At 38.0% G+C, this 72089-nt stretch overlaps 3 protein-coding genes, 3 long non-coding RNA genes and 2 pseudogenes across 6 annotated transcripts in view; 6 read left to right on the top strand and 2 right to left on the bottom strand.

Moving 5' to 3' along the window:
• The window catches only part of OR5H1 (olfactory receptor family 5 subfamily H member 1), a 7828-nt gene extending 5553 nt beyond the window's left edge, over positions 1 to 2275 (top strand). The window contains exon 2 of the mRNA NM_001005338.2: positions 1 to 2275. This exon is cut by the window's left edge and continues 3594 nt beyond it. The gene's annotated coding sequence lies outside the window, so the exon portion shown is untranslated.
• An 8930-nt stretch (positions 2276 to 11205) lies between these two features.
• OR5H14 (olfactory receptor family 5 subfamily H member 14) lies at positions 11206 to 20341 on the top strand. The gene is made up of 2 exons (NM_001005514.2): positions 11206 to 11281; positions 13095 to 20341. Exon 2 carries the CDS (start codon positions 13113 to 13115, stop codon positions 14043 to 14045), a length of 933 nt encoding a protein of 310 aa, NP_001005514.1. The 5' UTR covers positions 11206 to 11281; positions 13095 to 13112; the 3' UTR covers positions 14046 to 20341.
• On the bottom strand, positions 11631 to 31577 carry LOC105373996 (uncharacterized). Its single transcript, XR_924253.2, has 3 exons — positions 31496 to 31577; positions 29514 to 29668; positions 11631 to 11891 (listed from the first exon to the last, which is right to left on the bottom strand). It is a non-coding gene; the product is annotated as an uncharacterized LOC105373996 (long non-coding RNA).
• Positions 30423 to 33501, top strand: OR5H15 (olfactory receptor family 5 subfamily H member 15). Its single transcript, NM_001005515.2, has 2 exons — positions 30423 to 30558; positions 32409 to 33501. Exon 2 carries the CDS (start codon positions 32427 to 32429, stop codon positions 33366 to 33368), a length of 942 nt encoding a protein of 313 aa, NP_001005515.1. The 5' UTR covers positions 30423 to 30558; positions 32409 to 32426; the 3' UTR covers positions 33369 to 33501.
• Positions 33502 to 48460: 14959 nt separating this feature from the next.
• Positions 48461 to 52585, bottom strand: LOC105373998 (uncharacterized). The gene is made up of 3 exons (XR_924256.2): positions 52501 to 52585; positions 48989 to 49178; positions 48461 to 48899 (listed from the first exon to the last, which is right to left on the bottom strand). It is a non-coding gene; the product is annotated as an uncharacterized LOC105373998 (long non-coding RNA).
• A 2500-nt stretch (positions 52586 to 55085) lies between these two features.
• LOC105373997 (uncharacterized) lies at positions 55086 to 60478 on the top strand. The gene is made up of 3 exons (XR_924254.3): positions 55086 to 55337; positions 57151 to 57225; positions 60133 to 60478. It is a non-coding gene; the product is annotated as an uncharacterized LOC105373997 (long non-coding RNA).
• On the top strand, positions 60938 to 61865 carry OR5H5P (olfactory receptor family 5 subfamily H member 5 pseudogene; annotated as a pseudogene).
• Positions 71150 to 72068, top strand: OR5H3P (olfactory receptor family 5 subfamily H member 3 pseudogene; annotated as a pseudogene).

Here is a 72089-nt window from a genome sequence, read left to right on the forward strand (position 1 = left end):
AATAGGAATTGATCATCTCTTTTTAAGAAGGCCTCATTACGACCTTTACTAAATAATCTCCGATTAGACTTTAAAGTTTCTTCAAGCTATAAAGTCACACCAACAACATACCATTAGTTTCACCTGCAACACTGATACATTTAGGTAAACTCCCCTGTACTCAAAAAGGTCCTAAAAGTATATTTCAGTTCCTGGGCCTTCCAGAGAGTAAGGTCTTTCTTCCTCTTTACCAATATGGCTAGAAAGCTTGTGAGCAGCTATCAGCCCAGATTTTCTAAAGGAACTGGCTGTAGTTATTTTTCTGATACCTGCAAATCTCATATTAAAATTTGATTCCAAATTCTGGAGGTGTCGAAGATGGGAGGTGTTTGGGTCATGGGGGTCGATCTCTCATGAATGCCTTGGTGCCATCATCATAGTAATAAGCATGTTCTTACTGTCTTAGTTCCCATGAGGGCTGGTTGATAAAAGAGCCCAGCACTCCACTCTCTCTCTTTCCTTTCCTCTCTCACCACGTGATCACCACACTTGCCAGCTCCACTTCGCCTGCTGTCATGAGTGAAGTAGGCTGAAGCTGTCATCAGAAGTGGACATTTAAGCCTTGTTTTCTGTATAGCCTGCAGAATTGTTCTCCAAACAAACACCTTTTACTTATAAATTACCCAGCCTCAAGAATTTCTTTATTGCAACACTAAATGGAATGAGGCAGGGCTTAATTGGATGCATAAAGTCAATTCTTAGTTTCTTAAAATTCTCCAGTCATATCTAATTTTATGCACATTCTCCAATGTGACATTCCAGTCACAGTAGTGGTAATATAACCATAATTATGTTATATTGTAATAACAGATTCTGATTAAAATTTTGCAAATACCTATATTGCAATCAAAATAAAAATGCTCAATGATGATTTCTGAATTCTGGAGAGGTCAGCTAAGGAGAAGAAGGTAAACGTATTAATTCTGTTTACAAAAGGTATACTTGGCCAGATTGTTTGCAAAGTTTCTTTAATTCTGGTCTCGTGTTGTGTTTCTAACGTTATCAGAAATCTTTACTTGTCAGAGCCTTTTCCGCAAATCTGTTGAGATTAGACAGATACTTTGCATACAGGGATGTTTCCTTTATGTTATTTAGTGGTATTTATTACCACACATTAACTAGAATTCTAAACTCTTAGTAACTTTCTTTTCTGGGATAGAAGCGATTGACAAATATACATCACACCGGCATTTTACAGATTGGCAAATCTACGAATATACAATTTCATAATTCCTAGAAGTATGTGCTTTCCCATTATATAATTTTTCAGTGTGCCACAGGACATGTTGAACACAAATATGAACACAAAAGTGAACCCAAATATCTTTGTTTCTTCTGTAATAAGAAGTCCAAAATAGAGAAGTGTATGTTCAGCAATTAGTCTTTTAAAAAAATGTTGTTTGGAAATAATCCAGATATTCAATGACTATTGATAATTTAATCAACTGTGTGAAACTCTAAGGGTTTAATTTACCACAGAGAAGTGGGAAGGTATTTTTAAGTAGACTTCTTATTAAACATAATTATGGTTTAAAAGTTCATTTATAAACGTATATTGTACTTACATCTATTTAATTCACTTATTCTGAATTGTTTGGTTTACTCATGAAAATTTCATAAGACATTAGACACAGCCAGTCATCGTTTCAAATTACTTTCTTGTTAACTACATTTACAGCACGTTTATGTCAGTGTAGCAGGACGAGCCGTGGGCAAAACCCCTCAGACACCGAGATAGTGAAGGGAGTGGCTTTAATCAGATGGGAGCATCGATAGGCTAGCGTCTTAAAATCCGAGCTCGTCAGGTGCTCAACTTCTGTCCCTTTTAAGGGCTCACAACTCTAAGGGGGTCCGCGTGAGAGGGTCGTGATCGATTGAGCAAGCCAGGGGGTACGTGACAGGGGCTGCGAGCACCGGTGGTCAGAGTGAAACAGAACAGAACGGGAGGTTTCACAATGTCCTACCATACGATGTCTGGAATCTATAGATAACAACAGTTGCTAGGTGAGGGGTCGAATTTTAACAACCAGGCTTAGGTCAGGCAGGCCCAGGCCTGGTTTCGGGTCTGGTTCCTAGACGCCAGGCTACCTGCCTTTAGTTTCACTTCTCTTTCCTTTTCTGAGTATAAAACAATATAAAACAATATGAGAGGGTCTCTCTCTTCCCTCATCAGTCAGTCATCATAAAAGCAAAAATCTAAAAGTCAAATATGTGTTTTTTTGTTTTATTGCCGTGCCTGATATATATGAAGTAAATGCCATTATATTTTCACATAGGTGTTTAAGTTGAATTGTTAGTTTTCTGACTTTAAACATCAGGCAGAGATAATATAAACTTACTTGACTCGTAAACTCAGATAATATAAAAGTTGTGTGTTTGTATTATATTTAATTCTGAAAACTCTAAAGAGATGTCTATTTTAATTAAACCAACAAACTTGAAATAGCTTTGACTTAACAGAGAATATCATAGATAATGTGAATCTGAAAAATATAATGGTGAATTTCTATCTTTCTGAGTTTAAGGAATCCTTAGTTTATATAAGCACATATTCTTCAATAAGCCAAATAAATAGAGCTCTATTAAAATTAGTTTTGCAGTACCATCCAAAGGTAGCAAAATGTCACACATACAAACATATATAGACATACATAAACATACAGAAAGAAGCAAATATTATAGTGTTCATTCTAAAATTGTAGCCATATGTCAGGTACAATAAGAACAAACTCAAGGCTGGGCACGGTGGCTCTTGCCTGTAATCCCAGAACTTTGGGAGGCCGAGGTGGGTGGATCACCTGAGGTCGGGAGTTTGATACCAGCCTGGCCAACATGGTGAAACTCTGTCTCTACTAAAAACAGAAAAATTAGACAGGCGTGGTGGTGTACCCGTGTAGTCTCAGCTGCTTGGGAAACTGAGGCAGGAGAATCGCTTGAACACAGTAGGTGGAGGTTGCAGTGAGCTGAGATCACTCCACTGCACTCCAGCCTGGCTGACAGAAGGAAACTCCATTTAAAAAAAAAAAAAACAGAAATAAAAAAAACCAAACTCAGTAATTTATAAGACTATCTAGACATGAACTGTGTTTCTCCTAGTTGGAACAAGTTAAGATGTCCTGTCCAGATGGTCAAAGCTTTTTATTAATATTTTTGGAAAGTGTTTTTACTATTTTTCTTTTGCTCCATTTACAAATGCCTCTTTTTTGTTCAGATGTGACGTGTCCTTGCAATTTGCTTGTAAAAGATAAAGCTCTCATGCCTTACAGTAAACATGTAAGAATATTTACATGTTAAGTCACAGTGCTTAGATTTCAGACTTAAATACCATCATTTTCCAAAACAAATAAACAAAAAAGAGTGTTGATAGAGACCTAATTAAGACAAGACAGCCAAGACAACCACCTTAAACAAAGGTAAGGTTTGTGATGTAGATTAACTTAATGCCTTCACCTTCTCCATTATTTAGAGATTTAGTCCTACTACTCTTCTTGGACCAGATATGTAGAACTCTTACAAATGGAGATTCCTTTAAATTTCTCTTCTAAAGAGAATCTCAAAAATAACCAAGCCAAAATAGTCTTTATGCCAATAGGTAAAATATTTTGGTAATTATTTGGCCCCATCATTCACATATCATTCCAGTTTTTGTTTTGTAACTACATTAAAGATTTCAGGGTGGATCTTATCAATGAATAGGACAAGGATTTTCTATGCCTGAACTCAACATAGATTGACCACAATGTTTTACAAATAGTACCTCTAATCTTGCCTTATATTCAGAGACTGGTTTGTCCTTTTTTCTTTGTTTGCATTACAGACAAGTGAGTTTTTGAAGAAATACTTTGGGGATGGATTCTAAGAGATTATTTCTTATTTCCTCAGCACTTTTGGTCTTTCCCTGGAAGATTGAGGGATTGGATCTTTGCATACCTATCTTAGGTATGCAACATTTAGCTTCAGCTACAGGCTTCACTAGGTCCCAGGATCATGTGAATAAACTGGTACAGGGAGTCCTAAATCATATGATCCAAGAAGAATTAGAAATTCCACAGAAAATGTCTGGGGCATATGTTTGGGCTGGATATTTTTCGCTATTGCTCTGAGCTCAGATTTTGATCAAGGTATAAAAATGGTTAAAGAAGGCAGGCCTGGTTCATCTGATGAACTGACTTTATAAGAAAACTGACCAGTTTTCTTTTACTCTTTCAGGTGAAAACATAATTGAGCAGAAGACTTAGTAGACTCAGAGTTATGAGATAGAGGATAATATAGAGAACATTATGAAATAAAAATGAGAAAACATTTCATAACATTATGAAAATGAGAAAAATCTCACATAGGAATATTTTGTCACTGAATCTGAAATAGGGAAATTAGACAGTACTTCTAAACTCCAAGCAGACTTTCTTCATTCCTGGGTGTAGGCCAAACTGCATGTGGGAAAAATTTACTTTATAGTGTTTGACTTTGAAACAAAGATGGTAAGAGCCCCTTGTCAAGGCAAACCTCCTCCTTTCTTGGGGTCCAGGCCACAAGATTAAATATTATGGCTCCAGAGTCATGCAGCCAGAGGCCATAATATTCCTAACCTCCCTAATTACTTCTGTAGATAACATTATTATTGTAAAACCAAAGATTTTTAGACCCTGTATTCCGATGAAACAACTGGCACCATCCAGACTGTAATCTTGCTTCTCTGGTCTTATAGCTCTTTTCCAGAAACTGGTTTACTACAAGAGGACAGCTTCAGCTTCATATGCATTTATCCCCAAACTAACAAATCAGCATTCCCCATTTCCTAGCCTCCTGCCTAAAAAACTATCTTTAAAAACCCTTAGACTCTGTCTGGGCACAGTGGCTCGTGCCTTTAATCCCAGAAAATTGGGAGGCTGAGGTGGACAGATCAATTGAAGCCAGGAGTTCGAGACCAGCCTGTCCAACATGGTAAAACCCTGTTTCTTATAAAAAAATACAAAAATTAGCCAGGCATGATGATGCATGCCTGTAATCCTAGCTATTTGGGGGGTTGAGCCATGAGAATCACTTGACCCCAGGAGGGAGAGGTTGCAGTGAGCAGACATCCGGTCAGTGCACTCCAACCTGGGTGACAGAGTGTGACTCTATCTCAAAAAAAAAAAAAAAAGAAACAAAAGAAAAAAAAGAAAGAAAAAGAAAGAAAGAAGAAAGGAAGGAAGGAAAGAAGGAAGGAAGAGAGAGAGAAAGAAAGGAAGAAAGAAAGAAAAAATAAAAAAAACCCAACACTCTAGCCTCTGAATATTTGGAGAGTTTGACTTGAGTTATAATTAATCTCTATTTTCCCATTTAGCCAGCTTTGTGTGTATTAAACTTTTTCTGTATTGCAATTCCCCTGTCTTGATAATTGGCTCTATCTGGGTAGCAGACAAGAAGAACTACTTGGTGGTAACATAGAGAGAAGGAGCAGTTGGAGTTAAGTTAGTCAATGACTTACACCTAGACTCTATGGGAAAAATACACACACACACACACACACACGCACACACAGACACACATAAACACACACACACATATTCTAATTGAATATAAAGATAGAATGACATTTTGAAGGTATAGTCAGAGAACCACCTATGAAGGAATACCTTGCAAGACTGTTTTTGTTTTTTCTCTTCTTTTCCCTTGACCATTGCCTAATAAAATTTCTTCACAAATTTCAGCTCCCTGAAAGTTAGGTAAATATCTGGAGTTTGAGCTGCAGTTTGCTTGAGGGGGACAATTTTACTTGTGATTGGCTTGTGAAGGGAATCTAGATCATTGGCCTTATTAAAATCATGACTAGCTCAGATGAGACTATACTAATCAAAACATTAAGACCATCCAATTTTTAAAAATCAACTTTATTTTCAGTTCTAGGGTGCATGTACAAGATGTGCAGATTTGTTACAAAGGTAAACATGTGCCATGGTGGTTTGCTACACAGATGAACCAATCACCTAGGTTTTAAGCCCAGCATCCATTAGCTATTCTTCCTGATGAAGAACATCTAATTTTATAAAAACTTCAGTTTGTATAAAATGTCACTAGTGTCGCATGTTGTGGAAAATTGTGGCATAAAGTATAATTTCAATTGTGAAAACTAGAACTAACTTCCAGTGACTTAATGTGTATGATTCTGAAGTCCGTATTACACTGTAGAATAATCTGTATTTCTCATACATATCTAAATCCACAATGCCCAGCTGAACATTTTCACTTCATCCAAGTGGAATTATTGTCACTTGTTCTTTATATTGTCTGCCTCAGGATTTATTCTTTTGCTTACTTGATTCTGCTAAAAATCAAACAATCAAACAAAAAACTGATGGAAAATAAAGTGCTCTCAACACCAGAAGCGAGATTTTTGGAAAAATTTAATCACTGCAACTAAAAGGGTAGAGTAACAGTTAAATATAGAATAAACTTTCAGACAGTGCTAACACATTCATGAACAGTATAAAATTTATAGGTAAAATTTCAAGTTAAAGTCTCTTTATCAAACATTAATTCCATAGAAAAATAAACTTGAATTTTTTTAAAAAAAGAAAATGAAAAGACTCTCAAAGCTCTCTCTAGCAGCAATGAACACCAGAGTTGATGCAGGCATTTAACCCAAACTTCGGAGCCTTTCCCTTTATTTTGGCTTAATGCATTTCTGATACTTTCTGTCTCCCTCTTTACTGACGTGTCTTTCTTGCATTTACCATCTATGACATGATTACTCTGTGCCTATTTTTCTTCCTCCTTGTTTTATTTCACCCACACAAATTTCCATTTCCACATTTCCTATCCCTTTCTTCTCTTGACAACTTCCTCTCACTTATCTATCTTTACCTATGAGAACTTTTCTTAAATACTCTAATGAAGTAAAACATTAGTTTATGAGCAGCAGACAAATGTGAATTTTTCTCCATGTGTGGCAGAGCAGTCTACCTCATCCCCCCATTGCTGTGCTACTTCTTTCCACTTCACTTCTTATTTGCTGACTTTTAATCTATTACTTGAGAATGCTCTCACTAAAGCCACTAAAAATGGCTTCCTTTCTACACACAGTGATTTCCCTGGACTCGTTTTCCTGTAGAGCATTTATTTCATCATTTTTCCCTGTGCTTTACTTGGTCACACTTATCTTTCCTCTCCCTCTCTTTATGTCCACAAAACCCAGCTTTCTAGTTCCCTCTTGCTTCTTCCCTTGATCACTCTGTTCACTGCCTTTTTCTGTTATCTCCCTTGTCTCTCTTTTGAACATCCAGGGCTTTGGGTTGCAATGGAAAAATTTTATTGAATGGATATTGACTCCAATATAGAAATGGTAGAGAAGGTGGAGGAATCAACTGGAAAATAACGGCAGAAACAGAAGGAAGTAAATCAGCTAGTCAGCAGCCAAAGTCCCTTCCCAACAGTAAATTCATGAGTGTGGCTGTTTCTGCTGCTAAAACACAGCTCATATTTTCAGTAGCATTGGTGTAGACATAGGATGCACGTGCTGGAATCTTAATGTTTTTGCCTCAATTGACTTCGCACTAATTTTTTTTTATCTATGTACATTTGTCTCCATCTCTCTATATCAAACTGTATTTTGGGTGGGTTTGATTGGGCAAATCTAGGTGAAATTCTTTGTTTGCCACCAAAACCCATGTGGTAGAAAGGGGTTCCAGGTGTTGGCCTGGAATGACTTGCATTGCCTTCATAACCTTTTAGTATGTTTCTCAAAATGTTTTGTATTTCAACTTTTATTTTAGATATAAAGAGTACATGGGCAGCTTTGTTACTTTGTTACTTGAGTATATTGAATGCATGTAGTGAGCATAGCACCCAACAGGTAGTTTTATTACTGATTCCTTCTTTCCTCCCTCCTCAATCTACTAGTCCACAGAGTCTATTATACTCATGTTTATGTCCTGTGTTCTCAATGTTTAGCTTCCACTCATAAGTGAGAACATGTGGTATTTGGTTTTCTGTTCCTTCATTAGTTCATTTAAGATTATGGCCTCCAACTACACCTATGCTGCAGCAAAAGACATGATTTTTTTTCCTTTTAAGGATGCATAGTATTCCGTGATCTATAGGTACCACGTTTTATTTATCCAGTCTACCACTGATAATGACTTAGGTTCATTCCACGTCTTTGCTATTGTGAATAGCGCAGCAATGAACATATGAGTACATGTGTCTTTATAAACAAAATAGCATAGTTCTGGTACAAAAACAGACACCTAGAACAATGGAACAGAGTAGAACACTCGGAAATCTAGCCACAAACTTACAATCATCTGAACTTCAACAAATCTGACAAAAAGTGCAATGGGGCAAGAACTGTCTACTCAATAAATGGTGCTGGGATAACTGACTAGCCATATGAAGAAGAATGAAACTGGCTAGCCATATATAGAAGAATGAATGCCCCCCACAACCTGTATCAAGGGGAAACTGGATGGGGGCTATCCCTAGTGGGGCAGCTCCTCAGTTCTGTGCACCACCAAACTTAGCACAGTCAGGTGATTGAATCCAAATTCATTCAGAACGTCGTTGAGATGAGGCGCTGTGTGGTGGAAGGAGAATGGCATTTGGAGCCAGATGAGCTAGGTTTGAGTCTTATCTCTTGTCCCATACCTTTCTCCATATAGAAAAATTAACCCAAGCTGGATTAAACATTTAATGTAAGAACTTATTCTGTAAATATCCTAGGAGAAACCCTAGGGATACCTTTCTCGACATCAGCATTGGAATAGAATTTTGGTTATGTCCTCAAAAGCAATTGCAACAAAAACAGAAATTGACAAGTGGTCCTTAATTAAACAAAGGAGCTTCTGCACAGCAAAATGAACTATTGTTAGAGTGTATAAGCAATCTACAGAATGGGAGAAAATATTTGAATACTATGCGTTCAATAAAGGTCTGCTATCCAGAATATATAAGGGATCTAACAAATCAACAAACAAAAAACAAATAACCCGTTCACCAAAGAGCAAAGTGCATGAACAGACGCTTCTAAAAAGACCATACAAGTGATCATGAGACGTGAAAAAATGCTCATCATCACTAGTCATCAGGGAAAGGCAAATCTAAATTAAAATGAGATGTCATCTCACACCAGTCAGAATGACTATTATTAAAAAGTCAAAAAAACAACCGATGCTGGAGAGGCTACCGAGAAAAGGGAACACTTATACACTATTGGTGGTAATATAAATTACTTCAGCCACTGTGGAAAGCAGTCTGAAGATTTCTCAAAGAACCTGAAACAGAGCTCCAATTTGACCCAGCAATCCCATTAATGGATATATACACAAAGGAAATTAGGTCATTATACCATCAATTTTTTTTCTTGCTATACTTCTCTTTTTTTTTTTTAGTGTACTCTCCAATAGATATGACATTCATAACTATATCCTCAGCTACTTAAATGACTTCCAAAATATTATTTCTATTACTCTTGTAGAATTGTATTACTAAATCTAAACAGCTCACCTGGATGTTCAAAGTGTGCTCACACTACAAACTCATCAATGCATCTGAGTTCTCAGTCTCTATTTTGGATGACTATCTGCCTACTCACAGAGTGACTCTTTTTCCTTCAGTGACCGCTATATTCTCATCAAATATGGGACTAAGTCCAAGTGACACTACATTCTGAATACCTTAGAATCTATCTCTTCATCCTTTTCATTATTCCCAACATTATATTACACAGGGATGAGGCCATTTAATTTAATTTTGTGTCATGTCAGTATTTATGTCGGCATATTATACTGCTTACATTTCTTTTCTGAAGAGTTTTCAGTGACTCCTGTGTATTCTATGTGGTATTTTCCTTACCTCTTTGTTTTTTTCTACAAACATTCTATGAAAAAAGGATAAGTGATTAAGGAATCTACCAAAAAATATGGCTTTTACTTTCCAACTAACTTACCATCCATGATTCAAGTGCAGGTTATTTTATTTCTTTAATGAACACTTTTACTGTCAAGGAAATTACATGTCACTATTTAAATATGAAATATAAATATTACAAATCAAGTCTATCAGATTTTGTTTTCTGAAAGAATGCTCACTAATGTGTTGCCGAGTTAATGTTCTAAAGAAAATACTGGACATGTTGCCATCATTTTCAAAATCCCTCAATAATGCTTCAATAATTTTTCTGTAAATTGCAGTAAAGAACAAACCACTGACTACCCTCTGAGTTCCCTTGGGAGCCTCCCCATGCTGGCTCCCTGAACAAAACTGGCCCTTCCTTGCTTCTCTCTTTTCATACCTGCCACATTTAACATTATTGTTTCTCCAGTGATCAAGGGTCTTTGATAATCTATGTCCTCCCATGATGAAGGCCTGTTGGATGGCAAATGTTCACAGGCATCACTTTGTTAGAAATAAAGGCTCCTGAGAGACCCACACAAGAACTACTGAGAGATGATCTGCATTTTGACAGGATCTCTTGGAAAGTAATAAGCATTATCATTTGAGAAGCACAGAATTAGGGCACCTCCCACTGCAGTCCCTGGCTTTGTTTTATATTGGCTCCTCCCTTGTCCTCTTCCTAGTAAAATTTCCCATCAGATTTTAGCTTAAAATGGAGGAACTTGGTATATGTCTAAAATTTAAGCTGAAATTTGAATGGGGAAGACAGCTATATTTGGTTTTGGCTCCTGAATTGCATCTAAAATTTTGGTCTTATTAAAATTATGCTTTGATTACATCAGACAAGACTATACTAATCAAAGCCCTAAGAGTAAATTTCACATATATACTAAAGTTTGAAAAAATATGCCAGAAGTGTCACTTGTGGTGGTAAATAGTGGCATAAAGTGTTATTTCAAGTGTTCAAACTAGAAGTGTCTACAATGAAATGATGTTTATGATTCCAGAAGTCTGTAATGACCTTTGGGACAACCTGGATTCTCATATGTGTCTGAATTCACAATGCCCACTTGAATGGCTTCAATTTGTTCTACAGGGAGTCTACTGGCAATCTCATGAGAACTTCAGTTTTTCAGTCCTTCATCTTCTGGCAAAGGTACCCAGTTGCACAACTGGATCACTTATGTGCTCAAGCCAAATTTTTATAACCAATGGTTTTCTAAGATTCAGAAATGAAGCATCCAAAAAGAAAGAACATGCAGTGAATTGATACAAGTGCTATTAACATCACAGTGTTACTGTGTTTTTTTTCTGTTTTAGAAAGTGTAACACGTTTAAAGGATATCCACAATTTCTTTCAAAAATATGGGTAAGGAAGAAATAATTTTTGTAATTTTCATTATGCTTTATAGAAATGTTGAAATGCTATTTAATTGATTGAAATTTTTGATCAGGTATACAAGCTGTCAAAATAGCCAGAAGAAAGTTGGGTAACTATTACTGTACTGTCTTTAGATTTCAGTTTTATGACTATACTATGGATAGGGTAAATAGTTATAAGACTGAATTGTTCCTTTAATGATATTGTATTATCTTGTTAATCTTGTTATAATAACTTCATATGATCTAGATCATTAAACAATTAAAACTTGGTTTAAAGGTTCAGATCATAATGATTCTTAGAATTTCTTGGAATTATTCTGATATAAGTACCCATTCCTTTTAATTAACTACACTCTCTGATTAAAACTTTTAAGATGAGTCACCTACAGATAAACTCCTGTATCCTTACACCCACATTTGACAATAATTTGACAGCTCACACTGTAAATGTTATTGATGTAAATAAAGGTACCTTTAAGTAGGGTCCTGGTAATTCTGCCTTGGCTACCTTTGAAACCAAAACCTTTCTGTGTCTCCATATTCCAAATGTAGGATCAGTGTGTTTCATTTGCCATCCTAGATCATGTCCCTTCACTCTACAAGTAAGAAGAATGGGAAAATGAGTTTCTAGTTCTTTTGGCTTCTAAAGCAGTAGATAACCTCCAACAGCTGCCAAGTCTTGGATGGCAAAAAAGATCACATCTTGGCTATTTACCAGACATATGTCCACTTTGTTACTTCTTCAATATAACTTGCTCCAGTTGACTTTCTTGTCACTCTTTTTGTTTCTTTGTTACTCTCCAATGGATCATTTTTAACTGTGCCTTTGACTATCACAATAATTCCAAGTAATTATTTCTATTAAGCTCTAACAGGCTCATATTGCTGATTGGATCTCACCTAGTTGACCACATGATGCTCACTCCAAGAACTTGCCAGCACATCTGAGTTCCCATCTTCAATAGTTAATGACCAATTACCCAGTCACCAAGTGACTCTTATCTCCTTTATTACCACTTCTTCCCCACCAAATATGTCACAGAATACTAGAGAATCTACATTCTGGATTCCTTGGAATCTATTTCTTTGTCTTACCATCTCTTCCAATGTAATATCACACATGGACTAGACATCTAGCATTCATTTGAATCATCTTGAGGGTATTTTTAAATACAGATTTCTAGAACTCATTTCTGAAATAATCAATTTCTACATTAAAATCTCACAATCTATATTTTTCATAAAACACCCTCCCAGATAATTTTTATGTGTGATCTGGTTTGGGATTGCTGGAACCTTAGTAACAAGTTTCTAATTAGTACTCCTTAGTCCAATTTCCCCATCCCGCAGCATATTTTCTACACTATCAAAAATTTTAAAAAATGTTATGATGGCATTTCCCATCTGAAAGTATTTGGTGCATTCTTATATTACGAAATATAAAGTTTAAGATTCTTCACGTGGCATTTATTTCATCTGGATATTCACTTATCCAGACATTTCAAAAACCTATTCCCCAGGACCTCCATTCATGTACCAGACACAGGATTGTTCTACCACATTCAAGACTGTGCCCATAAATTTAGTAAATCCAGAGTATGCATATTACTACCAAATTTTCAAACTAAAATATGACATTTTTTTCATTTCTTTAACCCCTTATAGGATTTCTTATTTATAATAATGATCAAAAAATTGAGTCTCTGATAATTGCACACTTTATATCAACACCTCTTTCCCAATTTCAACTCATAATGTCATTGCAGATGTTCCCTTTCATTTGTTGCATTTTATTTTAGAGGACATGCAGTGAGGACATGGAAGAGGAAAATGCAACATTGCTGACAGAGTTTGTTCTCACAGGATTTTTATATCAACCACAGTGGAAAATACCCCTGTTCCTGGCATTCTTGGTAATATATCTCATCACCATCATGGGGAATCTTGGTCTGATTGCTGTCATCTGGAAAGACCCTCATCTTCATATCCCAATGTACTTACTCCTTGGGAATTTAGCTTTTGTGGATGCTTTGTTATCATCCTCAGTGACTCTGAAGATGCTGATCAACTTCTTAGCTAAGAGTAAGATGATATCTCTCTCTGAATGCAAGATACAGTTGTTTTCGTTTGCAATCAGTGTAACCACGGAATGTTTTCTCTTGGCAACAATGGCATATGATCGCTATGTAGCCATATGCAAACCCTTACTTTATCCAGCCATTATGACCAATGGACTGTGCATCCGGCTATTAATCTTGTCATATGTAGGTGGTCTTCTTCATGCTTTAATCCATGAAGGATTTTTATTCAGACTAACCTTCTGTAACTCCAACATAATACAACACTTTTACTGTGACATTATCCCATTGTTAAAGATTTCTTATACTGATTCCTCTATTAACTTTCTAATGGTTTTTATTTTTGCAGGTTCAATTCAAGTTTTTACCATAGGGACTGTTCTTATATCTTACATATTTGTCCTCTATACAATCTTGAAAAAGAAGTCTGTCAAAGGTATGAGAAAAGCCTTCTCCACCTGTGGAGCTCATCTCTTATCTGTATCTTTATACTATGGGCCCCTCGCCTTCATGTATATGGGCTCTGCATCCCCACAGGCTGATGACCAAGATATGATGGAGTCTCTATTTTACACTGTCATAGTTCCTTTATTAAATCCCATGATCTACAGCCTGAGAAACAAGCAAGTAATAGCTTCATTCACAAAAATGTTCAAAAGAAATGATGTTTAGATCATTACTAATATCTCTTTTCTATTTACTAAAATGTCACAAAATTGTGCAAATTAGAGGTACCTATGTTTTTGCCAGCATTAAAAGATTTTGCAATTATAACTGTCCTAGCGCTTTAATGACCTATGATATAAGCACCTATTTAACTAATTAAAATATTCCTATGTTATTCAAAAGGATTTGAGAAATTTTAATCAAGTCTTCATAATAGAATAATGATAGCAGAAGCAAATAAAAATATTGTACAGTATGGTATGTTAATCACTGTGTCTTATAAATGCATTAAATGCAAAATAGTCTAGTTTATCTGATAAGCACTTAAGTATGATGTTTTTGATACTAACACAACTGTATGACCCGAGACGTCTATCACATTTATCTTCATAGTGAATGTTGATGTGTGTTTAGAGGAAGACAGGTAGATCCCAAGAATTTTGCTAGCTTTCAAGAGGTCTTTCATTCCACTTAATTGTAAAAGAGTGAATTTCACTTCTTGTAGGAAGTCAACTCATATATCAAATAAAGAAGCAGAAATGGAAATGCAATTAGGACAAAATGAGAAGTGTTTAACAGTGAAGGCACTGCCAATGTGCAAGAGGGCAAGAGGATGCTGTTAACTCTCTGTGCTTGTATGAGTAAGAACCATGCAGCCTCTAACTTCCTAAGATGGCTTCTAAGGCACTTTCCAGCTGTGATTGTGTTTTCAGAGAATCTGAAAAGCTTCCCTAAATCAGAAAATTAAATGAAAAAATAGAACTTAGTTTAAAGTGGGGATAGAAAAGAAAAGATAAATGGCATAGTGGGAAGAAAATGGTCTTAATCTTCCCAGAAAAAAAGATGAAACTACTAAGATTTTAAAAACCAGTGATGTTACAAGGTTATTGGAATGCGTTATTGACAATCAGGGGCTTTAAATGCATATCATCAAAGTTCAAATTATCTTAAGATGATATGACATCATAGTGCCCAGTGATTGGAGAGAAAAACATGAAAATGAGGAAGAGTTCGGATATTTTCTACTTCAAAAAGTCCTTATTAGTCTTCTTCTCACTTCATATTCTTGAAGTATGTGAGTCATCCATCTGCCATTCCACTCTGCCCTTCATCTTTCGACACTGAAATTCCTTTCACTTTGTCACTGATACCGAGACCCTTATCCTAAGCATTACTCACATATCGTTTTGCAAACCTCTAGTTATTTCCTCCACCCTTCTAGCACTCATTCATTCCCCCATTTTGATGTCAGATTGTTTTTTCAACTCTTTCAATTTTCTTTTGTTGGATCATCATTGCTACCTGATTATACGTACATGTGTTTTAGGTGTCAATATCTATGTATACATACACTTATGTATACATGAGAGGAGAGAAAGGCTTTTGTTGATTTAATGCGGAAGTACGTTAAAAAGAAACTTTTTTGGCTAAAGTGGAGCAGTAGCGTTATTTGGATTATTCCAGTAGAAAGTTCCTACTTAGAGGTGAGTTGATGGTTTCTGATTGGTTAAAGTAAACTTTTGTTAAGAACCTATCATCAGAGTGAACAGGCAAACTGCAGAATGGGAGAAAATTTTTGCAATCTGTCCATATGACAAAGGGCTAATATCCAGAATCTACAAGGAGCTTAAACAAATTTACAAGAGAAAAACAAACAACCCTATCAAAATATGGGTGAAGAATATGAACAGACAGTTCTCAAAAGAAGACATTTATGCAACCAGCAAGCATGTGAAAACCTTGTCATCACTGGTCATTACAGAAATGCAAATCAAAACCACAGTGAGATACCATCTCACGCCAGTTAGAATGGCAATCATTAGAAAGTCAGGAAATGTTAGATGCTGGAGAGGATGTGGAGAAATAAGAACTCATTTATCCTGTTGGTGGGAGTGTAATTAGTTCAACCTTTGTGGAAGACAGTGCGGTGATTCCTTATGAATCCGGAGCCAGAAATACTATTTGACTCAGCAATCCCATTACTGAGTATATACCCAAAGCCTTATAAATCCTTCTAATATAAAGACACATGCACATGTATGTTTACTGGAGCACTATTCACAATAGCAAACACTTGGAACCAACCCAAAGGCCCATCAAGTATAGACTGGATAAAGAAAATGTGGCAAATATACACCATGGAATACTATGCAGCCATAAAAAAGAATGAGTTCATGTCCTTTGCAGGGACATGGATGAAGCTGGAAACCATTATTCTCAGCAAACTAACACAGGAACAGAAAACAAAACACTGCAAGTTCTCACTCATAAGTGTGGGTTGAACAATGGGAACACATGGACACAGGGAGGGGAACATCACAAACTGGAGCCTGTCAGGGGGTGGAGGGGAAAGGTAGGGAGAGCATTAGGACAAATAACTAATGCATGTGGGACTTGAAACCTAGGTGACGGGTTGATGGGTGTAGCAAAACGCCATGGCACATGTGTACCTATGTAACAACCTGCACATGTATCCCAGAACTTAAAGTATAAAGAAGAAAAAAGTTAACATTTTCTTTACCATTTACTATGAGTTGGGGTTTCTGTGTGCTTAGGTAGAAACCCATTTTGCTGGAGCCACCTCAGCCCAATGTACTTCAATTTAATTATTTTAACTATTTTCTCCCTTTTGTTTCACTTCTCAATTATAGGATACTGACCAACACTCAGGCACATGGAGCACTTTCTCACCACCAGAGCTTGTCTTTGTCTCAGCATGGAACTCATAAGTTACAATTTCTATTCTCTTAAAGCAGTGTTTCTTTTATTGGACACTTTGTTTTTGCCATGTTAATCATATAGAGAAAATCTGGCAACCGTCATGGCTATGAACTTGCATTTCAGACTCTTGAGAAAATACAGCATACCAGCAAGATTACAATGATGACCCCTTGAGGAAAATACCAAGGAACTGGGGAGTACTCCATAGTCAAAGCACCCATGAACAAAATCAACAGAAATAAAACAAATAAAAGTTAATGGTTATAGGCTAGGCACAGTGGCTCACGCCTCTAATCCCAGCACTTTGGGAGGCCGAGGATGGCGGATCGCTGGAGGTCAGGAGTTCCAGACAAGCCTAGCCAACATGGTGAAACCCCATCTTTATGAAAAATGCAAAAAATTAGCCGGGCGTGGTGGCAGGTGCCTGTGATCCCAGCTACTTATGAGGCTGTGGCAGGAGAATCACTTAAACCCAGGAGTGGGAGGTTGCAGTGAGCCGAGAAGGCACCACTGTACACCAGCCTAGGGAACAGAGTGAGACACTGTCTCAGAAAAAGAAAAGAAAGTTAGTGGTTATAGCAATCTATAAACTTAGTATCTAAGCCCAGAGGGCATTTAGTTGAGAAGATTTTTAGATTTTAAGCTCAAAGCATCTTTTGATGATGGGACAAAATGGCAGTTGCAATCTGTTGATTTTTCTGTTTTGCAGTCTGAATGTCTCTGATTATGTTATTGGATGTTTTGGTGAACTTTTTAGCAGCCAGCTCAGTTGCATGTATGAAGATTGTCCTCTGAAGTTTATATCAAGTTGTCCAGACCTAGCTTGCAGGGCTTCAGGAAAAGGGCAATGTATAGGTAGATAAGAAAACTCAAAGATAACAGACAGAACTTGAATTTAATAATGAATGCACTATAATTTTCTACTGAAATATATTTTCAAATATTTGAAAATGTTTGACAGATCATCAGCTTCCCAGTGTAGCTTTTGTTTTGTAACTAGGTTAATGAGTTGAAGGTGGATCCCACTGATGAATAGGACAAGTATTTTCTATGCCTGAACTCAACATGAATTGACCAGAATGTTTTACAAATCATACTTTTAATTTTGCCTTATAGTCAGAGATTAATTCCTGTTTTGTTTATAAGATTACATGTCAGACCAGTGGATTTTTGAGGAAATACTTTGTGAATGGATTCTAGAGGATTATTTGTTATTTTCCCAACCCTTTTTGTTCCTTTTCTGGAAGATTGAGGGGTTGGATCTTTCCTGTCTACCTTAGGTACCTCACGTTTGGCTTCAGCTATAGGATTAACCAGGTTAAAGTATCATGTTACTAAATTGATAAAGATCAGGGAGTCCTGGATTATATAATCCTGGAAGAATTCTAAATTCCACAGAAAATGTCTGGCACTTTTGTTTGGGACAAGGATATTTTTCCCTATTGCTCTCAGCCCAGATTTTGACCAAGGTGTAAAGGTGGTTAAAGAAGGCAGGCCTGGTTCATCTGAGGACGTGACTTTATAAGGCATTTATCTAGTTTCCTTTATTTTAATGGGTGAAAATGTAACTGAGCAAAAGGCTTAGTAGATGCAGAGTGACAAGATAGAGTATGATAGAATGAAATATAGTTGAAACCACCTTTGCAAAAATGATGACAGAAAAATCTCACATAGGAATATTATGACAGTGAATCTGAAATAAGAAAATCAGGCAGTGCTTCTAATCTCCAAGCTGCCCTTCTTCATTCCTGAGTGTAGGTCCAACTACCTCTGGGAGGAATTTATAGTTTGATTTTGAAACAAAGATGGTAACAGTCTCTCCTCAAAGCAAACTTCCTCCTAGCTTGGGGATCTGACCACCTTTGTAAAACTCACAGATTATCACAAGATTAGAAATTATGGCTCCTGATCATCATGCAACTGGAGGCCATGGAATTCTAACCTTCCTAACTGCTCCCACAGATAATATTCCTATTGTGAAATCTAAGATTGGTGTTCAAGGTATTTTGTAGATCCTGAATTCTGATAAATCAGCTGGCAACATTCAGAATGGTAAAAGGACTCCTCTAGTTTTGTGACCACCCCCCTGCTGCAGGATCCACAAGAAGACAGTTTTAACCCCTATGATTTTATCCCCAACACAACCAATCAGCTTTCCTCATTCCTTAGACCGCTGCCCAACAAACCGTGTTTAGAAAACCCTACCCTCTGGATTTTTGGAAAGGGTGATCTGAGTAATAATAAAACTTGAATCTCCCATTTAGCCAATTCTATATGGATTAAACTCTCTATTGTAATTCCTCTGTCTTGGTAATGGGCTCTATCTAGGTGTCAGGCAAAAAGATCTCATTAGGTGGTTCCGTACAGAGAGGGAGCAGTTGGAGTTAAGTCAGTCAATGATCTACACCTAGACTTTCTGGAAATTATATATAAACTAATCCGATAGAATGATAGAATGCCATTATGAAGTTATAGTGACAGCACCAACTAGGTGGCAAGGCATTGCAAGATTGTCTTTGTTTTTATTTTTTCCTCCCCCTGATGTTTGCCTGTTAACATTTCTCAACAGATTTCAGCTCACCTGGAAGTTAGATATATGTCTGGAGTTTCAGCTGCAGTTTGAAGGAGGAGGACAATTTTACAAGTTTACTTGGGGTTGCCTTCTGAAGGGAATCTAGATCTTTGGCCTTATTAAAATCATATTTTGACCAGCTCTGATGAGACCATATTAATCACAGCATTCAAAGCATCCTATTTTATGTACAAACTGAAGTGTGCGTAAAATCTCAGAAGTGTTATGTGTTGTGGATAATAGTGGCATAAAGTGTAATTTCAATTGTTAAAACCCAAACTGGGTACAGTGACTTAATATCTATGTTTCTAAACTCTGCAATACCCTGCAGGATAATCTGTATTTCTTATACACATCTAAATCCACAATGCCCAGTTGAAGATCTTCACTTTGTCCTACAGGAAAGCCTAAGATGCTCTCAGGGGAATTTCAGTTCTCTGACTTTTTCTCTCCTGGTCAAAACGGAGATATACAATTGGTCAGCACTTTTGTTGAAAGCAAATTTTTACAAACATTTTTCTAAGACTGGAAATGAAGCCTCCAAAATGCATCAGTACACAAAGAATTGCTGCCTGTGTTATTATCAGATATGCTCTATTATGTATTTTTCTCTGCTTTAGAAAGCCTAATACTTTTAAAGGATCTCCATAATTTCTTATGATATTAGTAAAAGAGAAATTATTTTATCATATCCACTATTATTTTTAAAGAAATTTTAAAATGCTATTTAATATATAATGTTTGTATTTGGATCACAGCATGCTAAGATTGCTGGGAACAAATGGAACCAAGAAGAGTGAAGAATCTTTGTATCTCATTATTATGGTTAAAATCTTGACAAGCAAAATACCTATAAAATAAGTTTTTAATGATAATTCATTATCTTGTTAACCTGACTATAATGATGTTATAAGTTCTGGCTAATTAGAAGCTTAAATGTTTTAAAGCTGGGTTTAAATCTTCAATTCATTGTGATTGTTATATAGGATACTTTTCTGATGGTTGTGATGTAGTTTCATTCTCTGTAATCACACTCTCCAATGAAAACTTTTAGGATCTGTCTATTAAATATTATCTCCTCTATACCTTCACCACTTCTTTCAATAATTTCATTGATTACTTCTTATACATGGTGCATAAATATATAAAGAATTAAATATGTAGAAATATACATTTTTCATATTGAGCATTTTAGATCTACATGGTAATACTAGTAATAGTTATAGTGTATGTGTATCTATGCATATACCTCAGAAAATATGCAGAAAATGTACTTCCCTAACCTTGTTAGCATTTATGATTTTAAAAGTACCCCAAAACAAATTGAATTTTACAATTTGTCACTATTTTGTAATTTGGGATTGCATGAAAGGAAACCAATGCCTTATAAAAATTTACAAGTGGAATTACTGTCATTTGTTTATTACAATGTTTGTATTAGGATCCAGTCTTTGTCTTACTTGATTCTGCTAAATCAAAGAAAAAAAACTGACAGAGAAGAAAGTGCTCCAAAATCAGCAACATTTCTTGAGAAATTTAGTTTTAATCACTGTAACAGTAAAGATAAAGCAACATTTAAATATGGAGTAAACTTTCAGACAATGCCGATATATTCATGAACAGTGGAAAATTGATGGGAAAAAATTATAGTCAAAGTTGTTTTATAATACACAAATTGCATAGCAAAATAAACTTTGATTTTTTTTTAAAAAGGAAAATGAAAAGACCCCCGGGGCTCTCTGTAGTCTTCACGAACAGCAGAGTTAATGCACAGATTCAACCCAAGCTCCTGAGCCCTTCCCTCTATTTTGCCTTAGTATATCTCTGACACTTCCTCTCTCTCTTTTTGTGGCTTGTTTTTTTTACACTTACCCACCTATGACTTCATTATTCTCTGTCTATTTTTCTTCCTCATTCTTGTTGTACTTCACCAACCCACACAAATTTCCCTTATTCCTTTTCTCCGCTCGACGTCATCTTCTCCTCTTCTCTCAATTGTCTATCTTTACTTTTGAGAACTGTACTTAAATATTCCACAGAAGGAAAAAATATTAAATTATTCTATGAGCAGTAGACAAATGCCAACTGTTCTCCACATGTCGTAGAGTACTCTAACTCATCCCTTCACCGTTGCGCTGCTTGTCTCCCATTCACTTATTTGCAGACCATTATTCTATTACGTATGGGAAATGGTTCTCACTAACGCCACTAAAAATCACTTAATTTATTTCCTTTTTTCTTTTTTTTGAGATGAAGTCTTGCTCTGTCTCCCAGGCTGGAGCGCAGTGGCACAATCTCAACTCACCGCAATCTCTGTCTTCCGGGTTCAAGAGATTCTCCTGCCCCAGCCTCCTGAGTAGCTGGGATCACAGGCACCCTCCACCATGCCTGGCTAACTTTTATTTTTTTTATATTTTTAGTAGAGATTGGGTTTAACCGTGTTGGTCAGGCTGGTCTTGAACTCCTGATCTCAGGTGATCTGCCCACCTTGGCCTCCCAGAGTGCTGGGATTACAGGTGTGAGCCATTGCGCCAGGCAAAAAACAAACAAACAAAAATCCTTAATTTCTATACACAGTGATTTCCCTTCACTCCTTGTCCTACTAGAGCATTTATTTTGTCATTTTCCCCTATATATCACTTCGTCACACTTCATGTTTTCCCTCTCTATGTCCACAACACTCAGCTTTTTAGTTCCCTCTGACTTCTTCCCTTCAACACTCTGCTCAGTATCCTTTTCTCTTGTCTCCCTGGTCTCTCTTTTGAAAATCCCAGGGCTTTGGGTTGCAACAGGAAGTAAGTTATTGAATTGATATTTACCACTGAAATCACAGTGAAGTTGGAGAAGTCAGCTGGACAGTATGGCAGCAACAGGAGGAAGCAAAACAGCCAGTCAGCAGCCAAAATCTTATTCCAATAGCAGCTTCATGAGGGCGGTTGTTTCTGCTTCTGTGCTTCCAATGACACAGCTTACATTTTCAAAGGCATTGTTCTAGATGCAGGATGCATGTGATGGGATCTTGATATTTTTGCCTCAACTGCCTTTGCACTAAGTTTTTTTTTGTTTGTTTTTGTTTTTTGTTTTTTTTTTATTCCTTTGCATTTGTCTCCATCTATCTCCAGATCTAGGATGGGTTTGGTAGGAAAATCTAGGTGAAATCCTTTGTCTGCCACAAAGAGTCATGTAGTAGAAAAGTGTTTCAGGTTTTAGCCATCTCATGGATGACATGCATCCCTTTCATAACCTTTTAACATAAGTATCTCAAGTGTTTTGTTTCGTTTTTTAGGAAAAAGTTATCTTTTTTTCAGATATGAAAGTTACATATGCAGGTTTGTTACATGTGTATATTGCATGCAGGTTGTGACCATAGTACCCATTACTCCCTATGCTCTCACCACTCCAGTAGTCCGCAGTGTCTATTTTTCCCATGTTCATTTCCATTTGTGTTCAATGTTTATCTCTGGCTTATAAGTGAGAACAAATGGCATTTGGTTTTCTGTTCCTGCATTAGTTCGCTTAGGATTATGGGCTCCAGCTGCATCCATACTGCTGCAAAGGACATGATTTTATTTTCATGTCCTTTGAAAGTTTTAGTATTTTATGCTGTGTATGTACCACTTTTTTTAATCCTATCAACCACTGATGAACCGCTGATGAACAGCAAGATTCATTTCCATGTCTTGCTATTTTGAATAGCATGGCAGTGAACATACGAGTGCATGTGTCTTTATAAACAAAAAAACCATGGTACTGGTATGAAAACAGGGACATAGGCCAATGGAAAAGAGCAGAAAACTCAGAAATTAATCCATACACTTAAAACCATCTGATCTTCAACAAGGATGACAAAAACAAGCAGTAGAGAATGGATCCCATATTCAATAAATGGTCCTGGGACAACTGTCTAGCCATATGCCAAAGTAAAAAAGTGGACCCTTAACTTTCACCATCTAAAAAAGTTAGTTTGAGATAAATTGGTGTTTAAATACAAGACCTCAAATTGTAAAAATTCTACAAGATAACCTAGGAAATGCCCTTCTTGACATTGGCTTTTGTAAAGAATTTTTGGCTATGTCCCAAAAGTAACTGCAATGAAAACAAAAACTGACAAATGGGTCCCAGTTAAATGAAAGAGCTTCTGTGCAATGAAAGGAACTATCAATAGAGTCTACAACCAACCAACAGAATGGGAGAAATTATTCACAAACTATGCATCTAACAATGTGCTAATATTCGTAATCTATCTAGAAGGAACTTAAATCAGCAAGAAAAAAACAGATAAACCCATTATTAATGGGGCAAGGGACATGAACAGACATTTCTTAAATGGAGACTTACAAGTGGTCAGCAAATAATGAAAAAATGCTCATCATCACTAGTCATCAGAGAAATGCAAATCAAAACCAAAATGAGATACCATCTCACACTAGTCAGAATGACTTTTTTAAAAGTAAAAAACCAACAGATGCCAGAGAGGCTGCGGAGAAAAAGGAGTGTTTTTACATTGTTGGTGGGAATGTGTATTAATTAGTTAAGCCATTGTGATTAGCAGTCTGCAGATTTCTCAAAGAAAGTAAAAAAGAGCTACCATTTGACCCAGCAATCCAATTACTGCATGTAGACCAAAAGATAATTACATCATTATACCATCAAGTGTTTTTTCTCTTTGCTATGTTTCTGTTTCTTTGTGTACTCTGCAACAGATAAAACATGCATAACTATAGTCTCCACTATTCCAATGACCCACAAATTATTTTTTCTCTTACTCTAGTAGAATTATATTACTAATACTAAACAGCTCACCTACATGTTCAAGGCATGTTCACACCACATGCTTGTCAATGCATCTGAGTCCTCAGTCTCTGTTTTGGATGACTATCTATTCACAAAGTGACTCCTTTTTCCTTCACTGAATACTGCTTTCCAACCAAATATATAACTAAGTCCTAGTGATGTTGCATTGTGAATTCTTCAGAATCTATTTCTGAATCCTCCTCATTATTGCCAATGTTCTATTACACAGGGATGAAGCAATTTGTTTATTTGCCTGTTGATTCAGAGGAATAAAGAGACCAGAGTGACCTGGTGGCAGTCTTAACTTCTAGCTCAATGGAATCACCGTTTTATCTCCTAGTATAAGCGGTCTCTTTTGGAGCTAAGATTTCAAGGCAAGAAGAGTGCAGTAACAAGAAGCAAACTTTTCTAGTGAGTCATTAGATTTAGTGAGTGGGTCCACTCCTGTTTCCACCATTTTGATTTCTAGGCTCATGAATCCAGCTCACAAGAGAAGTAGCAACATATATTGAATGTGAATCCAGATAATATATGGCATTCTGGAGAACCTTGCTCCAGCCCTGCAAATTATTACCACCTAATTGGTGCTGTAAATGAGTTCTCAAAAAGTCATTTCACAATTCTATTATACTGGCTGTCTCAGGATGGTGGGAAACACAGTAATATAGTAAGACCAATGAATTCCATGAACTTGGTCCCATTGCTCCAGTTCATTTGCTGTGAAGTGAGTTCCTTAATCAGGAGGAATGTTGTGTGGAATACCATGACAGTCAAGAAGGAAGTCCATGGATGGTAACTTCAACCGAAGCACTGTGCAGAGGGAAGACATTTCTGTATCCAGAGTAAGTATCTACTCCACTAGGAACAAAACACTGCTTCTTTCATGATAGAAGAAGTCCAATGTAATCAACTTGACATCTAGTTTAATGATTATGGATTGGGGACTCAATGTTAGCTTCTTTTGCTGATTGATTGAGCACCTCGCAGTGGCCCTAGACAGGTTGGCTTTGGTAAGTGGAAATCCATGTAGCTAAGCCTAGGCATAACTTCTATCCCTATCACCACAGCCACCTCAGGCCTACTGGTATCCATAGATCGGTCATTCTATCTGCTTGATTATTAAAATTCTCCTCAGCTGAGGATTTTAATAATCAGGAGGATACATTGGTGAACATCCACATGAGCTACAAGTACTGTCTTAGTCCATTTGTGCTGCTATAGCAGAATACCATAGAGAGAGTAATTTACAAGAAACAAAAATGTACTTTTTCAGAGTTATGGAGGGTAGGAAGTCAAAGATCAAGATGCCATCAGATTGGATTTTCTGGTGAGGACTGTTCTCTGCTTCCAAAATGGCTCCTTCTTGCTGCATCCTCTTGAGGGTAGAAACACTGTATCGTTACATGGTTAAAGGTGGAATGGCAAAGCAAACTGAAGCCTCTTTTATAAGGTCCTTAACACCACACAAAATGGAAGAAGCCCTCATGACCTAATTACCTCCTAAATGTACCATCTTTAAGAGGTCATGTAAAGAGTACCATCACACTGGTTAAGTTTTAATAAGTTAATTTCTGAGGGAAAACAAACAATAGCATTCTGCTCATGGCTTCCCAAAATTCATATCCTTGTCATATACAGAATACATTAAATTCTATCCTAACAGCCCCAAACTTTTAACTCATTTCAGTATCAACTCAAAAGTCTAAAGGCTAAAGTTTCACCTAGATACCATCTAAATCAGATATGAGTAACACATAAAGAACGTTTCATTCTGAGGTAAATTACTCTGTAGCTATAAACCTGTGAAATCAAACAAGTTACATGCTTCCAAAATACATGATGGGCCTGGCAGAGAACAAATATTTTGATTCCAAAATGGAGACGTAGAAAAGAAGGAATAACAGGTCTCAGTTACATCCAAAACCTAACAATGCAAACAACATTAAATCTTACGGCTTCAGGATAGCCTTGATGTTATGTCCCACTTTCCAAATACACCGTGTTAGGGGTTGCATCAATAAGGCTCCTGGTTCCTCACCTCTCTGTCTTTGTTGAGTGCATCCTACACCGCAGCTCCTATGGATTGCAGTCCAGTGCCTGTAGTTCTCCCAGGATGCCACTGTAGCTAGTGGCTGTACAGGCCTGGCTTCTGGCTTCTGGCAGCTCTGTTTCCAAAAGATCTACTGAAAATTGCCGCACTTGGGAGTCTCTGTGGTGGCTCTGACCCTGTGACAGGTATCTGCTTGGGTGTTGAGATTATCTGAGGCATCTTCTGAAACCTAGTGGAGAAATCCATGTGTCCGTTCTGCATGCTTGTAAATTAGCATCACATGGATGTCACCAAGGCTTACAAATTCTGCAGTCTGGGGCAGTAGCTTGAGCTGCAGGTGGGCCCAACCTGAGACACAACTCAGCTGGCAAAGGAGTTCTCTGTCATAATGCAGACAGCACAGACTTGAGGTGGCCCTGGGCAGTGAGTCCCAAGTTCCCTTCAAGGTCCTGGCACTCTGGGACTGTAATACACATGGCAGGCTTGAAGATCTCTGAAAAACTTTTGGAGTCATTCTTGCATTGTCTTGATGAATAGCAGCTATCTTTCTTCTATTATAAAGAGACTAATATCATGATCAAATGGTCACTTGGTCACACCATTGGCTTTCTTTTTGGAACATCCATCATTATTCTTTACATGGCCAGGCTGAAAATTTTCCAAATCTTTACATTCTCCTTCCCTTTTGATGACAAATTCCATCTTTTAATAGCTCCTCTCTCCTTGCATTTTACTATAAGCCATTAAGAGAAGCCATGCAGCACCCTCAACACTTTGCTGCTTATAGATTTTTTCTGCCAAATATTATAATTCATTGCACTTAAGATTTGCCTTCCATGAAGTCCTAAGACACAGACACAACTCGGCCAAGTTCTTTGCCACTTTATATCAAGGAGAGTGTTTCCTCTAATTTCCAATAACATAGTCCTCATTTCCATCTAAGACATCATCAGAATTTTGTATTATCGATATTTCTACCCACATTCTGTTCATGACCACTCTAGTAATCTCTAAGAAGAATGAGGCTTTCCCTACTGCTCTTCTCTTGTGAATTCTAACCAGACTTGTCCTTAATGCTTCATTCCTGAAAAATACAGGCTTTTTCCATCATTCACTTTCAAAACTGCTACAGCCTCTACTCATTACCCTTTTCCAAAGACATTTCCACATTTTAGGTATTTGTTATAGGAACACTCCACTTTTTGATACCTATTTCTGTCTTGGCCTATTTGTGCTGCTATAACAGAATGCCAGAGACCGAGTAGTTTATAAACAATGAAAATTGTATTACAACTCTAGAAGCTGGTATTTTCAAGATCCAGATGCTGGCAGGTTTGGATGTCTGGTAGGGGTCCCCTCCCTGCTTCTAAGATGATGCCTTGAAAGCTCTTCTGGAGGAGAGGAACACTGTGTTCTCACGTGGTGAAAGGCAGAAGGGCAAGGAAACTGAAGGCTGTGTGAAACCTTTTTTATAAGGGCTTTAGGCCCATCAACAAAGAAAGAAGCCCTTATGACCTAAGCACCTACTAAAGGCCCCACCTCTTAGTACTATCACTCTGGCCATTGTTTCAACACCTGAATTTTGGAGGGGAAACATTCAAACTATAGCAGATATCTACATAATTTATACCCGGTTAGAGACATCTCTCCAAGCACCTTGCCTCAAATTTCCTTGTCACCAGTATTCTAATTATGCTCCTTCCAAGTCCCTGGTCATCCAGCTTAACCATTAGCCATAGCCCATAAATACATATATATTCACACATTTATTCATTTCTTTAAGTAAATTGAAAAACCAAGTACGTAATTTCCAATTTTTCTAACTGGGAGGATTTCCCTTCACCACTGTTCTTCATAAATGTTCCAGAAAGGAGCTGTAGTACTGCAGCCACCTACTTTGGGCAGTGCCTGAATATGTTGTACAATCATCGGTATCCAGGTCCACGTCTTCTCTTCTGCTCTCAATTGATTGTAAGAAGCTCCTTATGAAGCTATCACTGAAGGCTTGCAGAGATAAGGCAGTGTAGCAGGGGTAGGGCCCATGAGCATTTGGGCCTCTTCTTCATATAATTTACCTTTGTGTTAGTCTGTTTTTGCATTGCTATAAAGAACTATCAGAGACTGGGTAATTTATAATGAAAAGAGGTTTAATGGACTCACAGTTGCACAGGCTGTAGAGGAAGCATGGTTGGGGGGGCCTCAGGAAACTTACAATCATGGGGGAAGGTAAAGGGGAAGCATGCATGTTGTACATGTCCAGAGAAGGAGGAAGAGAGAAAAGGCGGGAGGTGCTACACATTTTTAAACAACCAGATCTCATGAGAACTCACTATCATGAGAACAGCAAGGTGGAAGTCTGATCCTATGATCCAATCACCACTTACCTGGCCCCTCTCCAACATTGGGGATTGGAATTCAACATGAAATTTGGGTGTAGAAACAAACCCAAACCATATCAACATCCATAATCCAAGTGCAGGTTATTTTACTTCTTTAGTGAATACTTTTACTGTCAAGAAAGTTACCTGTCACTATTTAAATATGAAATATAAATATTACAAGTAAGTAAATAAGATTTTATTTTCTGAATGGATGCTTATTGAGGTATTGCTCCTCACAAGAGAGCATTAGCTGCGGGGATCTGCCCACAGACCCTGACCTAAATGACAGATGCCTAAAATGTACACTGACACACAGATATTCTGCTTTGCCAGTCCAGCTGAGTGTCCGACCGCCAGCACACCAAGAGAGGTTTTTACTGGGGCCAGCCCTGAACAGCTCACACTCCAGGCATTTATTTAGTATACAATTAACAACAGAAGCTTTGAGTAAACACACTGGAGGATAATTAACATCGTTAAGAGAGTAGTTCTACCAATGATTAAAGCTCAGGTACCATGGTCTAAAGTAAATACCATTTGGGGGCAATATCCCTGGTCGACCCTCCCTCCCCGGCAGAGGGCCATCTAACTCAAAGGTTAGTTAATGGAGGTAGGGTCAACAGACTTAACTGGGGAAGCCTCTGTTGTCCTTAGTATTTACCTTATGACCTAATGCTCTAAGGTAAGAACCGGCTGCCTTCAGCCTGTTCAATTATTACAAGCTATGTAACCTTTCGGCCTTCCAAAAGTTTTGTGACTATTCCCTACAACTTTCCATAATATTTCCCTTTAATATTTCTGCCACCATCCGGAGTGAATCCCAGCTCTCACTAATATGTTATTCTCTTAATGCTCTAAAGAAAATTCTGAACATGCTATCACCATTCTCAAAATTGTTTAATAATACTTCATTGGTTTTTGTGTAAGTTGGGGTAAAGAACATATCCTTGAATTACCTTCTGAGTCTCCTTGAGAGCCTCCCCACGCTGGCCTCCTTGAACACACCTGGTCCTTCCCTGCTTCTCACTTTTCATACCAGCCACATTTACCACTTATTGTTTCTGCAATGATGAAGGCTCTCTGATAATCTAGGTCTTCCCATGATGAAGACCTGTTGGATGCAAATGTCCACAGGCATCACTTTGTTAGAAATAAAGGCTCCTGAGAGACCCACACCAGAACTGCTGAAATAGAATCTGCATTTTGATAACATCACTAGGAAAGTCATAGGCATTATAGTTTGAGAAGCACAGACCTAGGACACCTTCCACCGTAGTCCCTGGCTTTGTTTTACGTTTTCTCCTCCCTTGTCCTCTTCCTAGTAAAATTTCCCATCAGGTTTAAGTTTAAAATGGGGAAACTACATATATGTCTAAAATTTGAGCTGAAATTTGCATGGGAAGGACAATTGTATTTGAGGTTGCTCCAAAAGAGGTTCTGGAATTTTGGCCTTATTAAAATCATGTTTTGATTAACTCAAATAGGAATATACTAATTAAAGCACTAACACTATATTTCACATATAAACTAAAGTTTGAACAAACATGCAAAATTGTCATCCATGGTGGTAAATAGTGATATAAAGTGTTACTTCATTTGTTAAAACTAGAAGTGTCTACAATGAACTGATGTTTGTGATTCCAGAAGTCTGTAATGCCCTTGGGGACAACCTGGACTTATACATGTGCAAACACACAATGCCCATTAGAACAGCTTCAATTTTTCCTACAGGGAGTCCTCTGACACTCTTATGAGAATTTCAGTTTTTCACTCCTTCCTCCTCTGGCAAAAGTCCCCAGTTGCACAACTGGGTCACTTATATGCTCAAACCAAATTTAATAATCAACATTTTTCTATGCTTGGAAAATGAAACCTTCAAAAAGCATGAGTACGTAATGAATGGCTACCTGTGTTATTGACATTGCTGTGCTACTGTATGTATTTCGGTTTTAGAAGGCGTAACACATTTAAAGGATATCCACAATTTCCTTCAAAATATAGGTAAGGAAGAAATAACTTCTAAATTTTCATTATGCCTTATAGAAATGTTGAAAATGCTATTTAATTCATTAAAATTTTAGATCGGGTATACAAGCTGTCGAAATAGCAAGATGGAATTTGGATAACTCTGACTGGATTATTTTTTATTTCAGTTTTACGACTATAACATAGATACGGTAAATAGTTGTAAGACTGAATTATTCTTTTAATATTTTACTATTTTGTTGATCATATTATAATGACTTTGTATGAACTAGGGCATTGAACAGCTAAAACTTGGTTTACACATTCACATCATAATGATTCTTATCTTGGAATTATTGCTGATTATTTTGATATAAATACCCATGCTTTTTAACTAACCACATTCTCTAATTAAACCTTTTAAGGTCAGTCACTTACATATGAACTCCTTAAACCCATGTTTGTCAATAATTTGACAGCTCACACTGTAAGTGTATTGATATGAATAAAGGTTGCATTAAGTAGAGTCCTGGTATGTCCACCTTGATTACCTTCAAAACCAAAATCTTTTGTCCCTGTACTTCTCTCTCTCTCTCTCTCTCCATATTCCAAATGTAGGATCAGTGTGTTTCACTGGCCATCCTAGATCATTGTTTCCTCACTCTAGAGGCAAGAAGAATGGGAAAATGAGTTTCTAGTTCTTTTGGCTTCTAGAGCAGTAGGTAACCTCTGATAGCCACCAAGACTTGGATGGCAAAAAATAAGATAACATCTTGGCCATTTACAGGACATATGTCCACTTTGTTAGCTCTTTAATATAACCTGCTCGAGTTTATTTTCTTGCCATCTTTTTTGTTTCTTCATTACTCTCCAATGGATAGATCATTTTTAACTATGCCTTTGACTACCACAATGAATCCAAGTAATCATTCCTACTGAGATTTAATAGGCTCATATTATGATCGGAAAATACCTAGTTGTCCAGATGATGCTCACTCCAAAAACTTGTCAGCACACCTGAGTTCTCAATGTTTAATGTCCATCTTGCCAGTCACCAAGGGACTCCTCTCTCCTTTACTGACCACTTACTTCCTACAAAATATGTCACAGAATACTAGAGACTCTACATTCTGAATTCCTTAGAATCTATTTATTTGTTTTACCATCTCTTCCAATGTTATATCTCACAAGGACTATACATTTAACATGCATTTGAATCACCTGGAGGGTATTTTCAAAATGCAGATCCCTAGACCTCATTCCTGAAATAATTTCTACATTGAAAGCTCACAACCTATATTTTTCATGAACACTCTGTCAGATAATTTTTATGTGTAATGTGATTTGGGATTGCCTGGACCTTACTAAGAAGTTTCTAATTAATATCCCTGAGTCCAGTTTCCTCTTCTTGCAGCATATTTTCTACACTATCAAAAACTAAATTTAAAAATATATTAGAATATAATTTCCCATCTTAAAATTTTTGGTACATGCTTAACGTATAAAGAATAAAGCTTAAGATTCTTCATATGGCACTCATTTCATTTATTTTTAATTCAGACCCTTCAAAATCTTTTCTGTTGACATTGTATGATGGGCCAGACACACAATTTTTCTACTGCACTCAATAGTGTCCATATAAATGTAGTGTATACAGAGAATGCCTCTACTTTTACCTAAATCAGTTAATTACTGCACAGTTTCAAACCAAAATATATCATTTTCATTTCTTTAATGCATCAAATACACAATTCATCAGTTGTAGGACTGATCAAAAAATTGAGAGGGTTCTGATCATTTTAGGGTTTATTTCAACATCTCTTCCCCAATTTCAACTCATAATGTCATTGCAAATCTTCCCTTTCATTTGTTGCATTTTATTTTAGAGGACATGCAGTGAGGACATGGAAGAGGAAAATGCAACATTGCTGACAGAGTTTGTTCTCACAGGATTTTTATATCAACCACAGTGGAAAATACCCCTGTTCTTGGCATTCTTGGTAATATATCTCATCACCATCATGGGGAATCTTGGTCTGATTGCTGTCATCTGGAAAGACCCTCACCTTCATATCCCAATGTACTTACTCCTTGGGAATTTAGCTTTTGTGGATGCTTGGATATCATCCACAGTGACCCCAAAGATGCTGAATAACTTCTTAGCTAAGAGTAAGATGATATCTCTCTCTGAATGCAAGATACAATTTTTTTCCATTGCAATTGGCGTAACCACAGAATGTTTTCTCTTGGCAACAATGGCATATGATCGCTATGTAGCCATATGCAAACCTTTACTTTATCCAGCCATTATGACCAATGGACTGTGCATCCGGCTATTAATCTTGTCATATATAGCTGGTATTCTTCATGCTTTAATCCATGAAGGATTTTTATTCAGACTAACCTTCTGTAACTCCAACATAGTACATCACATTTACTGTGACACTATCCCATTGTCTAAGATTTCTTGTACTGATTCTTCTATTAATTTTCTAATGGTTTTTATTTTCTCAGGTTCAATTCAGGTATTCAGCATTGTGACTATTCTTATATCTTACACATTTGTTCTCTTCACAGTCTTAGAAAAGAAATCTGATAAGGGTGTAAGGAAAGCCTTTTCCACCTGTGGAGCCCATCTCTTCTCTGTCTGTTTATACTATGGCCCCCTTCTCTTAATGTATGTGGGCCCTGCATCTCCGCAAGCAGATGGTCAAAATATGGTGGAGCCTCTATTCTACACTGTCATCATTCCTTTGTTAAATCCTATCATCTACAGTCTGAGAAATAAGCAAGTCATAGTTTCATTCATAAAAATGTTAAAAAGAAATGTTAAGGTTTCATACTAATATCCTTTTTCTATTTACTAAAATAGTCACAAAATTACGCAAGTTAGAGGTACCTATGTTGTTTCCAGTGTTCAAACATTTTTGCAAGTATAACTGTCCTAGCACTTTAATGACCTAACATTTTAGTACCTAATAAACTAATTAAAATATTTATATGTTATTCAAAAGCAATCAAGAAATTTTCATTGTGTTCATATCATAATAGAATAATGATTGCAGAAAGTAAATAAAAGTATTTAACAGTTTTATGTGTTATTCACTGTGTGTTTATAAATGCATTAATTGCTAAAATAGCCTAGTTTATCATATAAGGACTTGAGTATGATGGTTTTGATACTAATACCACTGAATTACCTGAGATGCCCCTCACATTTAACCCATAGTGGAGGCAAATTTGTTTTTGAGCCAGCAGAGGTAAATCCCAATAATTCTGCTAACTATCAAAGGTCTTCCATTTCACTATCTTAGGAAAGGGTGAATTCTATTTCTCACAGGAAGTCTACTCACAGGTCAAGTAACAAAATAAATGGAAATGGAAATGCAATGGGAAAAATAAAAATAGAAGGAGTTAACAGTGAAGGAACTGCCATAGTGTAAGAGCATGCTCTTAACTGTGTATGCTTGTATGAGTAGGAAGAGTCAAGCCACCTCTAACTTTCTAGGATGGCTTCTAAGGCTCTTCCCAGCTGAGTTTATATGACTTTACACAATTTGAAAAACATCCCTAATTCATGAAATTAAAAGATTAAATAGAATAACTACATTTAAAGTAGGCATAGAGAAGAAATAAGTATCATAATAGAAAGAAAGTTGTCTTAATATTTTGAGGAAGAAATGAAGCTGCCAAGGTTTGTAAAAATCAGTAATATTGCAAGGTTGTTGGAATGTGTTGTATCAATCAGAGGCTTTAAATGCCTGTCATAGAAGTTCCAATAATGTTAATATGATATGACATCATGGCGCCCAGTAAGACGAAGCAAAAACATGAAAAGGATGTAAGAGTTTGGATATTTTCTGCCTCAGAAAGTCATTGATTGTTAACCTTCTGACACTTCATATACTTAAGTATGATAATCATCTTTCTACCAGTCCACCCTGTCCTCCATCTTTCAACAATGAAATTTCTTTCACATTCTCATTGATACCACTGAGGTCCCTAGTCTAAAAACTACTCACATGTAGTTTTGCAAGCCTCTAGTTACTTATTTCCTCCAACCTTCTAACAGTCGCTCACTTCCCCAACATTGCTGTCAGATTGTTTTTTGCAAACGGAACTCTAACTAATTATATCCCCCTTCAATTTCTTTTTTTAGATTATCATTGCTATCAGATGATATGCTTGTATGTTTTAGGTACCTATATCAGTATGTATACATATGGATACGTTTTGTTTTTGATATGTATGCATGGTGATAGAAGCTATATATTACTACACATATAGTTAAAATACAATTGTAGCAGCATTAGAATTTAGAGTTTATTTGAGCAGACTTTATTTTGCAACACGAGATTGCATGTTGTTTGGGGCTTTCTTGAAGGGGCAAGAGAGGAGATGAAGGCTTTTACAGGGCAAATGTGGAAGTATGGCAAAAGTAAAGATTGTATTGGCTAGAGTGGAGCAGTAGTGTTATTTTAATCATTCTAGTGGAAAATCCTTAGTTAAAAATTAGCTAGGGGGTTTTGGTTGGTTACACTTAATTTTTGTTTTACCATTTACAATGAGTTGGATTCCTGTTTGCTTAGATACAAACCTAAGTTTATTAGGCTGGACCCATATCAGCCTAATAAACTTTTATTTAATTATTTTAACTATTTTCTCCCTTTTGATCAGCCTCTCCATTATGGGATATTGACCAAAATTCAGGCACACTTGCCACTTTCCGTGACCAACACAGCTGGTTTGTCTTTGTCTCAGCATGGAACTCATAAGTTACAATGTCTGGTCTCTTACAGAAGTGTTTCTTTTATGGACACTTTTTTTTTTGCTATTCTAATCACAGTGAGAAAATCTGGGACAGTGTGGTGGCTACAAACGTGTATTTAAAACTCTTGAGAAAATACAGCACACCAGGAAGATGACAATGACTATCACAAGGATACTACCAAGGGACTGGGGTATGCTCCATAGCCAAAGTACACCTGAACCAAACCAACTGAAATAAACTAAAGGAGAACAAAAAGTTAATGTTTAAAGCTACTTGTAAGCTTAGCATGTGAGCCCAGAGGGCAGTTAGTTGAGAAGATTTTTAGATTTCAGCTCAAAGCATCTTTAGATGATGAAATAAAATGGCAGTTGCAGTCTGATAATTTTTCTGCTTTTCAGTCTGAATGTCTCTTGTCATGTCATTGAATGTTTGGTGAACTTCCTAAGTGGGACACTAAGCGTCATGCATGAAGATCATCCTCTGACATTTATATCAAGTTGTCCAGCCCTAGCTTGTAGCGCTTCAGGAATAGGACAATTTCTAAGTAGATAATAAAACATCAAAGACAATGGACAGAACTGGAATTTAATTATGGATGCACTATATTTTTCTACTGAAACACGATTTTTCCCTCCATAATCACCCCATTTCTTTCAAATACAATTATAGTAAGACTGGTTTGTTTACCAAATAGGTCTACCTTCATTAAGCTTCAACTGAGTATTCATATAAGTGCAAGTTGGAATAGGAATTGATCGTCTCTTTTTAAGAAGCCCTTGTTACGACCTTTACTAAATAATCTCAGATTAGACTTTAAATGCTCCTCAAGCTATAAAGTCACACCAACAACATACTATTAATTTCACCGGCAGTACTGATAGATTTAGGTAAACTCCCCTGTACTCAAAAAAGTCCTAAAAGTAACTCTCAGTTTCCTGGGCCTTCCAGAGTGTAAGGTCTCTCTTACTCTTTACCAGTATTGTTAGAAAGCTTGTGAGCAGCTGTCAGGCCAGATTTTCTCAAGGAGCTGGCTCTAGTTTTGTTCGATAAACACCCGCAAATCTCATGTTGAAATTTGATTCCAAATACTGGAGGTGTAGAAGATGTGAGGTGTTTGGGTCATGGGGGTCGATCTGTCATGAATGCCTTGGTGCCATCCTCATACTAGTAAGTATGTTCTTACTGTCTTAGTTCCCATGAGGGCTGATTGATAAAAGAGCCCAGCACTCCACTCTCTCTCTTTCGTTTCCTCTCTCACCACGTGATCACTACGCATGCCAGCTCCACTTCTCCTGCTGTCATGAGTGAAGGAGGCTGAAGCCGTCATCAGAAGTGGACATTTAAGCCATGCTTTCAGTACAGCTTGCGGAATTGTTTTCCAAATAAACATCTTTTATTTATAAATTACCCAGCCTCAAGTATTTCTTTATTACAACACTAAATGGAATAAGGCAGGGCATAATTAGCTCCATAAAGTTAATTCTTAATTTCTTAAAACTCTCCAGACATATCTAATTTTATTCACATTCTCAAATATGGCATTCCCTTCACAGTAGTGGTAATATTTACCATAATTATGTTATATTATAAGAACAGATTCTGATTAAAATTTTGCAAATGACTTTATTGCAATCAAAATAAAAATACTCGATGGTTTCTGAATTCTGGAGATAGCAGCTAAGGAGAAGAAGGTAAATGTATTAGTTCTGTTTGCAAGTGTATACTTAGTCAAATTGTTTATGAAGTTCCTTTAATTCTGGTCTCATGTTATGTTTCTAAAGTTATCAGAAATCTTTACTTGTCAGAGCCTTTCCAGTAAATCTGTTGGGATTTTTAGTACAGCTTCTTCCACAATCATTCATGAAAGCATCAGAGTAACACAACAAGCTGTCTGTGAATTTCAAAGTTCTTCAAATGACCAAAGCTAAAAATCTGTTAGAGTTTATTTAAGTGCAATGGACATAGAGATTTTGTTACTCTGTGACACAAAACAGGATAATAATTAGAATTATGACTGACAGTAGTACAATAGTGTTTAAGGATATATAAGAGTTCTGGAAATTTCATAAAAGTCTAGATTATTATATTAATGAAATGTGTCTGTACAAATATAATAAAGAATGAAAACCATCACCTTTATTGGATAATGCTTCCCATCGAATTTAATGCATCAAAAAGCCTTTTTATAAGAGATGAAACAATTCTTTTTATGAGAGATGAAACAAATTCTTTTAAGATATTCTAGAGGCTCATCTGAGAAATCCCAATGTCCAAGGTCAAAAAAGACTTAAATCAGAATTTAATTGTGGGAAGTTTGTTTAAAATATTAAATGATTTAAATAATTGATTAAACATAGTCATATGTCACTATGAAACAACATCACAGTGGAAAAAGATTTCAAAGGCAAATAGAAAAATGTATGTTAGTGTAAAAGAAAAATTGTAGCTTTTTTAACATTGAGAAAACTCAGTTTTTTTTAAAGTAATCAAGTACCAATAAAAGATAACATAAATCAGGGAGGTGGAGCCAAGATGGCCGAATAGGAACAGCTCCAGTCTACAGCTCCCAGCGTGACTGACGCAGAAGACGGGTGATTTCTGCATTTCCATCTGAGGTACCAGGTTCATCTCACTAAGGAGTGCCAGACAGTGGGTTCAGGACAGTGGGTGCAGTGCACCGTGTGCGAGCCAAAGCAGGGCGAGGCTTTGCCTCACTCTGGAAGTGCAAGGGGTCAGGGAGTTCCCTTTCCTAGTCAAAGAAAGGGGTGACAGAGGGCATCTGGAAAATCGGGTCACTCCCACCCTAATACTGCACTTTTCCAATGGGCTTAAAAAACGGCACACCAGGAGATTATATCCCGCAGCGGGCTCAGACGGTCCTATGCCCACAGAGTCTCGCTAATTGCTAGCACAGCAGTCTGAGATCAAACTGCAAGGTGGCAGCGAGGCTGAAGGAGGGGCGCCTGCCATTGCCCAGGCTTGATTAGGTAAACAAAGCAGCCAGGAAGCTCCAACTGGGTGGAGCCCACCACAGCTCAAGGAGGTCTTCCTGCCTCTGTAGGCTCCACCTCTGGGGGCAGGGCACAGACAAATAGAAAGACAGCAGTAACCTCTGCAGGCTTAAATGTCTCTGTCTGACAGCTTTGAAGAGAGTAGTGGTTCTCCCAGCACGCAGCTGGAGATCTGAGAACAGGCAGACTGCCTCCTCAAGTGGGTCCCTGACCCCTGAGCAGCCTAACTGGGAGGCACCCTCCAGTAGGGGCAGACTGACACCTCACACTGCTGGGTACTCCTCTGAGACAAAACTTCCAGAGGAGCGATCAGGCAGCAGCACTTGCGGTTCACCAAGATCCGCTGTTCTACAGACACTGCTGTTCTGCAGCCACCGCTGCTGATACCCAGGCAAACAGGGTCTGGAGTGGACCTCTAGCAAACTCCAACAGACCTGCAGCTGAGGGTCCTGTCTGTTAGAAGGAAAACTAACAAACAGAAAGGACATCCACACCAAAAATCCATCTGTACATCACCATCATCAAAGACCAAAAGTAGATAAAACCACAAAGATGGGGAAAAAACAGAGCAGAAAAACTGGAAACTCTAAAAAGCAGAACACCTCTCCTCTTCCAGAGGAATGCAGCTCCTCACCAGCAATGGAACAAAGCTGGACGGAGAATGACTTTGACAAGTTGAGAGAAGAAGTCTTCAGATGATCAAACTACTCTGAGCTACAGGAGGAAATTCAAACCAATGGCAAAGAAGTTAAAAACTTTGAAAAAAAATTAGACGAATGGATACCTAGAATAACCAATGCAGAGAAGTCCTTAAAGGAGCTGATGGAGCTGAAAGCCAAGGCTCGAGAACTATGTGAAGAATGCAGAAGCCTCAGGAGCTGATGTGATCAACTGGAAGAAAGGGTATTAGTGATGGAAGATGAAATGAATGAAATGAAGTGAGAAGGGAAGTTTAGAGAAAAAAGAATAAAAAGAAATGAACAAAGCCTCCAAGAAATATGGACTATGTGAAAAGACCAAAACTATGACTGATTGGTGTACCTGAAAGTGACGGGGAGAATGGAACCAAGTTGGAAAACACTCTGCAGGATATTATCTAGGAGAACTTCCCCAATCTAGCAAGGTGGGCCAACACTCAGATTCAGGAAATATAGAGAATGCCACAATGATACTCCTCGAGAAGAGCAACTCCAAGACACATAATTGTCAGATTTGCCCAAGTTGAAATGAAGGAAAAAATGTTAAGGGCAGCCAGAGAGAAAGGTTGGGTTACCCACAAAGGGAAGCCCATCAGACTAACAGCGGATCTCTTGGCAGAAACTCTACAATCCAGAAGAGAGTGGGAGCCAATATTCAACATTCTGAAAGAAAAGAATTTTCAACACAGAATTTCATATCCAGACAAACTAAGCTTCATAAGTGAAGGAGAAATAAAATACTTTACAGACAAGCAAATGCTGAGAGATTTTGTCACCACCAGGCCTGCCCTAAAAGAGCTCCTGAAGGAAGCACTAAACATGGAAAGGAACAACTGGTAACAGCCACTGCAAAAACATGCCAAAATGTAAAGACCATCGAGGCTAGGAAGAAACCGCATCAACTAACGAGCAAAATAACCAGCTAACATCATAATGACAGGACCAAATTCACACATAACAATATTAACTTTAAATGTAAATGGGCTAAATGCTCCAATTAAAAGACACAGACTGGCAAATTGGATAAGGAGTCAAGACCCATCAGTGTGCTGTATTCAGGAAACCCATCTCACATGCAGAGACACACATAGGCTCAAACTAAAGGGATGGAGGAAGATCTACCAAGCAAATGGAAAACAAAAAAAGGCAGGGGGTGCAATCCTAGTCTCTGATAAAACAGACCTTAAACCAACAAAGATCAAAACAGACAAAGAAGGCCATTACATAATGGTAAAGGGATCAATTCAACAAGAAGAGCTGACTATCCTAAATATATACGCACCCAATACAGGAGCACCCAGATTCATAAAGCAAGTCCTTAGTGACTTACAAAGAGACTTAGACTCTCACACAATAATAATGGGAGACTTTAACACCCCACTGTCAACATTAGACAAATCAGTGAGACAGAAAGTTAACAAGGACACCCAGGAATTGAACTCAGCTCTGCACCAAGCGGACCTAATAGACATCTACAGAACTCTCCACCCCAAATCAACAGAATGTACATTTTTTTCAGCACTACACCACACCTATTCCAAAATTGACCACATACTTGGAAGTAAAGCACTCTTCAGCAAATGTAAAAGAACAGAAATTATAACAAACTGTCTCTCAGACTACAGCGCAAACAAACTAGAACTCAGCATTAAGAAAATCACTCAAAACCACTCAATTAAATGGAAACTGAACAACCTGCTCCAGAATGACTACTGGGTACATAACGAAATGAAGGCAGAAATAAAGATGTTCTTTGAAACCAACAAGAACAAAGACACAACATACCAAATCTCTGGGACACATTCAAAGCAGTGTGTAGAGGGAAATTTATAGCACTAAACGCCCACAAGAGAAAGCAGGAAAGATCTAAAATTGACACCCTAACATCATAATTAAAACAACTAGAAAAGCAAGAGCAAACACATTCAAAAGCTAGCAGAAGGAAAGAAATAACTAAAATCAGAGCAGAACTGAAGGAAATAGAGACACAAAAACCCTTCAAAAAATTAATGAATCCAGGAGCTGGTTTTTTGAAAAGATCAACAAAATCGATAGACTGCTAGCAAGACTAATAAAGAAGAAGAGAGAGAATAATCAAATAGACACAATAAAAAATGATAAAGGGGATATCACCAGCGATCCCACAGAAATACAAACTACCATCAGAGAATACTACAAACACCTCTAAGCAAATAAACTACAAAATCTAGAAGAAATGGATAAATTCCTTGACACATACACCCTCCCAAGACTAAACCAGGAAGAAGTTGAATTTCTGAATAGACCAACAGGCTTTGAAATTGTGGCAATAATTAATAGCTTGCTAACCAAAAAAAGTCCAGGACCAGATGGATTCACAGCTGAATTCTACCAGAGGTACAAGGAGGAGCTGGTACCATTCCTTCTGAAACTATTCCAATCAATAGAAAAAGAGGGAATCCTCCCTAACTCATTTTATGAGGCCAGCATCATCCTGATACCAAAGCCTGGCAGAGACACAACCAAAAGAGAGAATTTTAGACCAATATCCTTGATGAACATTGACGCAAAAATCCTCAGTAAAATACTGGCAAACCAAACCCACCAGCACATCAAAAATCGTATCCACCATGATCAAGTGGGCTTCATCCCTGGGATGCAAGGCTTGTTCAACATATGAAAATCAATAAATGTAATCCAGCATACAAACAGAACCAAAGACAAAAACCACATGATTATCTCAATAGATGCAGAAAAGGCCTTTGACAAAATTCAACAACTCTTCATGCTAAAAACTCTCAATAAATTAGGTATTGATGGGACATATCTCAAAATAATAAGAGCTATCTATGACAAACCCACAGCCAATACCATACTGAATGGGCAAAAACTGGATGCATTCCCTCTGAAAACTGGCACAAGACAGGGATGCCCTCTCTCACCACTCCTATTCAACATAGTGTTGGAAGTTCTGGCCTGGGCAATTAGGCAGGAGAAGGAAATAAAAGGTATTCAATTAGGAAAAGAGGAAGTCAAATTGTCCCTGTTGGTAGATGACATGATTGTATATCTAGAAAACCCCATTGTCTCAGGCCAAAATCTCCTTCAGTTTATAAGCAACTTCAGCAAAGTCTCAGGATACAAAATCATGTACAAAAATCACAAGCATTCTTATACACCAACAACAGACAAACAGAGAGCCAAATCATGAGTGACCTCCCATTCACAATTGCTTCAAAGAGAATAAAATACCTAGGAATCCAACTTACAAGGGATGTGAAGGACCTCTTCAAGGAGAACTACAAACCACTGCTCAATGAAATAAAAGAGGATACAAACAAATGGAAGAACATTCCATGCTCATGGGTAGGAAGAACCAATATCATGAAAATGGCCATACTGCCCAAGGTAATTTATAGATTCAATGCCATCCCCAACAAGCTACCAATGGCTTTCTTCACAGAATTGGAAAAAACTACTTTAAAGTTCATATGGAGCCAAAAAAGAGCCCACATCACCAAGTCTGTCCTAAGCCAAAAGAACAAAGCTGGAGGCAGCACGCTACCTGACTTCAAACTATACTACAAGGCTACAGTAACCAAAACAGCATGGTACTGGTACCAAAACAGAGATATAGATCAATGGAACAGAACACAGCCCTCAGAAATAATGCCGCATATCTACAACCATCTGATCTTTGACAAACCTGACAAAAACAAGAAATGGGGAAAGGATTCCCTATTTAATAAATGGTGCTGGGAAAACTGGCTAGCCATATGTAGAAAGCTGAAACTGGATCCCTTCCTTACACCTTATACAAAAGTTAATTCAAGATGGATTAAAGACTTACATGTTAGACATAAAACCATAAAAACCCTAGAAGAAAACCTAGGGAATACCATTCAGGACATAGGCATGGGCAAGGACTTCATGTCTAAAACACCAAAAGCAACGGCAACAAAAGCCAAAATTGACAAATGGGATCTAATTAAACTAAAGAGCTTCTGCACAGCAAAAGAAACTACCATCAGAGTGAACAGGCAACCTACAAAATGGGAGAAAATTTTTGCAACCTACTCATCTGACAAAGGGCTAATATCCAGAATCTACAATGAACTCAAACAAATTTACAAGAAAAAAACAAACAACCCCATCAAAAAGTGGGCAAAGGATATGAACAGACACTTCTCAAAAGAAGACATTTATGCAGCAAAAAAACACATGAAAAAATGCTCATCATCACTGGCCATCAGAGAAATGCAAATCAAAACCACAATGAGATACCATCTCACACCAGTTAGAATGACGATCATTAAAATGTCAGGAAACAATAGGTGCTGGAGAAGATGTGGAGAAATAGGAACACTTTTACACTGTTGGTTGGACTGTAAACTAGTTCAACCATTGTGGAAGTCAGTGTGGCGATTCCTTAGGGATCTAGAACTGGAAATACCATTTGACCCAGCCATCCCATTACTGGGAATATACCCAAAGGATTATAAATCATGCTGCTATAAAGACACATGCACACGTATGTTTATTGTGGCACTATTCACAATAGCAAAGACTTGGAACCAACCCAAATGTCCAACAATGATAGAGTGGATTAAGAAAATGTGGCACATATACACCATAGAATACTATGCAGCCATAAAAAATGATGAGTTCCTGTCCTTTGTAGGGACATGGATGAAACTGGAAAACATCATTCTCAGCAAACTACTGCAAGGACAAAAAACCAAACACCGCATGTTCTCACTTATAGGTGGGAATTGAACAATGAGAACACATGGACACAGGAAGGGGAACATCACACACCAGGGACTGTTGTGGGGTGGGGGGAGGGGGTAGGGATAGCATTAGGAGATATACCTAATGCTAAATGATGAGTTAATGGGTGCAGCACACCAACATGCCACATGTATACATATGTAACAAACCTGCACATTGTGCACATGTACCCTAAAACTTAAAGTATAATAATAATAAAATTTTAAAAAGATAACAAATCAGAAAATTATCTTGACAAAATATAAAATATTTGTTTTCCAGGCCACTTACTTAAAATGTAAAGAATAAACATTACCAATTTCCAATGAGAGCAGGCCCATATACACTGTGAAAACTTTTCATTTTAACAGAATAGACCAAATTATAGTTTTACAATGGTTTACTTTTAATATTAAGACCTCTTAAAATAAATTCATTCTAGCCGATTTGACCATGCAAGATTCTCTTTCACTTCCCAATTTTCTGTGTTCACTTGGTTTCTGTTCTTCCCTCATTCATTTTGAAATACACTTCTCGGATACTTAGCATATAAGGATGTTTCCCTTATGTTATTTAGTAGTGATGATTATCACACATTAATTATAATTCTTAACTCTTAGTAACTTTCTTTTCTGGGATATAAGCAATTGCCAAATAAGCATCACACCAGCATTTTACAGATTGGCAAATCTCTGAATATACAATTTCATAATTTCTAGAAGCATGTGCTTTCCCGTTACATAATTCTTCCATGTGGCACAGGACATGTTTGCTAATGACCACAAATATTTTTATTTCTTCTGTAACAAGAAGTACAAAGTAGATAAGTATATGCTCAGCAATTAATGTTTTAATATTTTTTCTTATTTGGAAATAATCCAGATATTCAATGACTATTGGCAATTTAATTCAACTGTGTGAAACTCTAAGGGTATAATTTATCAGAGAGAAGAGGGGAGGCATTTTTAAGCAGATCTATTAGTAAACATAGTTATAGTTTAAAAGTTCATTTATAAACTTTTATTGTACTTAGATCTACTTAATTCACTTGTTCTAAATTGTTTGGGTTACTCATGAAAATTTCATAAGACATTAGACAAAACTAGTTACCTCTCAAATTACTTTCTTGTTAACTATACAGCACATTTATGTCAGTCAGTCATCATGAAAGCAAAAATATAAAAGTCAAATATATGTTTTTGTTGTTTTATTGCTGTGCCTGATATATATGAAGTAAATGCTATCACATTTTCACATAGGTGTTTAGGTTGAACTGTTAGTTTTCTGAATTTAAACATCAGTTAGAGATAATATAAACTTATTTGACTAGTAAACTCAGCTAACATAAAAGTTGTGTGTTTGTATTATATTTAATTTTGAAAACTCTGAAGAGATGTCTATTTTAGTTAAACCAACAAACTTGAAGTAGCTTTGACTTAACAGAGATTATCATAGATAATGTGAACCTTAAAAATATATTGGTGAATTTCCATCTTTCTGAGTTTAAGGAATCCTTAATTCATATAAGCATATATTCTTCTATAGGCCAAATGAATAGAACTAGAATACAAATTAATTTTGCAATACCATCCAAAGGTAGCAAAATGTCACCTATACAACATATAGACATACATAAACTTACAGAAAGAAGCAAATATTATAGAGTTCATTCTAAAATTGTAGCCCCATGTCAGGTACAATAACAACAAACTCAAGGCTGGGCATGGTGGCTCTTGCCTATAATCCCAGAACTTTGGGAGGCCGAGGTGGGTGGATCACCTGAGGTCAGGATTTTGAGACCAGCCAGGCCAACATGGTGAAACCCTGTCTCTACTAAAAATAGAAAAATTACCCAGGGTTGGTGGTGTGCCCCCGTATTCCCCACTGCTTGGGAATCACTTGAACACAGGAGATGGAGGTTGCCGTGAGCCAAGATTGCACCACTGCACTCCAACCTGGCTGACAGAGTGAAACTCTGTCAAAGAAAAAAAAAAGAAAGAAGGAGAAAAAAATAATTTATAAGACTCTCTAGACATGAATTGTTCTTCTCATGGTTGGAAGAAGTTAAGATGTCTTGCCCAGATGACCAAAGCTTTTTATTAATATTTTTGGAAAATGTTTTTACTATTTTTCATTTGACCCATTTACAAATGCCTCTTTTTTGTTCAGATGTGATGTGTCCTTGAAATTTGCATATAAAATATAAAGTTCTCATACCTTACAGTAGACATGTAAGAATATTTACATGTTAAAGTCACAGTGCTTAGATTTCAGACTTAAGTACCACAGTTTTCCAAAACAAATAAACAAAAAGAGTGTTGAGACCCAGTTAAGACAAGACAGCCAAGATAACCACCTTAAACAAAGGTAGGTTTTGTGATGTAGATAAAGTTACTACCTTCTCCATTATTTAGAGGTTTAGTCCTACTACTCTTCCTGGACCAGATATGTAGATCTCTTACAAATGGAGATTGTTTTAAATTTCTCTTCTAAAGGGAATCTCAAAACAACCAAATCAAAATAGTCTTTATGCCAATAGGTAAAATATTTTGGTAATTATTTGGCCTCATCATTCACATATCATTCCAGTTTTTGTTTTGTAACTACATTAAAGATTTCAGGGTGGATCTTATCATTGAATAGAACAAGGATTTTCTACTCCTGAAATGAACATAGATTGACCACAATGTTTTACAAATAGTACCTCTAATCTTGCCTTATATTCAGAGACTGGTTTATCCTTTTTTCTTTGATTGCATGACAGACAAGTGAGTTTTTGATGAAATACTTTGGGGATGGATTCTAAGAGATTATTTCCTATTTCCTCAGCACTTTTGTTCTTTCCCTGGAAGATTGAGGGATTGGATCTTTGCTGTCTGTCTTAGGTATGCAACATTTAGCTTCAGCTACAGGCTTCACTAGGTTCCAGGATCATGTGAATAAACTGGTACAGATCAAAGAGTCCTAAATCATATGATCCAAGAAGAATTAGAAATTCCACAGAAAATTTCTGGGGCATATGTTTGGGAGAGAATATTTTTCACTATTGCTCTGAGCTCAGATTTTGACCAAGGTGCAAAAATTGGTAAAGAGAAGGCAGGCTTAGTTGATCTGATGAACTGAATTTATATGGTAATTGACTAGATTTTTTTTTATATTCTTACAGGTGAAAACATAACTGAACAAAAGCCTTAGTAGACTCAGAGTTATGAGTTAGAGGATAATATAGAGAAATATAGATGAAACTGCCATTGCAAAGATTATGAAAATGAGAAAAAACTCACATAGGAATATTTTGTCAGTGAATCTGAAACAGGAAAATTAGACAGTACTTCTAAACAAGCTGACTTTCTTTATTCCTGTGTGTAGGCCAAACTACATTTGGGAAGAATTTACTTTATAGTGTTTGACTTTGAAACAAAGACGACAAGAGCCCCCCCTCAAAGCAAACCTCCTCCTTGCTTGGGGCCCACCTTTATCCTCAAACCAATGAATCAGCATTCCCCATTTCCTAACCCTCTTCCTGAAAAAGTATCTTTAAAAACCCCTAGCCTTTGGCGTGCATGGTGGCTCATTTTTTTAATCCCGGCATTTTGTGAGGCTGAGGCAGACCAATCACTTGAGGTCAGGAGTTTGAGACCAGCCTGGCAAGCATGGTAATATCCTGTTTCTTCTAAAAACACAAAAATTAGCTAGGCGTGAGGGTACACATTTGTAATCACAGATACTTGGGGGTCTGAGACACGAGAATCACCTGAACCCAGGAGGTGGAGGAGGTTGCAGTGAGCAGACTTCCTGCCACTGCACTTGAGCCTGGGTGATGGAGTGACTCTGTCTCAAAAAAAAAAAAAAAAACAAAATAAATAATAGAAAGAAAGAGAGAGAGAAAGAAAGAGAAAAGGAGAAGAAAAGAAAAGAAAAGAAAAAGGAAAAGAAAAGAGAACCAACACTCTAGCCTCTGACTATTTGGAGAGTTTGACTTGAGTTATAATTAAACTCTGCTTTCCCATTTAGCCAGGTAATAAATTGGAATTGTGTGCATTAAAATTTTCCCCTGTTGCAATTCCCCTGTCTTGATAATTGGCTCTAACCAGATAGCAGGCAAGAAGAACTCATTTGGTGGTAACATAGACAGAAGGAGCAATTGGAGTTAAGTTAGTCATTGACTCACACACAGACTCTATGGAAAAAATACACACACACACACACATACACACACACACACACACACACACACACATTCTAATTGGATAGAAAGGTAGAATGACATTTTGAAGGCAGTGTAAGAACACCACCTATGAGGGAATACATTGCAAGACTGTCTTTGTTTTTTCTTCTCTTTTCCCCTGACCTTTGCCTAATAAAATTTCTCATCAGATTTCCACTCACCTGAAAGTTAGGAAAATATCTGGAGTTTGAGCTACAGTTTCATGACGTGGACAATTTTACTTGGGATTGGCTTATGAAGGGAATCTAGATCACTGGCCTTATTAAAATCATGACTAACTCGGATGAGACTATGCTAATCAAAACACTAAAAGCATCCAGTTTTTTTTATTATTATCATACTTTAAGTTCTGGGATACATGTCAGAACGTACAGGTTTGTTACATAGGTATACATGGAGCATTCAGTTTTTAAAAATCAACATTTATTTTAAGTTCTGTGGTATATGTGCAGGTTTGTTATATAGGTAAATGTGTGCCACGGTGGTTTGCTACACAAATGAACACATCACCTACTTATTAAGCTCAGCATCCATTAGCTATTCTTCTTGATGAAAAACATCTAATTTTATATACAAACTGAAGTTTGCATAAAATGTCAGAAGTGAAGCATATTGTGGGAAACTGTGGCATAAAGTGTAATTTCAATTGTAAAAACTAGAACTGGCTTACAGTGACTTAATATTTATGATTCTGAAGTCCATAGCACACTGTGGAATAATCTGTATTTCACATACACATTTAAATCTACAATGCCCAGTTGAAGATCTCCACTTTATCCACGTGGAATTATTACCATTTTTTCTTTATATTTCCTGTATCAGTGATATGGCTCTGATGAGTTGAGGAACACCAGGGTTGTTTGTCTCTCGTTGAATTGGAAAAAATGACATGGACACACATGAAAACTTTTCTGGAGCTGCTTTAAAAAGAAACAAAAACTTTTCAAGGATTGCTTTTCCTTTTTATCTGTCTAAAATAATTTCTTAATAAATCCTACCACATTCCCACCTGTGGAAATATCACCCTAATTGCTGTTAGGGGGTTTTGGGTGATGACTGTTTCTGGCTATTTCCTGCTGAAAGGGACATCAGATGGGGAACAGCACTAGGGCTCCTCCTGGGGGTGATCTAAGGTCCTTGGAAGAACAGCTTGTCCTTGTGTTGTTTAGTTTGCAGCACCATCTGGAGCTTGATTAGTTCTACATGAGAAGAAACAATTTGAGTTATAATATTGAGTATAAAGGGTCCAAATATTAATACAAGACATATAAGCAAGAGAAGGTTTACCAAAGGGGTTAGCCAATTCCATAAAGAACAGTGGAATTCATTAAAGAGGGATAGTAGCCACCCAGGGCTGAGGCCTGCACTTTCTCTGAGCCTGTCAATAATTTTGATTTGACTGTTAAGTTCATGTAGGTTTTCCTCTACTTTACTAGAGGTGTTAATCCAAGATATAGAGTTTCCCTTTGGGGGTCTATGAAGTTCATTGGTTTGATTTTCCTCAACAAAGAAACCTCTGAGTTATGGGCACCCTACTCACTTTTATTACCTGGCAGAATTAGTAGGATAAAATTGCACAGAACTAGCATATCTCTTAGTGTGGGGTGGGGATGTTTCCTTATCTTTCAGGTGGCCAAGGGCATGCTTCTCTGATTTATAACCACTATTAGCCATCATTTACAGTGTATTTTCTACCTATTTATTACACATCAAAGCTCTCTCATAATGTGAAGTAATTTTCTACCCCCAAAACTCAAAATGGTAGATAACACAATGCATAACAGAATAAAGATTTTGATTCTGACAGGGAACTACCTGCTTTTAATTTTGGGGATTTCATGAGGAAAATAGTTTTTTTTTTTTTCCCCAAAATGAGGTCTGTGAGGCCTCCTCTGTTTTCCCAAGGAGTCCCACGCTACCATAAGTTATCTTAAGGCCTCCCATGAATTCATTAAGAGTGGTAAGACAAAAAATCGAGAAAAATAATTCAGTCAACTGAAAAGAGGACATTTTCAGAAAACAAGAGCCAAGAAGAGAAAAACAAAAAGGCCTTTTAAATATACCTATAAATTGAATATCCACTTTTAATTAAGCTGAGCACTCTTTAAGAAAATCCTTTCAAATCCCATGTTACTTGACTTTAGCCATGCCAAGCAGTTAAGATTTTCAGCCTTTGAACTTTACAGAAAGCAACCTCTCAGGTGAAATCAATGAGTCTTAATTAGGTTATTGCTGAGTCTGTCCTGCAGACTCTGGCCGAGCGACAGTGAAAGAGATCCAACTAAAACAACTCCATATTTTTTCCAGCCTCCAAGCTGTCCTTGCCCATCCCTGGGCATAGGCTGAACCAACTTTGGGAGGAGGCTGGTTTACAGTTTATAGTCTAAAACAAAGATGATATCAGCTGCTTCCCAAGATATACTACCCTCTTGCCTGGGGACCAGACCAAGAAACAAGCCACAAGATTAGAAACCATGGCCTAGGAGCCATGAAAGTGGAGGCTACAAGATTTTGAACCTTCCTAAACTGCTCTTGAGACCAGTGTTTATGATGTTTTGTAAACCCTGTCCTTGATGGACCAACTGGCACCACCCAGATTGACAAACTGGCTTATCTGATTTTGTGGCCCTTACCCAGGAACTGACTTAGCACAAGAAGACAGCCACCATTGTAAAATGGCGGAGACTAAAACACAGTATTGCCATGCGGTTACAGGTCATGTTCCCAAAGACATGAAACAAGACGGAGGTTTGTAGCCAACTTTGTTACTGACCGTTTTGTTGGGTTGGCTCAAACAGTAGGCTTATGGGGTCCTTGGCCTGCATCCTGAAGTAAAATGTGTTTTCTTTGACAGAACCATACAGAAAGAGATGCAAAGCATACCAGATAGTCTACAGCTTAAGAACAATCTCACAAATCTTTTGTCATTAATTATAAATTTACAGAGATAAACAATGATCCTTATTATCCCTTTTACCGGCTTGCACAGGGAGAGAGAATTCAAAAGCCCAACTGGTAAGAAATTTTTAAACTTTTGCCAGCATATTAGGCTTCTCGGTTTCTTCCCACCTAGCTCAACTCTAAGCCAAGTGTTTTAAGGTTTTTTTCCAGATTGGAAGAACATTAAAAAAGAGATAGAAGCCATTTTAAACCATGAAAGAAGGAAAACGCCATAGAAAGGAGTTCCATTAGGGTTGTTAAGACGTATTGCCTCTTTTCCTACTGGAAATCGTGTTTCCCCTATTTCTTTGCCTTCTCTATTTTCTCTTTTTTCTTTTAGCCTACTGTAGGAGGCATATTGCTTATCTTCAAAACACTCTTCTGCTTGCAGACCTGCCTGTTTTAGCTGCAGTTAGGGTTTGGCTTAGGAGCAGCATAACATTCCTCCATGAGAGGTTAAATACGAGAGGTAAATTTTGGAAAGCTTCTGTATACCTATCAGAGTCAGAAAATCAGCCTAAGTCTCCCTTTACTTGTCTAAGGTCCTGAAATGAGAAGGGAACTTGAAGGAGCTCCAAACAAGGGAATCCTCAGATGGTTTCCCTGGAACTTGCTCCTGTAATTTTGGGGAATTATTCTCTTTATGACTGCCTGATATGATTGCTAAAAGAGCTGGGTTAATTTTGCAACACTTACAAAGGTGTAGTAAGAAAGGCCATGCCCTTGTGCAAAAGAAAATAAGCCACTTTTTCTTCAAAGTTTAAGGTCAAAGGAGTCCCAGTGCTTCAAAATACACTCCAGGGGAGTGCATATTGAAGATGATCTGTTACCCATTTAGAAAAAGAAGAGAGAATAAAAGCATTCTTTTAGTCTCCTTCATTTTGGTATGTGATCCAGTAGAGCACATCCCCCCAACTATTTTCTCTCCTTGGATCCTGAATCCAGGCACCCATTTCAATGTGCCGCCCATGACTGCAGGCATGACCCTCCAAAGCATGACACCAGAGGAACTAAACTTTTGGGCCATAGTCATGCTGTCCCCAAGGAGCCTTAGTCCTCTTCCTTTTATTTCCCTTTGACCTCCTAGACTTGTGTGACCTGTGTGCTTTCCAAAAAAAAAAAAAAAAAATAAATGGATTTCAAGAAAAATCACGTAATTGGGCAAGGCCCGTTTAAGGGAGGGGGTGTGCTGGATTGAACTCTAAATCCTGCTGTTATAGCCCATGCTAAAGCATTTACCCATAGAAGAATCGTTCCAGTTAACTTTCAGACTTAAAATCCCCTTATTAATTTAAGTACTGTCTTAATAGGGGACAGAATAGGTGCCTTAAGGGAATGTAGGAACCAAATGGCCATTTTCCTGTGAGGGGGACAATATCAAGACTAACATTTGGCTACAGAAGACATCTTAATCCTCTCTGCTAAAGGCAGAACCATCCCCTTCCCATAAGAGGCCCAGAGCCTGATGTCTAACAGTGTAAAAGGAAGCTGCGGTGTTACCATGAAAAAAGAGGAACAAAGTGTGCCTCATGTAGAGGATTTTTATTTCCGCTAGGTGGCTTAGAAATACCATGTGCTCACCAGAGAAACTGTAGAGAGAGATGTTTATTGAGTTACTGCCTGATGTGATTTGTGATCTTTTCTAACAGACCTGTTTCCTTGAACTGTAAAGATTCCTGCACATTAGACACGCAGAGACAGGGTTAAGAGACTGTAGATAGAAAGAGAAAGAAAGTTTGGCAACAGGATAGCTGGAAGAGTGCCCTAAAATTAAAGATCAGATTTAAAGTTGAGATCCACTCCATACTCACCAGTCTGATGAATGAATTTCCTTTCCCAGCCAATGTGCCAAAATGATACGGCTCTGATGAGTGGAAGAACACCAGGGTACTTCTTTCTGTCTCCTTCTTTACTGACTTGTCTTTCTCGCATTTACCATCTATGATGTGATTATTCTGTGACTAATTTTTTTCTCCTTGTTTTATTTCACCTAGGCAAATTTCCATTTCCACATTTCCTATGCCTTTTTTCCTTTCACTTGTCAATCTTTACTTTTGATAACTTTTTCTTAAATATTGTACTGGAGAAAAAAACATTAGTTTATGAGCAGCAGACAAATGCCAATTATTCTCCACATGTCGTAGAGTACTGTACCTCATCCCCTCACTGCTGGGCTACTTGTTTCCCCTTCACTTTGTATTGCTGACTTTTATTCTATTACATAAGGGAAACTCCTCTCACTAAGGCCACTAAAAATTACTTCATTTGTATACACAGCGAATTCCCTGCACTCCTTGTCCTCTAGGGCATTTATTTTGTCATTTTTCCCTGTGCTTCACTTGGTCACACTGATCTTACCTCTCTTTATGTCCATCCACAACACTCAGCTTTCTAGTTCTCTCCTGCTTCTTCCCTTGATCACTCTGTTCAGTACCCTTTTCTACTATCTCTTTTGTTACACTTTTGAACATCTAGGGCTTTGGGTTGCAATGTAAAATGTTATTGAATGGATATTGATTCCAGTATAGAAATGGTAGGGAAGGTGGAGAAATCAGCTAGAAAATAATGGCAGGAACACAAGGAAGTAAAGCAGCCAGCCAGCAGCCCAAATCCTTTCCCAACAGGAACTTCATGAGTGGCTGTTTCCGCTGCTGTACTTCCAATGACACAGCTCATACTTTCAATGGCATTGTTGTAGATACAGGATGCACATGCTGGGATCTTAATGTTTTTGCCTCAACTGCATTTGCACTATTTTTTTTGTTGTCCATGTACATTTGTCTCTATCTCTCTATATCCAACTGTATGTAGTGTGGCTTTGATTAAACAAATCTAGGTGAAATTCTTTGTCTGCCACCAAAACGCATGTGGTAGAAAGGGGTTCCAGGTGTTGGCAATTTAATAAATGGCCTCCATTGCCTTCATAAACTTTTAATATGCTTCTTAAAATGTTTTGCATTTCAACTTTTATTTTAGATATAAAGAGTACACAGGCTGCTTTTGAAACCAAAACCTTTCTCTTTCTCTCCATATTCCGAATGTAGGATCAGCGTGTTTCATTGGCCATCCTAGATCAGGTCCCTTCACTATACAAACAAGAAGAATGGAAAAATGAGTTCTAGTTCTTTTGGCTTCTAGAGCAGTAGGTAACCTCTGACAGCCACCAAGACTTGGATAGCAAAAAAGATCACATCTTGGCCATTCCTAGGACATATGTCCACTTTGTTATCTCTTTAACATAACTTGCTCCAGTTGATTTTCTTGCCACTCTTTTTGTTTCTTTGTTACTCTCCAGTGGATACATCATTAACTACACCTTTGACTACCACAAAGATTCCAAGTAATTATTTCTATTAAGCTCTAACAGACTCATATTACTGATTGGATCTCACCTAGTTGGCTGCAGGATGCTTACTCCAAGAACTTGCCAGCACATCTGAGTTCCCATCCTCAATATTTAATGACCTATTACCCAGTCACCAAGTGACTTTTGTCTCGTTTATTACCACTTCTTTCCCACCAAATATGTCACAGAATACTAGAGAATCTACATTCTAGATTCTTTGGAATCTTTTTCTTTGTCTTACCATCTTTTCCAATGTAATATCACACCTGGACAAGACACCTAGCACTCATTTGAATCACCTTGAGGGTATTTTTTAAATGCAGATTTCTAGAACTCATTTCTGAAATAATCAATTTCTACATTAAATTCTCACAATCTATATTTTTCATAAAACACACTCCCAGATCATTTTTATATGTGATCTGATTGGGATCACTGGGATCTTAGTAACAAGTTTCTAATTAGTACCCCTTAGTCCAATTTCCCCATCCCACAGCATATTTTCTACACTATCAAAAAATTTAAAAAATATATTATGATGGCATTTCCTGTCAGGCCTCTCAGCCCAAGCCTGCACATATTCATCCAGATGGCCTGAAGCAAGTGAAGAATGACAAATGAAGTGAAAATGGCCAGTTCCTGCCTTAACTGATGACATTACCTTGTGAAATTCCTTCTCATGGCTCATCCTGGCTCAAAAGCTCCCCCACTGAGCACCTTGTGACCCCCACCCCTGCCAGACAGAGAACAACCCCCTTTGACTGTAATTTTCCACTACCTACCCAAATCCTACAAAACAGCCCCATCCCTATCTCCCTTTGCTAACTCTCTTTTCCGACTCAGCCCGCCTGTACCCAGGTGATTAAAAAGCTTTATTGCTCACACAAAGCCTCTTTGGTGGTCTCTTCACACAGACCCATGTGAAATTTGGTGCCGTGACTCAGATCGGGGGACCTCCCTTGGGAGATCAATCCCTGGTCCTCCTGCTCTTTGCTACATGAGAAAGATCCACCTACGACCTCTGGTCCTCAGACCAACCAGTCCAAGGAATATCTCACCAATTTTAAATTGGGTAAGTGGCCTCTTTTTACTCTCTTCTCCAACCTCTCTCACTATCCCTCAATCTCTTTCTCCTTTCAATCTTGGCACCATCCTTCAATCTCTCCCTTCTCTTAATTTCAGTTCCCTTCCTTTTCTGGTAGAGACACAGGAGACACGTTTTATCCGTGAACCCAAAACTCCGGCACCAGTCACAGACTTGGGAAGACAGTCTTCCCTTGGTGTTTAACCACTGTGAGGATGCCTGCTTGATTATTCACCCACGTTTCAGAGGTGTCTGATCATGGCCAGGATGCCTGCCTTGATCCTTCACCCTTAGTGTCAAGCACCACTTTCTTTGGGGGCAAGCACCACCCACCCCTTCTCTCTGTGTCTCTATCCTCTCTTTTCTCTCCACTTTCTTGGGGGACAAGCACACCCCACCCCTTCTCTCTGTGTCTCTACCCTGTCTTTTCTCTCCACTTTCCTGGGGGGGCAAGCACCCCCCACCTCTTCTCTCCATGTCTTTACCCTCTCTTTTCTCTCCACTTTCCTGGGGGCAAGCACCCCCCCTACCCCTTCTCCCTATGTCTCTACCCTCTCTTTTCTCTGGGCTTGCCTCTTTCACTATAGGTAACCTTACACCCTCAATTCCTCCTTCTCCCTTAGCCTGTGTTCTCAAGAACTTAAAACCTCTTCAACTCACACCTGATCTAAAACCTAAATGCCTTATTTTCTTCTGCAATACCGCTTAACCCCCATACAAACTTGACAATGGTTCCGAATAGCCAGAAAATGGCACTTTCGACTTTTCCATCCTACATGATCTAGATAATTCTTGTCATAAAGGGCAAATGGTCTGAAGTGCCTGATGTCCAGGCATTCTTTTACACATCGGTCCCTCCCTAGTCTCTGTTCCCAATGCAACTCATCCCAAATCCTCCTTCTTTCCCTCCCGCCTGTCCCCTCAGTCCCAACCCCAAGCATCACTGAGTCTTTTCAATCCTCCTTTTCTACCAACCCATCTGACCTCTCCCCTCATCCCCAGACTGCTCCTCAGTTCACTCCCTGTGAGGCTGAATCAGGCTCCAATTCTTCCTAAGCTTCTGCTCCTCCACCCTGTAATCCTTCTATCACCTCCTCTCCCCATACCCAGTCCAGCTTACAGTTTCATTCCATGACTAGCCCTCCCCCACCTGCCCAACAATTTCCTCTTAAAGAGGTGGCTGGAGCTAAAGGCATAGTTAAGGTTAATGCTCCTTTTTCTTTATCCAACCTCTCCCAAATCAGTTAGCGTTTAGGCTCTTTTTCATCAAATATGAAAACCCAGCCCAGTTCATGGCTTGTTTGGCAGCAACCCTGAGACACTTTACAGCCCTAGACCCTGAAAGGTCAGAAGGCCATCTTATTCTCAATATACATTTTATTTTATTACACAATCCACTCCTGACATTAAATAAAACTCCAAAAATTAAATTCCAGCCCTCAAACCCCATGATAGGACTTAATTAACCTCACCTTCAAGTTGTACAATAATAGAGTAGAGGCAGCCAAGTAGCAACGTATTTCTGAGTTGCAATTCCTTGCCTCTACTGTGAGAGAAACCCCAGCCAGAACTCCAGCACTCAAGAACTTCAAAACACTTAAGCCACAGCAGTCAGGCATTCCTTTAGGACCTCCTCTCCCAGGATCTTACTTCAAGTGCTGGAAATCTGGCCACTGGGCCAAGGAATGCCCGCAGCATGGGATTCCTCCTAAGCCGTGTCCCATCTGTGTGGGACCCCAGTGGAAATTGGACTGTCCAACTAGCCCAAGGCTCTGACTGACTCCTTCTCGGATCTTCTCAGCTTAGCAGCTGAAGACTGAGGCTGCCCGAACACCTCAGAAGCCTCCTGGACCATCACAGATGCTTACAGTGGAGGGTAAGTCCATCCCCTTCTTAATTAATATGAAGCCTACCCAATCCACATTACCTTCTTTTCAACAGCCTGTTTCCCTTGCCCCCATAACTGTTGTGGGTATTGACGGCCAGGCTTCTAAACCTCTTAAAACTCCCCAAATCCAACATTCTTTTATGTACTCCTTTTTAGTTATCCTCACCTGCCCAGCTCCCTTATTAGGTCGAGACATTTTAACTAAATTATTTACTTCCCTGACTATTCCTAGGCTACAGCCACACCTCATTGCCACCTTTTTCCCCAGTTCAAAGCCTCCTTCTCATCCTCCCCTTGTATCTTTCCACCTTAATCCACAGGTATAGTACACCTCTACTCCCTCCTTGTCAACCAATCATATGCCCATTACTATCCCATTAAAACCTAATCACCCTTACCCCACTCAATGCCAATATCCCATCCCACAGCATACTTTAATAGGATTAAAGCCTGTTATCACTCGCCTGCTACAGCATGGGCTTCTAAAACCTATAAACTTTCCTTAAATTCCTGCATTTTACCTGTCCAAAACCGGACAAGTCTTACAGGTTAGTTCAGGATCTGTGCCTTATCAACCAAATTATTTTGCTATCAACTCTATAGTGCCCAACCCATACACTCTTTTGTCCTCAATGCCTTCCTTCACAACTCATTATTCTATTCTGATCTTAAAGAGGCTTTTTTCACTATTCCCCTGCACCCCTCATTCCAGCCTCTCTTTGCTTTTACCTGGACTGATCCTGACACCTATCAGCCTCTGCAGGTTACATGGGCTGTACTGCCACAAGGCTTCAGGGACAGCCCTTATTAATTCAGCCAAGCTCTTTCTCATGATTTGCTTTCTTTCCACCCCTCCGCTTCTCACCTTATTCAATATATTGATGACCTTCTACTTTATAGCCCCTCCTTTGAATCTTCTCAACAAGACACCCTCCTGCTCCTTCAACATTTATTTTACAAAGGAGATGGGTATCCCCCTCCAAAGCTCAAATTTCTTCTCCATCTGTTACCTACCTTGGCATAATTCTTTACAAAAACACACATGCTCTCCCTGCCAATTGCGTCTGACTGATCCCTCGAACCCTGACCCCTTTTACAAAACAACAACTCCTTTCCTTCCTGGGCATAGTTGGATACTTTTGCCTTTGGATACCTGGTTTTGCCATCCTAACAAAACCGTTATATATCACAAAAGGAAACCTAGCTGACCCCACAGATCCTAAATCCTTTCCCTACTCCTCTTTCCATTCCTTGAAGACAGCTTTAGAGGCTGCCCCCACTCTAGCTCTCCCTGACTCATCCCAACCGTTTTCATTACACACAGCCAAAATGCAGGGCTGTGCAGTTGGAATTCTTACACAAGGTCTGGGACCATGCCCTGTAGCCTTTCTGTCAAAACAACTTGACCTTACTGTTTGTTTTAGGCTGGCCATCATGTCTCCGTGCAGTGGTTGCTGCCACCCTAATACTTTTAGAGGCCCTCAAAATCATAAACTATGCTCAACTCACTCTACAGTTCTCATAACTTCCAAAATCTATTTTCTTCCTCACACCTGACGCATATACTTTCTGCTCCCCAGCTCCTTCAGTTATACTCACTCTTTGTTGAGTCTCCCAACAATTATGATTGTTCCTTCAATCCAGCCTCCCACATTATTCTGGACACCACACCTGACCCCCATGACTGTTTCTTCTCTGATCAACCTGACATTCACCCCATTTCCCCATATTTCCTTCTTTCCTGTTTCTCACTTCCTTCCCCGTATTTCCTTCTTTCTTGTTTCTCACTTTTCCTGTTTCTCACCCTGATCACACTTGTTTATTGATGGCAGTTCCACCAGGCCTAATCGTCACTCACCAGCAAAGGCAGGCTATGCTATGGTATCTTCCACATCTATCATTGAGGCTACCACTCTGCCCTCTTCCACTACCTCTCAGCAAGCCGAACTCATTGCCTTAACTCGAGCTCTCACTCTTGCAAAGGAAATACATGTCAATATTTATACTGACTGTAACTATGCCTTTCATATCCTGCATCACCACGCTGTTGTATGGGCAGAAAGAGGTTGCCTCACTACACAACGGTCCTCCATCATTAATGCCTCTTTGATAAAAACTCTTCTCAAGGCTGCTTTACTTCCAAAGGAAGCTGGAGTCATTCACTACAAAGGCTATCAAAGGCATCAGATCCCATTGCTCTAGGCAACGCTTATGCTGATAAGGTAGCTAAAGAAGCAGCTAGCGTTCCAACTTCTGTCCCTCACTGCCAGTTTTTCTCCTTCTCACCGGCCACTCCCACTTACTCCCCCACTGAAACTTCCACCTATCAATCTCTTCCCACACAAGGCAAATGGTTCTTAGACCAAGGAAAATATCTCCTTCCAGCCTCACAGGTCCATTCTATTCTGTCATCATTTCATAACCTCTTCCATGTAGGTTACAAGCCACTAGCCCGTCTCATAGAACCTCTCATTTCCTTTCCATCATGGAAATCTGTCCTCAAGGAAATCACTTCTCAGTGTTCCATCTGCTATTCTACTACTCCTCAGGGATTGTTCAGGCCCCCTCCCTCCCCTACACATCAAGATGGGGGATTTGCCCCTGCCCAGGACTGGCAAATTGACTTTACTCACGTGCCCCGAGTCAAGAAACTAAAATAACTCTTGATCTGGGTAGAAACTTTCACTGGATGGGTAGAGGCCTTTCCCACAGTGTCTGAGGGACACCCCTTACCACAAAATCTTCCTTCAGCTTAATCTCTCCCACTCTAAGTTCCCATGCCTCCCCTAATCCCACTTGAAGCAGCCCTGAGAAATACCGCCCATTATTTCTCCAAAATTTTTGCTGCCCCAACACTTCAACACTATTTTGTTTTATTTTTCTTATTAATATAAGAAGACAGCAATGTCAGACCTCTGAACCCAAGCATGCACGTATTCATCCAGATTGCCTGAAGTAACTGAAGAATGACAAAAGAAGTGAAAATGGCCAGTTCCTGCCTTAATTGATGACATCACCTTGTGAAATTCCTTTTCCTGGCTCATCCTGGCTCAAAAGCTCCCCCACTGAGCACCTTATGACCCCCACCCCTGCCAGCCAGAGAACAACCTCCTTTGACTGTAATTTTCCACTACCTACCCAAATCCTATAAAACAGCCCCACCCCTATCTCCCTTCACTGGCTTTCTTTTCGGACTCAGCTTGCCTGCACCCAGGTGAAATAAACAGCTTTATTGCTCACACAAAGCCTGTTTGGTGAACTCTTCACACACAAGTGCATGAAATTTCCCATCTGAAAGTATTTGGTGCATTCTTATATTATGAAATATAAAGTTTAAGAATCTTCACATGGCATTTATTGCATTGATTTTTATCCAGATCTTTCAAAAACCTGTTCCCCAGGAACTCCATTCATATACTAGACACAGGATTATTCTACCACATAAGAGTGTGCACATAAATTTAGTATACCAGAGAATGCATATTACTACCCAATTTTTAAACCAAAATATATATATTTTTTCATTTATTTAACACCTTAAATATAGGATTTCTTTTTTATGGTAATGGTAAAAAACTAAGAGGTCTCTTATAATCGCACTGTTTATTTCAACACGTCTTCCACAGATTCAACTCATAATGCCATTGCAAATTTGCCTTTCATTTGTTGCATTTTATTTTAGAGGACATGCAGTGAGGACATGGAAGAGAAAAATGCAACATTGCTGACAGAGTTTGTTCTCACATTATTTTTATATCAACCTCACTGGAAAATACCCCTGTTCCTGGCATTCTTGGTAATATATCTCATCACCATCTTTGGGAATCTTGGTCTGATTGCTGTCGTATGGAAAGACCCTCACCTTCATATCCCAATATACTTATTCCTTGAGAATTTAGCTTTTGTGGATGATTTGTTATCATCCACATGACTCTGAAGATGCTGATCAACTTCTTCACTAAGAGTAAGTTGATTTCTCTCTGAATGCTGGATACATTTTTTTTCCTTTGCAATTGGTGTAACCACAGAATGTTTTATCTTGGCAACAATGGCATATGATCGCTATGTAGCCATATGCAAACCTTTACTTTATCCAGTCATTATGACCAATGGACTGTGCATCTGGCTATTAATCTTGTCATTTCTAGGTGGCCTTCTTCATGCTTTAATTCATGAAGGTTTTTTATAGATTAACCTTCTGTAATTCCAACACAATACATCACTTTTAATGTGACATTATCCCATTGTTAAAAATTTTCTGTACTGATTCTTCTATTAACTTTCCAATGGTTTTTATTTTCTCATGTTCAATTCAAGTTTTCACCATTGGGACTGTTCTTGTATCTTATACATTTGTCCTCTCTACAATCTTGAAAAAGAAGTCTGTCAAAGGCATAAGAAAAGACTTCTCCACCTGTGGAGCTCATATCTTACCTGTATCTTTATACTATGGGCCCCTCGCCTTCATGTATGTGGGCTCTGCATCCCAACGGGCTGATGACCAAGATATGATGGAGTCTCTATTTTACACTGTCATAGTTCCTTTATTAAATCCCATGATCTACAGCCTGAGAAATAAGCAAGTAATAGATTCATTCACAAAAATGTTCAAAGGAAATAATGTTTAGATCTCTTACTCATCTCTCTTTTCTACTTACTAAAATAGTCACAAAATTGTGCAAATTAGAGGTACCTATGTTTTTGCCAGCATTAAAAGATTTTGCAATTATAACAGTACTAGCACTTTAATGACCTATGATGTTAGTACCTATTTAACTAATTAAAATATTCCTATGTTATTCAAAAGCATTTGAGAAATTTTAGTCATCTTCATAATAGAATAATGATGGCAGAAAGCAAATAAAAGTATTGTAGAGTATGGTATGTTAATCAATGTGTCTTATAAGTGCATTAAATGCAAAATAGTCTAGTTTATCCGATAAGCACTTAAGTATGATGTTTTTGATACTAACACAACTCTATCACCCAAGACGTCTATCACATTTATCTTCATAGTGAAGATAGACTTGTGTTTAGGGGAAGACAGGTAGATCCCAGAATTCTACTAGCCATCAAGAGGTCTTTCAGTCCACTTACTGCAAAAAAGTGAATTTCACTTTTTGTAGGAAGTCAACTCATATATCAAATAAAGTAACAGAAATGGAAATGCAATGAGGACAACATGAGAAGGGTTTAACAGTGAAGGCACTGCCAATGTGCAAGAGGGCAGGAGAGTGCTGTTAACTCTGTGGGCTTGTATGAGTAAGAAGAAGCACGCAGCCTCTAACTTCCTAAGATGGCTTCTAAGGCACTTTCCAGCTGTGATTGTGTTTTCGGACAATCTGAAAAGTGTCCCTAAATCAGATAATTAAACGAATAAATAGAACTTAGATTGAAGTAGGCATAGAAAAGAAAAGACAAATGGCATAGCAGAAAGAAAATCCTCTTAATCTTCCGAGAAAAAAAATATTAAGCTACTATGATTTTAAAAACCAATGGTTACAAGGTTATTGGAATGTGTTCTTGACAACCAGGGGCTTTAAATGTGTATCACCAAAGTTCATTCACATCATAGTGTCCAGTGATTGGGAAGAAAACATGAAAATGAGGAAGAGTTCGGATATTTTCTGCTTCAAAAAGTCCTTGTTAGCCTTCTTCTCACTTCATACTCTTGAAGTATATGAGTCATCCATCTGCCATTCCACTCTGCCCTTTATCTTTCAACACTGAAATTCCTTTTACCTTGTCACTGGTACCAAGGCCCTTACCAAAATTACTCACATGTTATTTTGCAAACCTCTAGTTATTTTCTCCATCTTTCTAGCACTGATTTATTCCCCCATTTTGCTGTCAGATTGTTTTTTCAATTCCTTCAATTTCTTTTGTTGGATCATCATTGCTACCTGATTGTGCCTATATGTGTGTATATATACGTGTGTGTGTGTATATATATACATATATATGTGTGTGTGTTTTAAGTGTCAATATCTATGTTTACATATGCTTATGTATACATGACAGGAGGGGAAGGCTTTTGCTGATTTAAAGTGAAAGTAAGGCAAAAATAAACTTTTTGCTTAAAGTGGAGCAGTAGCATTATTTGGATTATTCCAGTAGAAAGTTCCTACTTAGAGGTGAGTTGAGGGTTTCTAATTGGTTAAAGTAAACTTTTGTTAAGAACCTGCCATCAGAGTGAACAGGCAACGTACTCATCATCACTGGGCATTTGAAAAATTGAAATAAAAACCACAATGAGATACCATCTTATGTGAGTTAGAATGTCAATCATTAAAAAGACAGGAAACAACAGATGCTGGAGAGGATGTGGAGAAATAGGCACACTTTTCCACTGTTGGTGGAAGTGTAATTAGTTCAACCATTGTGGAAGACAATGTGGTGATTCCTCAAGGATCTGGAACCAGAAATACCATTTGACCCAGCAATCCCATTATTGATTATATACCCAAAGGCTTATCAATCATTCTGCTATAAAGACACGTGAAGACGTATGTTTATTGCAGCAGTATTCACAATAGCAAACACTTGGAACCATCCCAAATGTCCATCAATGATAAACTGGATAAAGAAAATGTGGCACATATACACCATGGAATACTACGCAGCCATAAAAAAGAATGAGTTCATGTCCTTTGCAGGGACATGGATGAAGCTGGAAACCATCATTCTCAGCAAACTAACACAGGAACAGAAAACCAAACACTGCATGTTCTCACTCTTAAGTGGGAGTTGAACAATGGGAACACATAGACACAGGGAGAGGAATGTCACACACTGGGGCCTGTCAGTGGGTGGGGGTAAAGGGAGGGAAAGCATTAGAACAAATACTGAATGCATGCGGGGCTTAAAACCTAGATGATGGGTTGATGGGTGCAGCAAACCACCATGGCACATGTGTACCTATGTAACAACCTGCACTGTCTGCACATGTATCCCACAACTTAAGTATAAAGAAAAAACAAGTTAACTTTTTCTTTATCATTCACAGTGGGTTGGGTTTCTATTATACTGGCTGCTTCAGGATGGTGGGGAACATAGTAACATAGTAAGACCAGTGAATTCCATGAACTTGGTCCCATTGCTCCAATTCATTTGCTGTGAAGTGAGCTCCATAATCAGGAGGAATGTTGTGTGGAATACCATGACAGTCAAGAAGGAATTCTATAGGTCCATGGATGGTAGCTTCAACAGAAGAATTGTGCATAGGGAAGACATTTCTGTATCCAAGTAAGTATCTATTCCACTAGGAGCAAAACACTACTTCTTTCATGATAGATGAAGTCCAATGTAATCAACTTGACATCTAGCTTAATGCTTACTGATTGGGGACTCAGTGTTGGCTTCTTTTGCTGGTTGATTGAGCACCTCACAATGGCCCTAGACAGGTTGGCTTTGGTAAGTGGAAATGCATGTAGCTAAGCCCAGGCATAACATCCATCCCTATTACCACAGCCACCTCAGGCCTACTGGTATCCATAGATGGGTCATTCTATCCTCTTGATTATTAAAATTCTCCTCAGCTGAAGATTTTAATAATCAAGAGGATACACAGGTCAACATCCACATGAGCTACAAATACTGTCTTAGTCCACTTGTGCTGCTATAGCAGAATACCACAGATAGAGTAATTTACAAAAAAACAAAAACGTACTTTTTCAGAGTTCTGGAGGGTAGGAAGTCAAGATCAAGATGCCATCAGATTGGATTTTCTGGTGAGGACTGCTATCTGCTTCCAAAATGAATCCTTCTTGCTGCATCCTCTGGAGGGTAGAAACACTGTATCCTTACATGGTTGAAGGTGGAATGGCAAAGCAAACTGAAGCATTCTGCTCATGGCTTCCCAAAATTCATATCCTTTTCATATGCAGAATACATTAAATTCTATCCTAATAGCCCCAAAGTTTTAGCACATTTCAGCATCAACTCAAAAGTCTAAAGGCTAAAGTCTCATCTAGATATCATCTAAATCAGATTATGAGTAAGACATAAAGTATTTTTCATTCTGAGGTAAATTACTCTCTAGATATAAACCTATGAAATCAAACAAGTTATGTGCTTCCAAAATACATGATGGGACAGAACAAATATTTCAATTCCAAAATGGAGAAATAGAAAAGAAGGAATAACAGGTCTCAATTAAGTCCAAAACCCAACAGTGCAAACAACATTAAATCTTAAGTCTTCAGGATAGCCTTGATGTTATGTCCCGCTTTCCAAATACACCGTGTTAGGGGTTGCATCAATAAGGCTCCTGGTTCCTTGCCTCTCTGTCTTTGTTGAGTGCATCCTACACCGCAGGTCCTATGGATTGCAGTCCAGTGCCTGTAGTTCTCAGGATGCCACTGTAGCTAGTGGCTATACCGGTCTGAGGTCTCCTGGCAGCTCTGTTTCCATAGATCTACGGAAAATTGCCCCATTTGGGAGTCTCTGTGGTGGCTCTGACCCTGTGACACGTCTCTGCTTGGGTGTTGAGATTATCTGAGGCATCCCCTGAAATCTAGGTGGAGAAATCCGTGTGTCCATTCTGCAGGCTTGTGAATTAGCATCACATGGATGTCACCAAGGCTTACCAATTCTGCACTCTGGGGCAGTAGCTTCAGCTGCAGGTGTGCACACCTGAGACACAACTTCCATTCAACTTAGCTGGCAAAGGAGTTCTGTGTCATAATGCAGAGAGCAGAGACTTAAGGGGGCCCTGGGCAGTGAGTTTCCAGGTCCCCTCAAAGTCCTGGCGCTCTGGGACTGGCAGAGTCCAGTCCCAGATATGGGATATGGCAGGCTTGAAGATCTCTGAAATACTTTTGGACTCATTCTTGCATTGTCTTGATGAATAGCAGCTGGCTTTCTTCTATTATAAATAGACTAATATAGTGATCAAATGATCACTTGGTCACACCATTGACTTTCTTTTTGGAACATCCATCATTACTGTTTACATGACCAGGCTGAAAATTTTCTAAATCTTTACATTCTCCTTCCCTTTTGATGACAAATTCCATCTTTTAATAGCTCCTCTCTCCTTGCATTTTACTATAAGCCATTAAGAGAAGCCATGCAGCTCCCTCAACACTTTGCTGCTTATAGATTTGCCTTCCACGAAGTCCTAAGACACAGATACAACTCGGCCAAGTTCTTTGCCACTTTGTAATAAGGAGAGTGTTTCCTCTAATTTCCAATAAGATAGTCCTCATTTCCATCTAAGACTTCATCAGAATATTTTTTATCATCCATATTTCTGCCCACATTCTGTTCATGACCACTCTAGTAATCTCTAAGAAGGATAAGGCTTTCCCTACCGCTCTTCCCTTGTGAATTCTAACCAGACTTGTCCTTAGTGCTTCATTCTTGAAAAATACGGGCTTTTTTCATCATTCACTTCAAAACTGCTATAGCCTCTACTCATTACCCCTATCCAAGACATTTCCACATTTTAGGTATTTGTTATAGGAACACTCCACTTCTTGGTACATATTTCTGTCTTGGCCTATTTGTGCTGCTATAACAGAATGCCAGAGACCGAGTAGTTATAAATGACGAAAATTGATTTTATCACAACTCTAGAAGCTGGTATTTTCAAGATCCAGATGCTGACAGGTTTGGATGTCTGGTAGGGGTCCCCTCCCTGCTTCCTAGATGATGCCTTGAAAGCTCTTCTGGAGGAGAGGAACACTGTGTTCTCACGTGGTGAAAGGCAGAAGAGCAAGGAAACTGAAGGCTGTGGGAAAACTTTTCTAATAAGGGCTTTACGCCCATCAACAAGGAAAGAAGCCCTTATGACCTAAGCACCTACTAAAGGCCCCACCTCTTACTACTATCACACTGGCCATTGTTTCAACACCTGAATTTTGGAGGGGAAACATTCAAACCATAGCAGATATCTATATAATTTACACCCAGTTAGAGACATCTCTCCCAGCACCTTGCCTCAAATATCATTGTCACCAGTTTTCTAATTATGCTCCTTTCAAGTCCCTGATCATCCAGCTTAATCATTAGACATAGCTCATAAATTGATATATAATCACACATTTATTCATTTCTCCTTTTAAGCAAATTGAACAACCAAGTACATCATTTAGGATTTTTCTAACTGGGAGGATTTCCTTTCACCACTGTCCTTCAGAAAAGTCCCAGAAAGGAGCTGTAGTACGGTAGCCACCAAAATATTGCGCAGTGCTTGATTATGTTGCACAACCATCTGTATCCAGGCCTGAGTCTTCTCTTTCAGTGTCAGTTGATTATAAGAACCTCCCCATGAGATTGTTGCTGAAGGCTCGCAGGGATAAGGCAGTGTAGCAGGGGTAGGGACCATGAGCATATGGGCCACTTCATATAATTTACCTGTTGCGTTAGTCTGTTCTTGCATTGCTATAAAGAACTATCAGAGACTGGGTAGTTTTTAAAGAAAAGAGATTTAATGGACTCACAGTTGCAAAGTCTGTACAGGAAGCATGGTTTGGGGGGGCCTCAGGTAACTTACAATCATGGGGGAAGTTGAAGTGGAAACATGCATGTTGTACATGTCCAGAGAAGGAGGAAAAGAGAGAAGGGGGGAGGTGCTACACACTTTTAAACAACCAGATCTCATGAGAACTCACTATCATGAGAACAGAAAGGGGGAAGTCCACCCCTATGATCCAATCACCACACACCAGGCCCCTCTGCTAACACTGGGGATTGGAATTCAACATGAGATTTGGGTGGAACAACAAATCCAAACCATATCACTATCCGTGATCCAAGTACAGATGATTTTATTTCTTTAATAAATACTATTACTATCGAGAAAGTTACATGTCACTATTTAAATATGAAATATAAATATTGCGAGAAAGTAAATTCAATTTTATATTCTGAGTGGATGCTCCTTAACATGTTATTTTGTTAATGCTCTAACGAAAATTCTGAACATGCTACCACCATTTTCAAATCATTCAATAATACTTCATTGGATTTTATGTAAGTTGGGGTAAAGAACATATCCTTGAACTACCTGTTGAGGTCACACCCATGCTGGCCTCCCTGAACACACCTGGTCCTTCCTGCTTCTCTCTTTGCATAACAGCCACACTTATCATTTGTTGTTTCTTCAATGATCAAGGCTCTCTGATAATCTAGATCTTCCCATGATGAAGACCTGTTGAATGGCAAATGTCCACAGGCATCACCTTGTTAGAAATGAAGGCTCTTGAGAAACCCACACCAGAACTGCTGAAAAAGAATCTGCATTTTGACAACATCACTAGGAAAGTCATAGGCATTATAGTTTGAGAAGCACAGACCTAGGACACCTCCCACTGCAAGCCACTCCCTGGCTTTGTTTTACATTTGCTCCTTGTCTTCGTCCTAGTAAAATTTCCTCTCAGATTTTAGCTTACAATGGGGGATCTACATATATGTCTAAAATTTGCATGTCTGAAATTTGCATGGCAAGGACAACTGTATTTGAGGTTGCTCCCAAAGAGGATCTAGAACTTTGGCTTTATTAAAATTATGTTTTGGTTACCTCAAATAAGACTATACTGAGTAAAGCACTAACAGTAAATTTTACATATAAACTAAAGTTTGAGCAAATATGCCAGAAGTGTCATCCATGGTGGTAAATAGTAACATAAAGTGTTATTTCAATTGTTAAAACTAGAAGTGTCTACCATGAAATGATGTTTGTGACTCCAGAAGTCTGTAATGCCCGTGGGGACAACCTGGACTTACACATGTGCAAATGCACAATGCCCATTAGAACAGCTTCAATTTGTCCTACAGGGAGTCCTCTGACACTCTTATGAGAATTTCAGTTTTCCACTCCTTCCTCTGGCAAAAGTCCCCAGTTGCACAACTGGGCCACTTATATGCTCAAATGAAATTTAATAAACAACATTTTACTGTGCTTGGAAAATGAAACCTTCAAAAAGAATGAGTATGCAATGAATGGCTACCTGTGTTATTGACATTGCTGTGCTACTGTATGCATTTCTTTTTAGAAAGCACAACATGTTTAAAGGATATCCATAACTTCCTTCAAAATATGGGTAAGGAAGAAATAATTTCTCTAATTTTCATTATCATTTATAGAAATGTTGATAATGCCATTTAATTCATTAACATTTTAGATTGGGTAACAAGCTGTCATAATAGCAAGTACTAAACTGGATGACTCTGACTGGACTATTTTTATATTATAGTTTTATGACTATAATATTGATAAATAGTTATAAGACTGAATTGTTCCTTTAATATTTTACTATTTTCTTGATCTTATTATAATGAATTAATATGAACTAGGGCATTAAGCAATTAAAACCTGGTTTAAAAGTTCAGATTACAATGATTCTTAGAATTATTTCTTGGAATTGTTCTGATATAAATACTCATTCCTTTTAATTGACCATATTCTCCAATTAAAACTTTTAAGGTAAATCACTTACATATTGACTCCTGTATCCTTACGCTCATGTTTGACAATAATTTGGCATCTCACACTGTAAATGTTATTGATGCGTATAAAGGTTGCATTAAGCAGAGTCCTGGTATTTCTGCTTTGGCTACTTTTGAAACCAATATCTTTTGTCCCTGTATTTCTCTCTCTCTCCATATTCCAAATGTAGGATCAATGTGTTTAATTGGCCATCCTAGATCATTTCCCTTTATTCTAGATGTAAGAAGAATGGAAAAATGAGTTTCTAGTTCTTTTGGCTTCCAGGGCAGTAGATAACCTCTGACAGCCTCTATGTCTTGGATGGCAAAATAAGGTCACATCTTGGCCATTTACAGGACATATGTTCACTTTGTTACCTCTTTAATATAACTGGCTTGAGTTGATTTTCTTGCCGCCCTTTTTGTTTCTTTTTTACTCTCCAATGGATACATCATTCTTAATTATGCCTTTGACTACCGCAATGAATCCAAGTAATCATTTCTATTGAACTCTAATGGGCTCATATTACTGATCAGAACACACCTAGTTGTCCAGATGATGCTCACTCAAAAAACTTGTCAGAATACCTGAGTTCTCAATGTTTAATTTCCATCTTCCCAGTCACCAGATAACTCCTCTCTCCTTCACTGACCACTTCATTCCCACAAAATATGTCACAGAATACTAGAGACTCAACATTCTGAATTCTTTAGAATATATCTCTTTGTCTTACCATCTCTTTCAATGTCATATCACACAAAGACTAGACACTTAACATGCATTTGAATCAACTGGAGGGTATTTTCAAATAAAGACCCTAAGACCTCATTCCTGAAATAATTTCTATATTAAAACCTCACAACCTATATTTTTCAAAAAAACTCTCTCAGATACTATTTATGGGTAATCTGATTAGGGATTGCCTGGAACTTACTACAAGTTTCTAATTTGTATCCCTGAGTCCAGTTTCTTCTTCTTGCAGCATATTTTCTACACTATCAAAAACTAAATTTAAAAAATATATTAGGATATAATGTCCCATCTTAAAATTTTTGGCACATGCTTATTATATGAAGAATAAAGGTTAAAATTCTTCACATGGCATTTATTTCATTTTTTTTTAAAATTCAGACCCTTCAAAAGTCTTTCCTGTTGACACTGGATCATATGCCAGACTCACAATTTTTCTACTGCACTCAATAGTGTCCATAGAAATATACTGCATACAGAGAACGAGCCTCTTTTTATTAAAATCTGTTAATTACTGCACAGTTTCAAACCAAAATATATGATTTTTTTCCATTTTTTCATTGTAACAAATACCGTTTCATCAGTTATAGGACTGATTAAAAAATTGAGAGGGTTATGATCATTTTAGGGTTTGCTTCAACACCTCTTCCCCAATTTCAACTCATAATGCCATTGCAAATGTTTCCTTTCATTTGTTGCATTTTATTTTAGAGGACATGCAGTGAGGACATGGAAGAGGAAAATGCAACATTGCTGACAGAGTTTGTTCTCACAGGACTTTTATATCAACCACAGTGGAAAATACCCCTGTTCCTGACATTCTTGGTAATATATCTCATCACCATCATGGGGAATCTTGGTCTGATTGCTGTCATCTGGAAAGACCCTCACCTTCAGATCCCAATGTACTTACTCCTCGGGAATTTAGCTTTTGTAGATGCTTGGATATCATCTACAGTGACTCCAAAGATGCTGAATAACTTCTTAGCTAAGAGTAAGATGGTATCTCTGCCTGAAAGCAAAATACAGTTTTTTTCGTTTGCAATCAGTGTAACCACTGAATGTTTTCTCTTGGCAACAATGGCATATGATCGCTATGTAGCCATATGCAAACCTTTACTTTATCCAGCCATTATGACCAATGGACTGTGCATCCGGCTATGTAGGTGGTCTTCTTCATGCTTTAATCCATGAAGGATTTTTATTCAGACTAACCTTCTGTAACTCCAACGTAGTACACCACATTTACTGTGACATTATCCCATTGTCTAAGATTTCTTGTACTGATTCTTCTATTAATTTTCTAATGGTTTTTATTTTCTCAGGTTCAATTCAAGTTTTCACCATTGGGACTGGTCTTATATCTTATACATTTGTCCTCTTTACAATCTTGAAAAAGAAATCTGTCAAAGGTATAAGAAAAGCCTTCTCCACCTGTGGAGCTCATCTCTTATCTGTATCTTTATACCATGGGCCCCTCGACTTCATGTATATGGGCTCTGCATCCCCACAGGCTGATGACGAAGACATGATGGAGTCTCTATTTTACACTGTCATAGTTCCTTTATTAAATCCCATGACCTACAGCCTGAGAAACAAACAAGTAATAGCTTCATTCACAAAAATGTTCAAAAGAAATAATATTTAGATCTCTTACTCATCTCTCTTT

This window comes from Homo sapiens, chromosome 3 (genome assembly GCF_000001405.40).
Source record: "Homo sapiens chromosome 3, GRCh38.p14 Primary Assembly".
NCBI classification, from domain to species: domain Eukaryota; kingdom Metazoa; phylum Chordata; class Mammalia; order Primates; family Hominidae; genus Homo; species Homo sapiens.

Excerpts from the sequence above, each read along its gene's own strand:
- OR5H14 (NM_001005514.2), top strand. The coding sequence starts at position 13,113 with ATGGAAGAGGAAAATGCAACATTGCTGACAGAGTTTGTTCTCACAGGA.
- OR5H15 (NM_001005515.2), top strand. The coding sequence starts at position 32,427 with ATGGAAGAGGAAAATGCAACATTGCTGACAGAGTTTGTTCTCACAGGA.